The 72089-nt window shown below is 40.5% G+C and overlaps 2 protein-coding genes and 1 long non-coding RNA gene across 3 annotated transcripts in view; all 3 read left to right on the top strand.

The window, feature by feature from the left end:
• The first annotated feature begins 21387 nt into the window (after window positions 1-21387).
• On the top strand, window positions 21388-44499 carry LOC306852593 (uncharacterized protein). The gene is made up of 2 exons (XM_079389553.1): window positions 21388-22056; window positions 42879-44499. Exons 1-2 carry the CDS (start codon window positions 21594-21596, stop codon window positions 44198-44200), a joined length of 1785 nt encoding a protein of 594 aa, XP_079245679.1. The 5' UTR covers window positions 21388-21593; the 3' UTR covers window positions 44201-44499.
• Window positions 44500-47266: 2767 nt separating this feature from the next.
• LOC306852819 lies at window positions 47267-50409 on the top strand. Its single transcript, XR_013782675.1, has 3 exons — window positions 47267-48968; window positions 49286-49401; window positions 49550-50409. It is a non-coding gene; the product is annotated as an uncharacterized lncRNA (long non-coding RNA).
• Window positions 50410-65013: 14604 nt separating this feature from the next.
• LOC306860148 (uncharacterized protein) overlaps window positions 65014-72089 on the top strand; it is a 17238-nt gene continuing 10162 nt past the window's right edge. Inside the window, exon 1 of the mRNA XM_079401700.1 lies at window positions 65014-65718. Coding sequence (XP_079257826.1) covers window positions 65220-65718 — 499 coding nt within the window. The 5' untranslated portion in view covers window positions 65014-65219. The remainder of the gene's footprint in view (window positions 65719-72089) is intronic.

The raw sequence follows: 72089 nt of genomic DNA, 5'->3' as shown, positions 1-72089 counted from the left end.
GCTGACTCCGCCCCTCTCTTCTGAGCTGCTCTCTGAGGGATTGTTTACTTTAGCCACATTCATCGTGAAACTTGCTAATTATAATTAAAATCCATGATAGAAATCACAAGCTAAAGACTTCCTCGGATTGACTTCTTCCACCTAGAAGACAAGAACCAGACTGAGATTCCTTCTAGAACCCTTGACCTTTTGTTCCTCACAGAACACGTCCTCACAATTAGAGAACAACACAGAGACGGTGGTTTACATGGCTAAATGCATCAGATCAACCAAAATGAGGCTAAAATGGCTTAAAGGGATACTCCACCCCAAATTGAAAATTTTGTCATTAATCGCTTACCCCAATGAAGCCTCGTTCATCCTCGGAAAACAATTTAAGATATTTTGGATGAAAACCGGGAGGCTTGTGACTGTCCCACTGACTGACAAAATAGTCCATCTGCCATCAGTGGTTCAATCTGAATTTTATGAAGCGATGAGAATACTTTTTGTACGCAAAGAAAATAAAAATAACGTAATTTATTCAACAATTTGTCTCCTCTCTGTCTCTCTGCGTCAGTGTAGCACCATTTTGGAGAGCATCTGATGGACGCAAAGTGTGTACGCTATTCTCTGTCATCAATAACGCATGGATACGTATAGTATGTTTATTATGCTTTCATTTGGACGGAATCAAACAGAAACAGCGTTCAGGGAGATGAATTGTAAACTGCTAGAAAGCTTTTCTACAGACGGGGTGGACATGTAACAGGACTGTAACAGGCCAGGGCAGGGTACAATCAACAACGCACTGGCACAGGACTGCAAACACAAGGAGAATAAATACAGAGCAAACCACGAGGGTCACGGGGGAGAAAGGGTGGGGCAACTAAACCAATAATAAGATAACGAGATGCGTTCAACCACAAATTATGATTATTTCTATTAAAATAACGAAGTACAGGGATAAAACTTTATAGTTTGGATATAAACTGATATACACTGATTTCATCTGTAATTATCCAAATCTAAATCACCTTTTAAAAGTGAATTGATTCTTCAAATAAAGATTGTATCAATTAAAATGGAATTTTAAAATATATATTTTTTTAAACCGACTGCAAGCAATTAGTATTTTACCAGAACCTCTAGTAAATTGCATGCTACTTTGTTTGTCTTTTTTTTCTTTCTCCAGAATCATACTTGTCATGTGACACACAGCAGCCACAATAGATCTGTATAGGATATAGACTTATATTTTATTTTTATTTTTTTCCTTTTTATTCAAAATATTCCCAAATGTGTTAAAGGGTTAGTTCACTCAAAAATGAAAATTAGTCCATGTTTTACTCATCCTCAAAGCATCCTAGGTGTATATGACTTTCAGATGAATCCAATCGGAGTTATATTAAAAACTGTCCTGGCTCTTCCAAGTGTTGTCACTGCAGTGGGCAAGTGTTTCTGTTTAATAAAGGCCTCACGTAGCGAATCCATGTGTTTTTGTAAGAAAAATATCAATATTTAAAGCATTATAAACACTTTTCTCTCAGTTCTGCTAACTGTCACAGGCAGAAACCGTTCTGGGTGGATGACGGAGGACTTCGGTGTAGCACAAGCACTGGTTTGTGTATTTACATTTAGTCAGACACTGTCAAACAGACAAACCCTTACACAACTTGAAAGCATGTGAACTGTATAACTGAACCAGGAAGGTATATATTTCTGACTTCAGGTTTAATTAAGTCTTTTATTGTTTTTCCTCCCTCATTCTCTTCCTCATGATTTCATAAATACTTTGAGGGAGTATTTTGTTTTTATATTGGGAAATAGGGAAAGCGGATTAGTCACCAAAAGAGACGGACGGCAGCTCGCGTAAGTGTTGGAATACTTCATAAAGAGTCTAAGAATCCTCTCAGAAAACTCTTAATTTAGCTTAAAAACTTTTACGTAGGAGTCTTAGCTTAAGAGCGATTTGGGACCGATCTGAGAGCAACTCTGAGCAAGGAAAAGACAAAAACTTTCATCTTAGTGAGGAGGCGGGGTTGACCCCGTTGCTATGTATGACACAATCTTTTGAAGACTGTGATTGGTTGGTTGTCCAAGAAGGAAAAAAAAGAGTGATTTTAAGTATAGAGTCTATTCTAATCCTTCACTTTGAATTTACATGTGTCATTTTTCCTATTTGGCCGTTCTCACACACACATTATATGTGTGTAGATAGCTAAATCCTTTTTTTTATTTACCATGCTTTTAATTTCCTATAAGGTATTTGATTGGCTTAGAATGATAAAAATTGTTCCACTCTTTCCAATTACACTGATTACTGTCTATTTAAGTGGTGGTTTGAATGTTGGTTTTAATGTATCAAACATGGAATCAAACCCAAGAAGGGCGAGAAAGCCCAACTGGACAGAGGAACAGTGTTTACTGTTAGCCCAGTTAGTGGATGACTACAAGGCCATTCTTAAAGGAAAATTCGGGCCGGGTGTCACAGCACGGGACAAGAAGCAGACATGGGAGCATATAGCACAAACTATTAACGGTTCATTCCCCCTGCTTGTGCGCACCAGTGAAGACAGCGAGAAACGCTGGTATGTGTTGCAATCAAAAGCCAGAGAGGAAATTGCAGCACACAAGCGGGAGTCATCACGCACAGGTGAGTGCTATAACATTTTTTTAAACCTCTGGCAAACTTATCTCAAACAATTATATGTATACTGTACATGTGGTCCACTGTATTGTTTTCTGGGTGGGGGTGTCACGGTTCATGAATTCACTGGTTTCTTCATGTCTCGTGTATTGTTGTTTTCTGTGTGTGTGTGTGTGTGAGTGGGCGTGACCGCTCACTGCAGTCATCAGCGCGCCAGCTGATCTCAATTCCCGCACCAGTTGCTGCCAATCTACTCACCTATAAAGTCTCACCGCACTTTCCTCTCCTTGTCAGATCGTTGGTTGATGTCCTCAGAGTGTCTTCTCGTGTTGTCTGCTACCTGGTTCCTGGTCCTTGTTTCGTCGTCGTGGTTCGTCTCACCTGGATGTACACTGTCTCTGGATTCACCTACTCCACTCATCACCTGCACGCTGTCTGTCGAGTCCCTGCGCCACCTGCCCACCCGAGAGACTGTGATTAAGTGTGTTTTGTCTTCTGACCCTAATAAACCCCTTGGTTACTTGCATCCTTGCTTCCGCCTGATTTCTGCCGTGACAGAACGATCTGACCATGATGGAAGCAGCAAGAGGGTCCTCTTCTCCGCTAGAAGAATTCATCCGCGCCAGTGTGTCGCGGATGGACACACAGGAGACGAGTATGGCGGAATCGGGTCGGGCGATTCAAGCTCTGGTGACGCAGGTGTCCGAGCTCACTCAGCAATTACAACATCTGCGAGTTCCCACTGTGCCACCCACACCGCCTACTCCCCTCGTAACATCTGAGAGCGTCTCCCAGTCAGAGCCCCGCCTACCAACTCCGGAATTATCCAGCGGTGAGCCGAACTATTGCAGAGCATTCATCACACGATGTTCTATGCATTTTGCTCTGCAGCCCAGGACCTTCGCCAACGACCAAAGCAAGGTGGCGTTCGTGCTCACGCTGCTGACTGGGAGAGCAGCACTATGGGGAACAGCGGTGTGGGAGAACCAAGATCCCTGCTGTGCCTCGTTTCAGACGCTCTCCGCCGAGATGAGAAGAGTTTTTGACCGCGCGGTCGCGGGTAGAGAAGCGGCGCGGATTCTGGCGGATCTCAAGCAGGGAGAGAGATCCGCCTCTGATTTCTCTATCGAGTTCTGGACCTTGGCGGCAGAGTGTCAGTGGAACGAGGAGGCGCAGTGGGATATGTTCCTGCATGGGCTGGCTGACCGTGTCCAGAGGGAGATATATGCGTTGGACTTACCAACCACCCTCAACGGACTGATAGAACTGGCTCTTCGGGTGGACTCGCGACTCTCTCGAATCGAGCAGCGGAGGTTACCAGCGCGTTGCTGTGGAGAGAGACCGACGGTAGGAGCCAGCGACAGGGACGCGGTCAGCTCTGTCTACGATCATGAACCCATGCAGGTCGAGCGAGCTCGGCTTTCCCGGGAGGAGAAGGAGAGGCGGAGATCCCAGGGCTTGTGCCTGTACTGTGGCACGGCAGGACATTTCGCCTACTACTGTCCAGTAAAAGGGGCAAGCCCGGCAGTAAGTCTGAGGCTACTGTCGGGTGGGATCTCCGCTGAGAAGACCTCATCGACATCTACACTCCTCCCGGTAAGACTACGATGGTCAGCCCACACTCAGGACTGTCACGCACTGCTGGATTCTGGGGCTGAGGGTAATTTCATGGACTCTGGTTTTGCACATAGGACTCAAGTTCCCCTTCTACCCCTCACACAGACCATCGCAGTTCACGCCCTCAATGGCCAAGCCCTTCCCATCATTTCCTTCACCACTGGACCCATCACACTCATCGTATCTGGCAACCACTCTGAAACCATCTCCTTCTACATTCTGGACTCCCCCCTCGCACCCATTGTTTTAGGTCACCCCTGGCTCACCAAGCACAACCCCAGAATCGATTGGCAGCAGAGAACAGTATCGGAGTGGAGCAGTAAATGTTATGAGTCTTGTCTTATGTCTGCTTGTCCGTCTGTTTCTGTTTCTACGTTTCAGGAGGAGGCAGTGGATTGGTCAAACGTGCCCACGGAGTATCACGACCTGAAGGAGGTGTTCAGTAAGTCTCGTGCTGCTTCTCTCCCTCCGCATCGTCCCTATGACTGTGCTATAGAGTTACTGCCAGGTACGTCTCCGCCTAAGGGCAAGTTATATTCACTTTCTGTTCCAGAGAGAGAGGCTATGGAGAAATATATTTCTGATTCTCTAGCAGCGGGGTTCATCCGTCCCTCCTCTTCTCCAGCGGGGGCGGGGTTCTTTTTTGTGGGGAAGAAGGACGGGTCCCTGCGACCTTGTATTGACTACCGGGGGCTGAACAACATCACGGTAAAGAATACGTATCCTTTGTCGCTGATGTCCTCAGCCTTCGAGAGGTTGCAGGGAGCGTCAATCTTCACTAAACTGGACTTACGTAACGCTTATCATTTGGTCCGCATTAGGAGGGGGGATGAATGGAAGACTGCCTTTAACACCCCCAGGGGGCACTTTGAATACTTGGTTATGCCCTTCGGGCTGTCCAACTCCCCGGCAGTCTTCCAGGCACTCGTCAACGACGTGCTGCGAGATATGGTCGATCAGTTCATATATGTTTACCTGGATGACATATTGATTTTTTCTTCTTCTCTCCAGGAGCACGTGCAGCACGTTCGACGAGTGCTTCAGAGGCTGTTAGAGAATGGGCTTTTTGTCAAGGCGGAGAAATGCGCTTTTCACGCACAGTCTGTTCCCTTCCTAGGGTACATTGTGTCGTCTGAGGGAGTGCGTATGGATCCTGAGAAGGTTAAGGCTGTGGTGGATTGGCCAAGTCCAGATTCCCGTAAGGCCCTACAGAGGTTTCTGGGGTTCGCCAATTTCTACCGGCGGTTCATTCGCAATTTCAGCCAACTAGCCTCGCCTCTGACCGCCTTGACCTCCCCCAGAACTACGTTCAGGTGGTCAAACGCAGCTGAGGCTGCGTTTGCCAAACTGAAGGGCCGCTTTGTTTCAGCCCCCATCTTAGTTACCCCTGATCCATCACGTCAGTTCGTGGTGGAGGTCGATGCGTCAGAGGTGGGGGTAGATGCAGTGCTATCCCAACGTTCTCCGGCGGACGACAGAATGCATCCATGCGCGTTTTTGTCTCACCGTTTGTCCCCTGCCGAAAGTAATTATGACATTGGTAACCGAGAGTTGTTGGCAGTCAAATTAGCATTGGAAGAATGGCGTCACTGGTTAGAAGGGTCGGGGGTACCTTTTATCGTATGGACCGATCATAAGAATTTGGAATACATTAGAACTGCTAAAAGATTGAACTCCAGGAGTCAGTCGCACTACATCTTTAGTCAAGCAACGATTCTGGTGGCCACTCATGGCTCGCAATGTTCACACTTTTGTTTTGGCTTGCTCAGTTTGTGCCACTGGTAAGACTTCCAATAGACCCCCAGATGGGCTCCTTCAACCGCTGCCGGTCCCTTCGAGACCCTGGTCCCATATCGCTCTAGATTTTGTCACCGCCCTCCCACCCTCTCAGGGTAACACGGTAGTTTTGACCGTGGTGGACCGATTCTCGAAGGCGGCCCACTTTATTCCCTTGCCCAAATTACCCTCAGCCAAGGAGACAGCGGTAACAGTCGTTGACCACGTCTTTCGGTTACATGGCCTCCCGACGGACGTGGTTTCCGACAGAGGACCCCAATTTGTGTCCAAATTTTGGCGAGAGTTTTGTAAATTGCTGGGTGCTACGGTTAGTCTGTCCTCAGGGTTTCATCCCCAGAGCAATGGTCAAACTGAGAGAGCCAACCAGGAATTGGAGAGAACGTTGCGATGTCTGGTCTCCAAGAATCCTTCCTCATGGAGCCAACAACTGTCAATGGTGGAGTACGCCCACAATTCGTTACCAGTGTCATCTACGGGCCTGTTTCCGTTTGAATGCAGTATAGGTTACCAGCCACCAATTTTTCCTAGTCTGGAATCCGAAGTCGCGGTTCCCTCCGCCCACGCCTTTGTCCAGAGGTGTCATCGCACTTGGACTAGAGCCCGCGAGACTCTACTCCAGGTGGGAGCGTGCACCAAGGCCAAGGCCGATCGCCACCGGTCTAGACCTCCCGTATACGTCGTCGGTTCCAAAGTGTGGCTTTCTACCAAGAACATTCCTCTCCGCTCCGTATCGAATAAACTTGCTCCTAAATTCATTGGCCCGTTCTCTGTCACCAAGATCATTAGCCCGGTGGCAGTCCGCCTCAACCTTCCTCCAGTGTACAGGAGAATTCATCCCGTGTTCCATGTATCCAAGATCAAACCCGTCTTTTATGCCCGTATTAATCCGCCAGCCCCGGTTCCCCCACCGCCGCGACTCGTAGAAGGGGAACCCGTTTATTCGGTTAATCGTATTCTGGACTCAAGGCGGAGGGGACGCGGATTTCAGTACTTGGTGGACTGGGAAGGTTACGGTCCGGAGGAGAGAAGTTGGGTGCCTGCTAGAGACATTCTGGATCCCTCCCTTATTGATGATTACAATCGACAGGTAAGGGAGTCTGGGAACACCAGGAGGTGTTCCTAGGAGGGAGGGTACTGTCACGGTTCATGAATTCACTGGTTTCTTCATGTCTCGTGTATTGTTGTTCTCTGTGTGTGTGTGTGTGTGTGTGTGAGTGGGCGTGACCGCTCACTGCAGTCATCAGCGCGCCAGCTGATCTCAATTCCCGCACCAGTTGCTGCCAATCTACTCACCTATAAAGTCTCACCGCACTTTCCTCTCCTTGTCAGATCATTGGTTGATGTCCTCAGACTGTCTTCTCGTGTTGTCTGCTACCTGGTTCCTGGTCCTTGTTTCGTCGTCGTGGTTCGTCTCACCTGGATGTACACTGTCTCTGGATTCACCTACTCCACTCATCACCTGCACGCTGTCTGTCGAGTCCCTGCGCCACCTGCCCACCCGAGAGACTGTGATTAAGTGTGTTTTGTCTTCTGACCCTAATAAACCCCTTGATTACTTGCATCCTTGCTTCCACCTGATTTCTGCCATGACGGGGGGGGACCACCTGCTAAACAGCTGTCCCAAGTAGGCCAAGCCGTGTTCAACATCTTAGGTCACTCAGAAACAAGTATTACCGGTTTGAAGGAGGGCACAGACAGCTCAATGATTCAGCTAGTGGAACTACAAAAATGGTCATTTTAATAAACCAACAGCCAAGTAACACAATATAAAGACACATTTTTATTTAACATAGGTAAGCCTATTTCTCATATTTCTATCTGGCATTCTATGAACTGAAAAAAACCCCAACAAATTGCCCTAAATTTATTTTAAATAACAGAGGTTAAATGTTTTCTCCTTTCAGTAGCACAGAGCCTTCAGCAGAGGAATGGGGACCGTCGACATCGCAGATGGGTGACCTTCAGCCCGAAGCGCCTTATTCCCTGCCTTCTGCTGCCACCGCAGCTGCTCCAACACCATCCCTAGTAGACAAAAAACTGGAGATGGAGATGGATGTCCTAAAGCAGCAGAAAATAGTACTCCAGCTACAGGAGGAGTACTACAAACTAAAAATTGAGCTATATAAAACTAATAACAAATAATATGTTTTTTGTGTCTTCATAATATCTTTCTAATGAAAATGTTGGCTAGTGTCTGTTTAGTCACGATTTTTATATTACATTCACTGTAACTTACATGAAATGCAAATTAGTAAACTGGGCTCTGTAAGGATTCCCACTTTGGGACAGATCCCTCCCTTGCGGAGGGTATTCTTCATCATCCTCTTCATCAGCCCGATTGTCCGTGGGAGGGTCTGCAATTTCTCTAGCTTTACAGATGTTATGAAGCACTGCACAGGCTGTTATCACTTTGCAGACCTTTCCTGGTGCCAGTCGCACCTCTCCATGCAAAATGTGAAAGCGCCTCTTTAGTTGACCAATACCCTGCTCAACTAGCTCTGTGAGTTAATAAAAATCAGAATTCAGTTGATATTTTCAAAACATAATGGTAGGTTATTTATGGGAAGTAGAGTAGCCTACAAATACCACTGCAACACATTTGTTGTTCTCTAAATTTGAAGTCCACACACATTAAGTGTATGTTGTCACTGTTACCTGTTGTAATTTAGCTGTGACCCCTGGTCAGGACGGAGATGAGGTGTGAGGAGCCATGTTTTACAAGGATAACCACTGTCCCCTAACAAGTGGCAATTTGCTGGAATACGACGTCCTTCAGACAGATGTCTCAGGCCACTCTCCGCCAGTATCCTGGCATCATGTGTTGCGCCGGGCCATTTTGCAACAATGTCTACAATCCTATAATCTGCACTGAAAACAACTTGAACGTTTATGCTGTGGTACCTCTTTCTATTAACATAAATGTCCTCGTCTTCCGACGGTGCAATAATTCGGATGTGGGTTCCAGCAATTACTCCGACAACACCAGGGAAGCCTGCTATATTCATAAATGCAGTTTTTTGAGCCTGCAAGGTGGGAATGTCCAGTGGAAACGAAATGAACCGCGACACAATAAGAGGTTCTGAAAGTGCTGTAATTGTTTGTGTGATCACTCTGCTTACAGAAGGTTGTGACAGACCCAAATCATCACTACTGCATTGTTGCATTTTCCCAGTTGCCAAATATCGTAATGTAGTGATTACTTGCATTTCTGGCGCTATGGCATTTCTGCGCTGTGTCGGAGATGTTAGCGCGTCTCTAATAAGGTCAGTCACAAACATGATCCCTGCACAATCTAATCTATAGCGTTTTATTAACTCACTGTCATCCATTGTCTGCAACACATTTTTTCTCCCTCTTCGTCTTTCTGCCATTTTCTCCTCTGCTAAAGAAACTCTTAAGCCTCTTAAAAGTCCTCGTCCGTGCTCCTAACAAGTTTGACCTTAAGACCTCTTTTAAGGGTTAAGATGCTTTCTGAATTACTTTTTTCTTTACTAGGATTTTTTCTTTAATTTTAAGAGTAAACGCCCACATTTCTAAGATTTTTCTTAGAATTTTGTCACTAGGAGTTACTTTTTGCATTAAAATTCTTCATGAATACGGGCCCTGTTGTTTAAATTATTTACTTGCTGCTAGGAAGGAATAGTTTGTTTCCTACCTATTTCTACTCTGCATTTTCGTTGAGGTTTATATGTTTGACTGCACTTACTGGTAATTAGAATAATTTGCGCCTCAGCTAAGAACGAGCTTGTGTGATCTATATTTAAGGGATAATATTTAAGGGAGGAGGCACAACAATACATTCCTGCTTAGGGCACCCATATGGCCAGCAGCCGCCCTGCTTCTTAGATATTGTTCTTCTGGGAAGAACCTTAAGTGAATCTCAATCTCACACTTGGAAAAACCTTGTCATGGACATGCAATTAGTTTACTATAAAAATTTTGGATGATTTTTTGGTAACTTGTCTCTGCTAATTAGGACACAGGATTTTGTGGAAGAACCAACTTTTACTGTTTGACATATTGTGTTATGTTTGGTGTGGATGATGCAGTGTTACACTTGAAAGTTGTGGATCTGTCCACGAACATGAATGATTTCAGACATTATAAGTGAGTAGAAAAGCTAATTTATTAAAACACTTCCCACATTAAAGACAGTGATATGGCTTCTCTTCGGTGTGAATGCACTTGAGTATTTTTAGTTGTCCTGCCAGACCGAATCTCTTGTCACAGTCTGAACACTTGTGAGGCTTTTCTCCATATTTTATTTGTCAGCTGCAGCAAATGACTTTTCACACCGCTTTTGCTCACGTGTAAGGCTTCCCCTTCTGGTGCTTCTTTCTTTCTCCAGAATGAGTACACAGATGTAATTGTCGAGGTTGTGCACTTCTGAAACTCTTCCTGCACTGATTGCATGTGTGTGGCTTCTCTCTGGTGTGGACTTGCATGTGCTCAATAAGAGTTGTTTTTTGCTTGCAGCTTCTTTTCTGGTGCAGCTTCAGTTCACTCACTGTAAAAAAGTTTTTTTCACACACAAAGCACACATGATTCTTCACACCGCTGTGTTTTTTCTGGTCTAATTTTAAAACACTCCTCTGTGAAAAACTCTTTCCACACATAGAACACATGTGAGGCTTCTCCTTTGAATGAACGTTCAGATGCTTCCTTGGCGAATCGGCATGAAGAAAATTTGATCTGATCACACGTGTGTGGCTTCTCTCCAGTATGAGCTGTCATGTGGTCTTTAAGACTTTGTTTGTATGTGAAACTCTTCACGCACTGATCACATGTGTGCAGTTGCTCTCCAGTGTGGATTTTCAGGTGAACTTTAAGGGTTTGTTTTTGCATGAAACTCTTCCCGCACTGATCACACTGTGGCTTCTTCAGTGTGGATTTTCATGTGTCTCTTCAGCTGTTGTTTTAGTGTAAAACTCTTCCCGCACTGATCACATTTGTGTGGCTTCTCTCCAGTATGAACTCTCATGTGATGATCAAGACTTTGCTTGTATGGGAATGTTTTTCCACACTGAGAGCAAGTTAATTTTTTGTCGGCTCTTCTTCTCAGGACAAATTTACTTTCAGTCTTTGAGTGACTCAAAAGGTTTTTCTCCAGGTTTGACATGATGTTTCTCCTCCACTTCATTCAGATCTTCACACTCCTTGTTCTCTCCCATCAGCTCTGAAAGGAAAGTTAAAATGTTTAATTTTCAGTAAATCATCAAAAAACAAAGAATTGTAAAGGGATAAGACAACTGCTATGCAAAATTATGATTGCTTTGATTTTTTTTTTGTTGCTAATATATTCATATTTAACTTAATCGTTACTGTGCTTATGAATGCTTATTAACACCAAAAAAGTAAAAGTTTATACAGATATATATAAACGTTGACTTGTTCAAAGACAATTTTGTTATTTATACCTCATGTGTTCGATTTTGCTGCATTTGGCCGAGCAGTGGTTTGGGTTGCTCACCAATGTATTAGATTTCTCTAATAGTCTACATTTACATTTAGTTATTTTGCAGACGCTTTTATCCAAAGCGATTTACAATTGGGGAATTCATAAAGCGATTCATCTTCAAGAGGCAATCAGACAGACGAAATGCTCATAACATCAAGTCTCAGGCATTGTTCAAGTAAATACAAGCTCGCAAGAGAGGAATAAATAAAAGAAAGATAAAATATTTTTTTGTTTGTTTTTTTGAGTTTAGGATGAAGTCAAGTAGTGTTGAAAGAGATGTGTTTTCAGTTGTTGCTTGAAGATTGACATGGATCCATCACTCCGGATAGGGGTGGGAAAATCATTCAACCAGCCAGGAACGGTGAACGAGAATGTTCTGGAAAGTGATTTTGAGCCTCTCTGTGATGGTACCACGAGGCGCCGCTCACTAGCGGATCTCAGACTTCTGGAGGGGATGTAGATTCGTAATAGTGAGTTGAAGTAGGCAGGTGCTGAGTCTGTGGTTGTTCTATATGCAAGCATCAGTGTCTTGAACGACACTGCGAGCTGAGACTGGAAACCAGTGCAAGGAGATAAAGAGAGGTGTAACATGGGCTCTTATGGGCTGAAGGTTGAAGACCAGTCGTGCCGCTGCATTCTGAATCATTTGTAGAGGTTTGATTGTGCTTGATGGAAGTCCAGCTAGAAGAGCATCGCAGTAGTCCAGCCTACAAATGAGAAGGGCCTGGACAAGAAGTTGTGCAGCATGCTATGTCAGAAAGGGCCTGATCTTTCTGATGTTATGTAGTGCAAACCCGCAAGATCGAGCAGTCTTAGAAATGTGGTCTTTGAAGGTCAGCTGGTCATCAAAGATTACACCAAGATTTCTGACCGAAGTTGATGGGGGTAATTGTTGATGAACCTAACTGGATCGTGAAGTCATGCTGTAGAGATGGAGTGGCAGGGAAGACAAGAAGCCCAGTCTTTGCCAGGTTGAGCTGTAGGTGATGTTCGTTCATCCATGCCAAGATGTCTGCCATGCAGCCTGAGATCCGTGAAACTACCATTGGGTCATCTGATTGAAAAGAGAGATAAAGCTGTGTGTCATCAGCGTACCAATGGTAGGAGAATCCATGTGCCTGTATGATGGGACCCAGTGATATAGTGTATGTGGAGAAGAGGAGGGGTCCAAGAACCAATCCCTGAGGAACCCCAGAGACCAGTTGATGTGCTTTGGATACCTCCCCTCCCCAGGCCACCCTGAAAGACCTACCAGTGAGATAGGATTTAAACCAGCGAAGTGGAAACCCTGTGATGCCCATTGAGAGGGTGGAAAGGAGGATCTGATGATTAAAGTGACAAAAGCGGTAACATAAAATAAGTAAGCTTGACCAGAGTTCTTAGGAGTGTAGCAGGTCTTCAACAGCGATGTTAGCTTGTCGGTCTTCAAAATATCTTAACCCTTGTTGAGTCCTAGCTTCTCCCAAAGTCTGTAAGATAGAAATTTACACCTAAAGACACATGACTAGAAACAATAGATACTGTCAGGACCTCCTGCTGGAGATCCTGCAATCTACAAGAAGTTCCTGAGGAGTACTGTTCTTTTGTTATTCTAAATGTATGGACCACTGGGTTCACATCTTTACAGACAGTTCCTGTTTATTGCATCTGGGGAACAGTCACAACGCAAATGTATTTGATTAAAGATACACATAATCTTATGAGTGCATTATTCTATCTAGGTGTTTAGTGTTCTGCAGAAGATGAAATGCATGAAGATTTAATTATGTGAATAAATTGGTGTCAGAATTAATTTTTTGAGGAACAACTGCTACATATCATAGCACAGACTCCAGAAACCCACTGCTGGGATCCAATCAACTGTGCCATTATCTAAAAAATTACCTGTACTTTTGATAGCAATTAAAACAATTTTAATATCTGTGAGCATATTTAGCTTCAGTCAATTCTAGGGTTGAGGACAAGGGACAGTTGTGATTCTTTATAGGAAAATCAGGGACAGAACAAGGGATGCTCAAAATATTTGTACTGTACCATAGTGTGTCATTCTGGCATCTGTTAAATATGTGTAGAAAAGGTTCTCAGAAATAATCATATTTGTTTTGCTCAACCTATTTATGTACAATAGGATAATTCTAAAAACATCATCAACAACAACAACAAATCAGTCACCCTACACACAAACCATCGTCCTGAGTAAAATGTTGGGTTCATGATTAATAATCACGTTATTTGCATTGCCCAAACTGATTTACCAAATTGAGCCGCGCCACAAGGATGTGTCTTCTACGTTTGTTTACACTTTGATTTGAATGAAAACAGTGCATCCAGTATGCAGCTGTCACACAAGAGCATAGAAAAAATAATGTTTAATTATCAATTCAGAGTATCTTATTCGTGTGTTCTAGGTGGTCATAAGGCATATGCCTGCGAATACGAGACAAACTTCCTTCCGTATAGCTTTCATACAGAATGCTTCTTTGAAATAGGGAATGTTTCCATATTATGCCGAACTGCTGGCAACCCTGGTATGAAGGCATCAGTACTTTTACGTAGGTCTCACAACTGAATGTACTGACTAACGAACCATAAAATCTTAAAAACTAGATTAATTAAACACCAACCTCTTCTTTGTCAGGATTGTGGACTGTTTTGTGTGTGTTTTGCTCCCCATGTGACCCAGTTTCTCCCTCATGTTGAGTGTTAATTTGATTCCAGGTGTGTCTCGTCTTCCTCCCTGATTTCCCTATGTTTAAAAGCCCCAGTCCTTCTGTTAGTGTTGGTTGGGTCTACTTCGTCATGTTCGTGTGTCTCCAGCCGTTTCCTGTGTGAATTCCCCTTGTTTGGATTAAATTAAAGACTGTTGAGCTTGATTCCTTTTCTCCTTGCTCCTCCCATCACAGATGTAACATTATTCAGTGTCTTCATGCTTCACTCTGACGGGTTCTGGATCGCTTGTATTCTCACTCTAATATTCAATAAACCCTGTCTTTACAGGTTTCTGTTCTTCCTGCTTCTCTGAATGCATGTCTCCACTTGTGTTCGCTAAAAAAAAATAAAAAAAAAACATTTGTGATGCTACAAAAACTTTGCAAATCTTTTATTTTGATGCAACAGTTCAGGGCGTATCTTCTTCTGGTGTTTTGGCACTTTTGGAAACCATTATAAAAGGTTTCTTTCTGACACCTACTTGTCTGGAGTGTGAAGCACACATGTATTAAGAGAATAAAGAAATAAAAATAATTCTTCTATATTTTTCCTTGTTATATTTTTTAAATATTTTAACATTTCCTCATTTAAGTTGATTGTGATGGTGTTGCCAACTGAACAATTGTGTTGCTAAATTTAGCAACTTTTCAGACAACCCAAGCAACTTTTTCTTCCATAAGCACCTTATGCACAAATTTAGCTCTTTTAAAATTTTATTTGGCAACTTTTGACAAGTGACTGAAATGATAAAAAGGCACACATTTACCATTTAAATTACACAAAAACGGGAAACCAAAGATGCTTGTATACACATAACATATGAATTAATTTAGCTGCTATTTGAAATTGTTCAATTTAATAATAATAATAATAATAGTTAGTTGCTTGTACCTGCAATTGCTGATCAGTTTGTACACTGTAAGAAAAATATATTAATATATGTCCAGGAAAAACCTTATCCGTTATCCATCATCCATTTTAACTCTGTAACCGAAAACACAAAAAGAGTAATTTAAAAAATTATAAGAATAATTAAAATCAATACGGAAAATTCCTTCGCAGTAGCATAGTATCGTGCCCTATTTTAACATACACTTTTACTAACTTACTAGCTAATAACAATCCCTTAAATTGTTCTCATGTTTTGTACGTGCAATAATTCAATGTTTTATTTAAAAATACATTTAATTATGTTTAGTATTATATTATGCATTTATACCGTTTTATAAACCAATCTAAATGAACATATTTAAAATATATTTTTGTTACTGATTTTGATGAAGTGACACAATGCATTGTGATTACATAATGATGTCATCGTGCAATGACATCACAGCATCATTTAGGAACTTTTAGCAACAAATCGATCTTCCTTTAACAACTTCCCCTGAAAATTAGTTGGTAACACTGCTTTTATTTCCATTAGACCTATTATCTGGGATAGATGAAGTATTTAGTTTTCACATGCATTTTAGAAGAATGTGCTTTATCATTTCTGGGTGTCCACATTTTCCACAATTACCAGTTTCATATTTCCTTATTTTGTACAAACTGTAATTTACCCATTCTCAAAAATCCTTCTTTCTATTGCTATATTCTCTCAGCCCCAACACACCCATCTCTTCAAATGTCTTTCTTTTATTCCATTATCATCCATCACAAAGAAAAAAAGAGGGGAAATGTGCAAAAGATCACTCATCTCACTAAAATAGGCTAATGTTTTCACTTGTGTTATGGGGTTTTGCTTGCCCGTTTATTGCCAAGTATGCTTGTGCATACACAGAATTTGTTTTAGTGACATAAGCTTCCAGTACACAGAGACAACAACACACAGGCAATGAAAATAAGATGAGAATAAAAAATACACATATGTAAATATAAATAGACAAAAGTTAAAAAAAATAAATTGCAGCAGTTCATCCCTGGTGAAACTGATCGTGTTTGGGAAAAAAAACAGGAAACACTAAAACAACTGGAGAGCGAAGCACAATGGCTGCCGTGTGCCATCTTGTTATTTTCCAAATTAAATAAAAGTTTGTGTTTCATGGCATTTTGTGACTTTTCTTTTCTTGATGATTTGACATTTTATAATAATGCATTTACCATTTCAAAGCATGAAGTAAAAATGAATGCCCAATAAGCCAATAAGTGCTTCTCTGCTGCCATCTACTGGTTATAGTGGTCATTTGATGGATATATATACAGGTCCTTTTCAAAAAATTAGCATATTGTGATAAAGTTCATTATTTTCTGTAATGTACTGATAAACATTAGACTTTCATATATTTTACATTCATTACAACACAACTGAAGTAGTTCAAGCCTTTTATTGTTTTAATATTGATGATTTTGGCATACAGCTCATGAAAACCCAAAATTCCTATCTCAAAAAATTAGCATATTTCATCCGACCAATAAAAGAAAAGTGTTTTTAATACAAAAAAAGTCAACCTTCAAATAATTATGTTCAGTTATGCACTCAATACTTGGTCGGGAATCCTTTTGCAGAAATGACTGCTTCAATGCGGCGTGGCATGGAGGCAATCAGCCTGTGGCACTGCTGAGGTGTTATGGAGGCCCAGGATGCTTCGATAGCGGCCTTAAGCTCATCCAGAGTGTTGGGTCTTGCGTCTCTCAACTTTCTCTTCACAATATCCCACAGATTCTCTATGGGGTTCAGGTCAGGAGAGTTGGCAGGCCAATTGAGCACAGTAATACCATGGTCAGTAAACCATTTACCAGTGGTTTTGGCACTGTGAGCAGGTGCCAGGTCGTGCTGAAAAATGAAATCTTCATCTCCATAAAGCTTTTCAGCAGATGGAAGCATGAAGTGCTCCAAAATCTCCTGATAGCTAGCTGCCATTGACCCTGCCCTTGATAAAACACAGTGGACCAACACCAGCATCACTGACTGTGGGTACTTGACACTGGACTTCAGGCATTTTGGCATTTCCCTCTCCCCAGTCTTCCTCCAGACTCTGGCACCTTGATTTCCGAATGACATGCAAAATTTGCTTTCATCTGAAAAAAGTACTTTGGACCACTGAGCAACAGTCCAGTGCTGCTTCTCTGTAGCCCAGGTCAGGCGCTTCTGCCGCTGTTTCTGGTTCAAAAGTGGCTTGACCTGGGGAATGCGGCACCTGTAGCCCATTTCCTGCACACGCCTGTACACGGTGGCTCTGGATGTTTCTACTCCAGACTCAGTCCACTGCTTCCGCAGGTCCCCCAAGGTCTGGAATCGGTCCTTCTCCACAATCTTCCTCAGGGTCCGGTCACCTCTTCTCGGTGTGCTGCGTTTTCTGCCACACTTTTTCCTTCCCACAGACTTCCCACTGAGGTGCCTTGATACAGCACTCTGGGAACAGCCTATTCGTTCAGAAATTTCTTTCTGTGTCTTACCCTCTTGCTTGAGGGTGTCAATGATGGCCTTCTGGACAGCAGTCAGGTCGGCAGTCTTACCCATGATTGCGGTTTTGAGTAATGAACCAGGCTGGGAGTTTTTAAAAGCCTCAGGAATCTTTTGCAGGTGTTTAGAGTTAATTAGTTGATTCAGATGATTAGGTTAATAGCTCGTTTAGAGAACCTTTTCATGATATGCTAATTTTTTGAGATAGGAATTTTGGGTTTTCATGAGCTGTATGCCAAAATCATCAATATTAAAACAATAAAAGGCTTGAACTACTTCAGTTGTGTTGTAATGAATGTAAAATATATGAAAGCCTAATGTTTATCAGTACATTACAGAAAATAATGAACTTTATCACAATATGCTAATTTTTTGAAAATGACCTGTATATATTTTTGTTTAACACAAAATGTATTTGGTCAGCCCATTAAAAAAATAAAAAAGGTTAATTTTTAGAGATTTCAAGTTCTGTAAATAGTTGTGTTGTCATTGAAAAGTGCTTGAATTTCTCAAAAGTTTGTACAAACCCTAAAATGATGAGGTAATAACAATTGATTAGGCTATTTCTGCCACAACACCATGGTATACTGTAGTTAGCGTTACTTCTGGTTCTCTGCATCAGTGTTATCTGTTTAAAGCAGGTAAATCTGTGCAGAATTCAAACTCTTCTCTCTGGATCTCGCAGCAGTCTACAGTAACAGTGTCGTGAGATCAGCATTGATTCTGTTCTGAGCTCTGATCAGTTTGCACGCGTTTACGCTGATAAGCAGCTCAAACCAGTAGCGCTGTTACACTTTGTTTCGTTTGCCTTTTGAAGTTTGTCATATGCAATAGAAATGGCAGCTCTTATTAGTTGAAAAAACTTAGAGCTCCAGACTGCGAGCATTTTTTTCTGCCGCGACTGTGTTATTATTTGATGCTACAGCTAATTATTGCAGAGCTCTAAAAATTGTTCCCATAACAGCAAATCTAAATCTGCTTGAAGCTTTATAACCATCAGTAGCCTACTATTAAAGAAGAAAGAAGAATAAACACCAACGTGTTTGTTGTTCAGTATCTTCACTGTGTTTGATTCTGCAGGGATCTCTCATCTTCTCTCTGTCCTCTTTAATAAACTCAGTCTGTCCAGATTAAGAGCTCTTCCTGATGATTTGATGCTTGTCTGCACTTGTGAACTGATGGCAATATTCCAGCATTTATTGGTGCTGAATTAGGAGTAGCTTCAATGATTATGCGATTCTTGTGGGAGGAGCTTCAGTGAAGGTGTATTGCTGTATGTGAGGAGCTAATCTGCCAATATATATATATAGAGAGAGAGAGAGAGAGAGGCGTCTATTAGATGTCTTTAAGATGTTTATGATTTAGGATGTATCCCAGATAGCAAAATTTGTGGCCCACCTCTGGGCCACAACCTTGCTTCACTTCTGGCCCAGTTCTGGCTGGGTCCCCGGCCCAAAACTGGCCCATACACTGAAAACAGACACAAACAATTTCCTCTGGCCCAGATGCGGACTCTAGAGACTCTTATTTATTGATGTGGCCCAGATCTGGCCCACATACTGTAGAGTGACTTCTATTATTTTATGTGGCCCAGGTCTGGCCCAGACACTTTAAGGCAGATCCGGCTGAGATCAAATGTGGCCCAGAACCTGCTAAATGTAATTCAGCAATGAAACACAAAAACAACCATTTAAAAACATTAAAAAGGCTTTTATTATAAGATTACCAAATACTTTAATATAAATATATATTAGCAATGAACAAATGCACTACAGTATAAACATTAACACACTTTTTAAACCACAAAGCAACAAGTAAATTATATTTACTGTATATTATATATATTTATAAACATTGTGTCATAATTCAGTTCAGTACTTATTAAATGGCGTCAGTGCAGTCAAGTCAATAATATTGCTGAATATTAAGTGTCTTCAACTAAGCAAGACAAAAGGCAACAGTGACAAGGAACCCAAACAAGACCAGGCTCAGTCAGGAAACCGGTTCTCCTCTGACCAAACGAATGAACATGGTGTGATTATTCCAGGCTGCACCACAAGTCAGATTGTGGATTGATACCATTCAGAATATTTCATCCAACTTCTGCTTGAAGAAACATCATGCCAGCAGATAAAAAGGGTCTGTGCAGAGGGCTTGTCTGGTTCTCGTAGTCTTTGCTGAGGATCTGTGCTGGGGCCATCAATGAGGTCTTCACAGGGATCTGTCATCTAGCTGATATGGTCTCCGCTGATATTCAGGGATGTGTTGTGGTCATTCCCAGGAGCAGGTCCACCGTCTGGTCTGGATACCGGCTGGATCAGCTGATTACTGTAACCTAGGGATAAGGGTGAGACGGTAAATAAGTGACTAATATAAGCATTGATGTCATTCTTCTTACAAATTAACAAGTATTTTAGATATTATGGGAAGTGTTGCTGCTTAAACTAATTGGTGCAGCATACAAATACTTTAAGGGATTTGAATTATAGAAATGTGATAGTGTGTCATGTGTATGGAAGGTTAAAGAGATGGGACTTTTAAACTCAGAGTGTGTCTGTCTCCTGAAGTCCACGCTTTTGATCTGCCACCTCTTCATAGTCCCCTTGACCTCCATTTCAGGGATCTCCTTCATTCTAGCAGCGGCCCGCCGGAGACTAAACTAACCCGGACCAGAGGCAGATACACACAACTACACAGAGTGTGGACCTGCCGCACGTACAACAACTTTCAGCCGAGATCGGCCCAGATAGAAAAAGCCATCTGTCAGCCAGAAGTGTTTTAGACATTTCAAACGTCATGTCAGACGTTTGTAGACATTTACATTTATTCATTTAGCTGACACTTTTATCCAAAGCGACTTACAATTGCTATATATGTCAGAGGTCGCACGCCTCTGGAGCAACTAGGGGTTAAGTGTCTTGCTCAGGGACACATTGGTGTCTCACAGTGGATTCGAACCCGGGTCTCTCACACCAAAGGCATGTGTCTTATCCACTGCGCCATCACAACAGATGTTTTCCAGATCAAGAGATCTTTAACAGACATCTTGCAGATGTACGTGTGCTATCTGGGTTGATTTTTAAACATGCATATGTGCTCAGGTTTATTCAATGAAAAGCCTTTTGGAAAATCGGTCAGTTTTGATATCATGGCGGGTCGCCACAAATAAATAAATGTATGGGAAACATCCCACAGCACAACAACCTGAGCCAAACGTTATTAGTCATCACTTTAACTGCGTTTGTAGTCGGCGCCACTGACCAGACCGATAAACAAACACAGACTGGAAGTTAACTTCGATCGGGCCAGGCGCGTGCGCCCGATGAAACCATCTATATCAAAATATCCTTGTAAACACAGTCGGTTATGTCCTAAGGCCCAGATATTTAGAAGGACAGCACAACCTAAGGATGTTGTTTTTAGTGCTAAACCTGTTCAATATTTTGAATTTAGTTTTTTTTACTATATTATTTTTAAATTAAGATCCATCTTATCAAGTGTTTTCTTTAATCTTAATTTCCATATTTACATGCTGCAACGTTGTGTAATGTTCAATTAAATATTTGACTAATAATTCGCTTGTTTTTCTCTTCTAATCCTCACAACCTTCCCCGTATTATTTCCCTCCTCTTACTTACATTTCACTGCTGGTTATATTCTGTATAATTGTGTATGTGACAAATAAATGTCTTGAATCTCTCTCCGCTTCACTCCAGTCCAGCGGGGGGCGCTAAAACACATGCGTTTGTTTGCCAAACACCATTAAACCTCAGAAGAAGAAGATTAGTTTCACCACGCCCTCTGTTTGTCGTAGTGCTAGTTTAATACAAAGAAATCTTTCTGTTAATAGAAAAATACAGTTTTTGAATCAGGTCAGTAAATAGCTGTAATATTCTCATCCTCAGAGTTGAGACTAAGTGTTGAATCAAGCAGGAATATCTGGAGGACTATCATCTGAACTGAGATCTGCTGTGAAGATGGTGTTTGTTAAAGAAGAGAGTGAGGAGAACATGATTGAACCAGAAACATGGAGAATAAAAGACGAGGAACCAGAAACATGGAGAATAAAACACGAGGAACCAGAAACCCGGAGAATAAAACACGAGGAACCAGAAACCTGGAGAATAAAACACGAGGAACCAGAAACCTTGGAAATAATACACGAGGAGCCAGAAACCTGGAAAATAATACATGAGGAACCAGAAACCTTGGAAATAAAACACGAGGAACCAGAAACCTGGAAAATACATGAGGAACCAGAAACCTGGAGAATAAAACACGAGGAACCAGAAACCTTGGAAATAAAACACGAGGAACCAGAAACCTGGAAAATACACGAGGAACCAGAAACCTGGAGAATAAAACACGAGGAACCAGAAACCTTGGAAATAAAACACGAGGAACCAGAAACCTTGGAAATAAAACACGAGGAACAAGGAGGTTGGTGTTTATTCTTCATTCATCTTTAATGACATTTTATTTATTTATTTTTTAATATCTTAAAAAACAGTTTAATGGCTAAAGTCTGATTACACTATAATTAGCACAAACTGCAACAATAATATGTAAGCAGCATGAATGTAGTCTACATGTTTGTGTTTTTGAGAAAACAACGTTTATGCATGATTAGTGAAAAACTTTAAATTTGAATTGAAATGAATTAAGGCCATGATACACAGAACATTTGATCAAGACTTTTGAGAACTGGATGTGGTAGACTAGAGTTTATGCTACAAAAATGATGTGAAAATCATTCTGCTCACTCATTCACAGAAAACAATATTATGATGCTATGATAAATTATATTTTGAATAATGTGTATAACCAAACAGTTGTTGGACGGATGTCCATCATATTTTTTCCTACTATCAAATGTGCACCAGCTACTGTTTGGTTACCCACATTCTTCAAAATATCTTCGTTTGTGTTCAGCACAAGAAAAATATTAAAGGGTTAGTTCACCCAAAAATGAATATTAGCCCACGCTTTACTCACCCTCAGAGCATCCTAGGTGTATATGACTGATTCTTTCAGACAAATCCAATCAGAGTTATATTAAAAATGATCCTGGCTCATCCAAGCTTTAGAATGGGAGTAGGCAGGTGTTTTTGTTCACAGTCCAAAAGTAGTGTGGCTGATTTTTAACACCGTGGTTGCAATGGACCAACTACCATCGGTGGTGCGGTGTTGTTATATATAATTTATATTAATTGTATATATAATTTCTAAATAAAATGCATATATGAATCTGTCTATATATGTATCTCTCTCTCTCTCTCTCTCTCTATATATATATATATATATATATATATATATATATATATATACACACAAACACATACATACATATACTGCTGCTCAAAAGTTTGGGATTAGTATTAATGTTTTTTTGTTTTTTTTTAATCAACACAAACTCAGCACACCTGAAAAATTGATGGGTGCGTAGGAAAAACATTCCAACAACGATGTTGAATCCAATCAATAAAAATTAATAATATCCCGCCAACTATCAGTCCATGCTACAAACAACGTTTCAGTCCACTGACCTTCATCAAGCAAATGCATACTATTGCAGACAAGACATTTAAAAAAACAAAAACAGATTTGTCTATTCATGTCTATTCACATTCATGCCGATTACATTCATTGGTGGTGACTTTTTGTGATAAACAGTGCAAATTTTTCTTTTTTTTTTGTTGTAAAGTCGTGACGTATTGTCAAGTATGGTGACCCATACTCGAAATTGGTGCTCTGCGTTTAACCCATCCAAGTGCACACACACAGCAGTGAGTAGTGAACAAATGCACACACACACACACACACACACACACACACACACACACACCCACACCCACACCCACACCCGGAGCAGTGGGCAGCCATTTATGCTGCAGCGCCCGGGGAGCAGTTGGGGGTTCGGTGCCTTGCTCAAGGGCACCTCAGTCGCTGGACATTCACTCCCCCCACCTACAATTCCTGCCGGCCCGAGACTCGAACCCGCAACCTTTCGATTACGAGTCCGACTCTCTAACCATTAGGCCACGACTTCCCACTCATAATAATGAGCTCTGCTCTGATTGGCTGTTTCACAGTGCTGCTCAATGTTGAGCTCTGCTCTGATTGGCTGTTTCACAGTACGGCTCATCAGCAAGAAGGAAGCACAGGGAGGAAAATATATATTTTATATATATATCTCTCGCAGTTATATCGTCGGGTAATTATACTGTATTATAAAACGCGGGCATCAGGGAGCCGTTATTAGCGACTCCACCGGGCAGGGACACCGGCTAGGGATAGTAGTAGCTTTTTATTTAATTTTTTTCATTGATATGTTTATTATTGAAATGTTGTTGTTATATGCATGTCAATTTTATTTAATTTCTTTATTTTCTTAAATATGTGGGTAGATAGTATTTATAGAGTTGTAACTTTTTAGTTTTAGTTACTTTTTCTTATTTGTAAGTCGCTTTGGACAAAAGCGTCTGCTAAATGACAAAAGTTAAGTAAGTAAGTAAGTAATATGCGAGGCATTGAAACTGCTTTTGAACGATCCATCGATCGCGTTATAGTTTCACTTTCAAGAGACGCGATCACACAAACTATGTTTACATTATGGAGCAACAGTACTTACCACACATTTCACAAGATCAGATGCTTGTCAGTGGTGCTCAGGATCTGTAAGTCATTCGCCATCATCCTCATCTCTCCTTACTGAGAGTGAAATCTTATGTACTGTAACAGGCTACCGCTAGCAAGGAGCTAACCATGTCCCTTTAGTGGCTCGCGTTATTTGCTTTCTGTGCCTTTCTGAATACAGACACCAACCCATCCCTGCACTTCACACCCCCTGCACGGCCTGGAACAAAACATTTATTTTGTTATTTTCGCTGTTGTCCGCGCTTGTTTATTTACAATACCTGCAGGGCTTCTGATGGTTCGGCCGGCTTAGAACAAGGGCGGGTTTATGCAAATGTTGGGGGCGTAGTGATCCCGACTGTTGCGTCACAGTCGGTGTTATGTTCTGATTCGCCTGTTTTTCAGTGCTCTTTTTTAATCACGAGATTTACATATGAAGGAGGAAACTATGGTGTTTGAGGCTCACTGTATGTCATTTCCATGTACAGAACTGTTATTATTTAAATATGCCAGGGTAAAGACAGTTTTTCATTCTATGGCACCTTTAACATTTAACTAAGATTAATAAAAGATTAATAAATAAATCAACAAATGCAGTACCTCAAGACATTTTTTTGTTCATGTAAAATATACCGCATGTTCTCGACTGGTTACATTTATCTTTAAATTAAAAAAATTACCCCCTTAATATTGTGGCAGTTTTTTTCTCCATGGTATCGAAAATGGTATCGAATATCGATATTTTTCAAGGTATCGTATCGAAGTTAGAAATTCCAGTATCGTGACAACACTAATAACAGTGTAAATTTGCTGTCCTCTCAAAATAACTCAACACAAAGCCATTAATGTCTAAACCGCTTGCCACAAAAGTGAGTACACTCCTAAGTGAAATTGTCCAAATCGGGTCCAATTAGCCATTTTCTCTCCCCGGTGTTATGTGACTCCTTAGTGTTCAAGGTCTCAGGTGTGAATGGGGAGAAGGTGTGTTAAATTTGGTGTTATCGCTCTCAATCTCTCATACTGGTCACTGGAAGTTCAACATGGCACCTCATGGCAAAGAACTCTCTGAGGATCTGAAAAAAGAATGGTTGCTCTACATAAAGATTGTGTACGCATTAAGAAAATTGCCAAGACCCTGAAACTGAGCTGCAGCACGGTGGCCAGGACCATACAGCGGTTTAACAAGACAGGTTCCACTCAGAACAGGCCTCGCCACGGTTGACCAAAGAAGTTGAGTGCACGTGCTCGGCATCATATCCAGAGGTTGTGTTTGGGAAAGAGACGTATGAGTGTTGCTAGCATTGCAGCAGAAGTGGAAGGGGTGGGGGATCAGCCTGTCGGGGGTCAGCCTGTCAGTGCTCAGACCATACACTGTCGTCCCAGAAGGAAGCCTCTTCTAAAGTTGCAAAGACGTTTGCTGAAGACAAGCAGACTAAGGACATGCATTACTGGAACCATGACGTGGTCTGATGAGACCAAGATAAACATATTTGGTTCAGATGGTGTTAAGCATGTGGCGGCAACCAGGTGAGGAGTACAAAGACAAGTGTGTCTTGCCTACAGTCAAGCATGGTGGTGGGAGTGTCATGGTCCGGCGCTGCATGAGTCCTGCTGGCACTGGGGAGCTACAGTTCATTGAGGGAACCATGAATGCCAACATGTACTGTGACATACTGAAGCAAAGACTGGGTCGCAGGGCAGTATTCCAACATGATAACGACCCCAAACACACCTCCAAGATGACCACTGCCTTGCTAAAGAAGCTGAGGGTAAAGGTGATGGACTGGCCAAGCATGTCTCCAGACCTAAACCCTATTGAGCATCTGTGGGACATCCTCAAATGGAAGGTGGAGGAGTGCAAGGTCTCTAACATCCACAAGCTCCGTGATGTCGTCATGGAAGTGTGGAAGAGGACTCCAGTGGCAACCTGTGAAGCTCTGGTGAACTCCATGCCCAAGAGGGTTAAGGCAGTGCTGGAAAATAATGGTGGCCACACAAAAATATGATTATCATCTGTATGGATGCACATCAGCGTGCGATTACTGACTGTATGACCATGTCATGAATACGTATGACTAAAATGGTTTGTATAATTCTGCAATACATTTGGTGGTTATTTTTCCTCAAACAGGGGGGCTGGGGGGACTATAAATATTTTCATAAAAAATATTGCAGGAATCTCATTTTTTATGGTATCGTCTTCAAATTTGAAATATAAAAATATTGACATTTTGGGCCCAATTTGGACATGTTCACTTAGGAGTGTACTCACTTTTGTGGCCAGCAGTTTAGACATTAATGGCTGTGTGTTGAGTTATTTTGAGGGGACAGCAAATTTACACTGTTATACAAGCTGTACACTCACTACTTTATAGCAAAGTGTCATTTCTTCAGTGCTGTTACATGAAAAGATATAAAATATTTACAAAAATGTGAGGGGTGTACTCACTTCTGTGAGATACTGTGCAGGGACGGATTAACACACGGCTACTGGGCATGTGCCCAGGGCACTGGACCAGAGGGGGGGGGGCAGCTGAAATACCGCTACTCCCAGAACGTGATTTCAATCGTGCCCCCTCAGATTTTTGAGGCAATGGTGCATTTTGCATGCAGCTTCTAAAACAGTGGATTTTGAATGCAGCTTCTAAAAGACAAAAAAAAAAATAGCGGAAGAATATTTTTTATATGTAACCTGTTAACCTTTGCCAGAGCGACGATGCACTGAAGCGTTTTTTTTCCCACTAGTTTAATGTTTATGAATGGATTTAACGTGAAAGAATATCATCTTGGCAAACTATATATCATTCTGAAGGTCTAAGCCTCAAGCATCGAGGACAGATCGCTGTTTTCCGATGGAAAGCTTATAAGGAATGTATTTGCTACATTTGTGTAAGCAGTACACATCAAAACATGCAGAATAAAAAAGCAGTACGTACCAGATTCATTGTAATAACGAGTCACAAACGCATCCACTGCTGAAATCCCAGTTTAGTTAGAGAGGTAAGGGTCCACAGAACAACATCCCAGCGAGCACTTTTAGTCCAACGAAACAATAACGTTGTAATAAGGATGAATATTCCTTTGTTTACATTTCATTTCTTCGGGAGAGTTATTGTTTGCGTCCGTTATGGAATAAATTACGCTCAAAAACAGCTTCTTGGTGGTAAAAAAACAACACGGTGTTGTAGCATACAGTTTTACAAACAGAATGAGATCATCCACGGAAAAAAAAGTCTCAGAAAAGCAGAATATAGTTTATTTGAATTTGGCGCTCTCTCCTGAAAGCGTGACGCACGCTGTGACGCAGCTGTCATCTGAGGGGGTGTAACTTAGCGATCTGCTTTTTACATAAAAAACTTCTTTTTTTTTTTCAACATTTTTTATATGTGTGTGTGTGTATCGTGTGGGGAATGTGGCCGTATCTGCATGATTATCATATGTATGGACGGACATCAGCGTGTTTATAACCGACTCTATGACGGCTATCATTGTGATTCAATGATCAGCTATTATTGATTATATGGCCCATCTGTATGATTATCATCTGTATGGATGCACATCAGCGTCTTCAAATTTGAAATATAAACTCATGAGACATGTGGCTTTTAACCCATTACTTTTCTGGATTGCTCCAGGACTTATTTCATGTATTTGTATATGAAATAAAAAAACATTCAGTGTGGAAAAACATTTTTCAAGGCACGTCAGTGTCTATAACTTTTTATCTTTTTGAGCATTATCAACGATGATGGATAGTGTAAATAACCATAAGTATATTTTTTGTTACAGAAAGGGTAGTCGTCTTTTATTTTGAAATTTATATAGTGAAATGGTTGACTTCTGGTTTTAAGCTATGCGCTTTTTCTGAGTTCCTGGGGGAGGCGCGCGCGCTGGCTAGCGCATTGGACAGTGTATAGCTTGTTAGTCCGAATGCGGCAGTAACTTCGACACGGAGCAATGATCAATGTTGAATTCATATTTGCAGCCCCTCCTAAGAGGCAAAAGGTATTTACATAAGCTGATATATGATCTTTTTATTTGAGGCAAGAACGAACACTTTATCAATGTAAGACAGCAGTATGTGAACTATGTTAGTTAATCGGTTAACGTTATATATGTTTTTGTATGCATTCCAGCTCTTACGTTGGTGATATGGTGTATGGATTAAGGTTCAAAGGCAAGGATTAAACATCATAAAACCATCAGTAAAAGTCTCATCCTTGTACGGGGGGGGCCTGTCAAAGTAAGAGCTTCTGCTCCGCGAGCTACATCGACACGGAAATGGACGGTATCAAAGAGCAAACAAGTAAGCTACAAACTGAAATCAATGAAAGGAGATCTTTATTACATCAAGGAGATGCAGAGAGCATGTCAAGACAGGAGTTGAAGGAAGATATTGAACGCAAAGAAACCCAATTAGCCGAACTTCATAAAATGGAGGCTGCGACTGAGTTATCGTTACCCAGGCGTTCAGAGCGGCCTAGTGTGCTAACAGAGAAAATGCTAGCCTACCAAAAGGACGAAATGATAAAAAGGAACAGAAGACTGCCGAGTCTCTACGAACAATGGAAAGGGCTAATCAGAACATCCAGAGAAAGCTTAAAAACTGACTTATCAGAGCATGACTTGTGTGTAATGGCCGATGATATTGAAAAGGGTTTGAACGACATGTTGAAGGTGTACAGTGAAATAAGGGAGCGTACTATGCCATCCGCTGAAACAAGACGCAAAATGGACTCTTGTGAAGCAGTAACTAAGGACATTATGAATATACTTAATGAACGTATAACAGCAATAGACGGTGATTTTGATGCAAGTAGAGAAAGGCAGCGTCTTCATCAGCTACTGTCACATCAGTATGCCCACTCCATCTATGGCACCGCCTCTCAGTCTAGCGTCAGCAAGCAGTCTGACACTTCAAGCATCGCAGTCAGAAGAATTGATGCAGCTGCGGAGTTAGCTGTAAAGGAAGCAGAATATAAGATTGTGCAGGAGGAAATTAACCCTCTGGGGTCTGAGGTCATTTTGGGGCCCTTGAGATGTGTTGACATGCCCTGATATTTGTGCTTATTTCAGCTTCTTAAATCATACTATTGACCAACATGTAATTTTTTTTGTATTCAGCACAAACTGTGCTACAATAATATGTGACCAAGATGGATGTACATGTCTGCATTTCTTAGAAAAAAAATATTATGCGTGGTTAGTAAGTTTTGGGGAAAATAATGTAGCTGAAATAAGGCCATAAAAGCCACACTAAATCGTCCTGAATAAGACTTTTGAGTAATCAGTCTTGTAAGCTAGAATATTTACTTCACAATTATGTGAAAATCATTCAGCTTAGTCATTCACAGAAAACAATATATTGATTTAAATTTTTAAAGACATGTTTTGTGATCTAAAGCCAATATGCGAGGGAGTGGTAGTGGGCTTGAATATTAAGTGATTCTCACCTGACAGACAAAGGGCCCTCCCCTAAAGCTGCTAATGGCCCATCAGTGTGACTGTGACTGAGGCAGGTAAGACAGAGAGTGTGAGGAGACTGAAAAAATGGGGTTTTTAAATGATTTGTATTTTATTTACAACACAGTATAATCAAAACATACATAATGAAGGTCAAAGACACATTATTGTGCACACTGATCTAACCACAGAGATGTGAACAGACTTTGAGTTATTCCTGCAACAGATTACTGTAAATACCTGATATTTACTTATTTCCATGGATTCAAGAAGAAAAAAACACAATCAGTAGCCAAGGATCTTGTTTTACCATAGAATATCAGTGTAGTTGACCATCTGATGCTGGTACAGCACTCTCAGAGGAAAACATCTTGAAGAAAGTCATCAGGATTCATCTGTGGTTCAGGCACCTGGTCCAAAAAAAATAGAAACAACCAAAAAAAAAACATTTGTGAGCATAGACTCATGCATGCTTTGTACTATCGTACACAAAAAAATACATTTTATATCTGAGAAACTAATTATTATTGTTTAGTACGTTATTAAAATCTATTTTTGAACAGAGTACGCTATTAATAATAAACATGTTCTAAACAGACTCGTAGTATTCATCATGTTACAATGTACTCTCATATTACTTGTATTGTTTTATACAGAGCATGAAAACAACAGTTTGGGGAAAAAACAACTATGATTGTGTAGTCATATAGCCTAGTATGCATGATTTTATAGCAGCTGTTATGATTCTGCAGCACTAGACTCAAGTATGCTGTGGACTACAAAAGGATGTACTTTGTACTATAAAAAATTATATTTTATATCGGAGAAACTATTATTGTTTAGCACGCTATTATAATATATTTTTGAACAGAGAAGACTATTAATAATAAACATGTTGTAAACATACTTAGACTCGTATCATTCATCATGTTACAATGTAACGTTACTCTCATATTACTTTTATTGTTTTATCTAGAGCATGAAAACATACTCGTGCCGTAAGAAATTTAAATACAATGAAGTGCCCATCATATTCAAACACTGTAGTCTGGAATTACAGTTTGGGAAAAAACAACTATGATTTTGTAGTCATACAGCCTAGTATGTATGGTTTTATAGTAACGTTAGCTGTTATGATTCTGCAGCCATAGACTCACGTATGCTGTGAACCACAAAAGGATGTACTTTGTACCATAAAAAAGGATATTTTATATCTGAGAAACGAATTGTTATTGTTTAGCACGCTATTAAATCTATTTGTGAACATTAAATATTCTTCTAAACATTCTTAGATGCGTAGCATTCATCATGTTGTCGGTTGGGAAAAACCCAACTAAACGCGTTCAAGTTTGTCACAATAACACGCTAACTAATGCAAAAAAGAAGCATTTACTTACTCAGATCGATCTTCTGTATGAACTGTTGCACTTATTCTGAGGTGAATCCAGCCTTTAGTCAGCGCATCTCCTTCCAGAAACGAGCAGCAACAGAGTCTCGTGATTGTTTGTTGTTGGGCGTCTCCAAGCGCGCGCGCGCGTCACGTGGTTATTTACATGTGAACACGAGGGGGCGGGATCTCATTAGAAATAATGAGTTAGACTGGACAGACTGAACATGGTGTCGGTTTCATACTGATTACTTTATCACAGAACATTTGTTTTCGATAACACTTACTTCGTTTGAAAGCAGACACTTTAGGCTTTCTATAGAGATAACTCTCATGTTTCTGTGTTGAGTATTCGCTGAGTTACACTTCATTTTAGTGACGCGTTACTATAAACATATCGCGGAGACGGAGAAGACAGAGAGCGCATCCTGTTGGTTTTCTTTTTTTTTCCAAAACCACAAAGTTTTGTTGTAATCGTGAGTGTACTCAAAAAAAAGTAGACACTTAACAGTTTCGATTGATGTATAACACTTATTTGTGTGACCAAAATCAACAGAGTACTTTTAGTGTCTTTTGCACTTATCGTAAAAAAACCGAGTTCGTATCGCCGGCGATACGGCGGGCCCCAGAGGGTTAAACAAAGGGAAAAAATGAAAGAGATAGAATCCGAACTTGAGCGTTTAAAGGCAGAAAAGGAAATGCAAGCTGATCGCGCGAAACTTGAGATCTACGACAGAGAAATAAACATGGATGTGGATAGTCAGCAAATACAACCAACCAATATTCCTTTCTCTGTTGACCACCAATCTATTCATGAAGTGCCAGCTCCCTCTAGTGGCTTACCTCCATTAATGCCTCAAAACAATGTGTCTATTCATATGTCAAGTCACACGGTGAACAACCCAAATCCTCAAATTGACGCTCAAACGCCTCTCACAGACATTTCCCAGTTGGCCCAAGCAATTCAAAACAGTATAGCTATAAACAGAATTCCAGTACCAATGCTGACAGTGTTCAGCGGAGATCCAATTAACTACATTGAATGGAAGGCTTCATTCTCTTCACTTGTAGACTGCAAAGACATCTCACCTGCTGATAAGTTGCACTTGCTCAAGAGGTACGTTACAGGCCCAGCAAAAAATTGTCTTGAGGGCACATTCTTTCGCAGCGATCAAGAGGCATACAAGGACGCATGGCAAAAACTTGATCAACGTTATGGACCGCCCTTTATCGTTCAGAGAGCTTTCAGAGACAAACTGTCAAAATGGCCTAAAATAAGCTCAAAAGACGCTGAAGGATGTTACGACCCTATGGTTTTGCTGTGTTTTGGTCTGTTGGTTTGTGTGTGTCTGCCCAGGTTGCTGCTGATTGGTTCCTGCAGACTCATTGATGTCGTCCTCTGATTGGTCTTCTCTCCCTTTTAAACAGGATGACAGCATTTCCTTTGGAAGGGGGGGGGAGGCCATTTTGTAAACTATGCTGTCGCTGGTTGACTCTGTTTGTATGCCTAGAGATATTGTTTGTGAGCGAGATTGTTTGGATATTAGTTGGTTGTATAACACTACTCCTGACCCTTGCCTGTTGTGTTATTCTGATCTTGAATTATCCCTTTGAACTTGATGTCTCTCTGTAAATATTTATTGTAAATACTGTAAATAGCTAATGATTGGGAAAGTAAGGAGTCAGACGCCATCTTTTGTTTTTGTAACGTTTGGATTTTTGTTTTGGATTAGGCAGTTAGGTTAGAGAATTGTATTTTTGTTTCTTTATTTTGGTAGGGAATTTAGGGGGTCTAATATTTAGAATGTTTTGTTAATTATTTTGGCACTGTCGGCTCCTGAAAGTGAACTCCCAAATAAAAACTCAAAAGAAGTTGACTGTTCACACTCGTTTTCTTTCCATGTTGTGCTCTACCCCTAGACGGGGCGTAACATGGAAATTGGGGGCTCGTCCTTTCTTGCTAAATTAGTAGCACGTCCATTTTGTCTGTTCCAGGGGGAGATAGTGAGTTATTTTATTCTGTTGTGGTTTCTCTTTGACTGGGATTTTTCTTTTTGTACGGGAGGAATTACGGTAATCAGTATGTCATCCAAATTTGAACTCGATAAATTCACGATCGCACCGACAGTAGAACAATTTGAGAAATGTCGTAAAGACGATTTGTTAGTGATTGCAGATTTCTATGATATAGTTGTACCTCGAAAGGCGTTGAAGAGAGAGATTAAGGAGGCACTGCGCACGGAGCTTGAAAAACACAACATTTTGCCTGGTGAGAGTGTGGTTACAGGTGTTGCAATAACTTCGCTATCTGACGATTTGGAAACTGCGGAGGCAGAATTCAACTCCAAAGATGCGGCTCGCATGGATCCTGTTAATCCTTCTCCGGTAAAAGACCCCTTACTGGCTGTCCGGTTGAAAGAACTGGAAGTGGAACTAAGCCGAAACCAATACCAGAGTCAGCTGTTGCATGTCCGAGCGGTGGAGCTTGAGACACAGCGAGATATCCGGTTGAAAGAGCTGGAGCTCGAATTAAAGTTCGGGCAGGCTAAGCAGTTCCAGTCTCCAGTGTTACGGGGAAATACTCCTGTGCAGACGCCGGTAATCACTTCTCCTTCTCGCCCTGTAATGTCACCCGTGTCTACGGTAAGTCCTGATTTTGATATTAGTAAACAAATTTCATTAGTCCCTACGTTTAGAGAACGTGAAGTTGACACGTATTTCACTGTGTTCGAGCGCATTGCAGCCACGTTAAAGTGGCCGAGAAATATTTGGCCTTTATTGTTGCAGTGTAAACTTGTCGGGAAAGCACAAGAAGTATGTTCGGCATTGACACTTGAACAAAGCATGAGTTATGATTCAGTTAAAGCGGCTGTATTAAGAGCGTACGAACTTGTTCCGGAAGCGTACCGTCAAAAATTTAGGGCTCATGTGAAAAATCCCAGTCAAACGTTTGTGGAGTTTGCACGTGAGAAGGCTACATTGTTTGAGAAATGGTGTGTAGCGAGCAAAGTTACCACTTTTGAGCAGTTAAAAGAGCTAATTTTGATGGAAGAGTTCAAAAACTGCATTTCAGAAAAGGTGGTAGTTTATCTCAACGAACAAAAAGTTTCATCCTTAACTGAAGCTGCTGTTTTTGCAGATGAATTTGTGCTCACGCACAAGGTTGCTTTTCAGTCCTCACGTTTATCACATCGCACTGCTGTGAATCGCAACTATAGTTCTAAGAGTGCAGATGCTGTACCCCCAGATAATCACACAGCTGTACCCCCAGATAATCACACAGCTGATTTCCATGTTACGCCCCGTCTAGGGGTAGAGCACAACATGGAAAGAAAACGAGTGTGAACAGTCAACTTCTTTTGAGTTTTTATTTGGGAGTTCACTTTCAGGAGCCGACAGTGCCAAAATAATTAACAAAACATTCTAAATATTAGACCCCCTAAATTCCCTACCAAAATAAAGAAACAAAAATACAATTCTCTAACCTAACTGCCTAATCCAAAACAAAAATCCAAACGTTACAAAAACAAAAGATGGCGTCTGACTCCTTACTTTCCCAATCATTAGCTATTTACAGTATTTACAATAAATATTTACAGAGAGACATCAAGTTCAAAGGGATAATTCAAGATCAGAATAACACAACAGGCAAGGGTCAGGAGTAGTGTTATACAACCAACTAATATCCAAACAATCTCGCTCACAAACAATATCTCTAGGCATACAAACAGAGTCAACCAGCGACAGCATAGTTTACAAAATGGCCTCCCCCCCCTTCCAAAGGAAATGCTGTCATCCTGTTTAAAAGGGAGAGAAGACCAATCAGAGGACGACATCAATGAGTCTGCAGGAACCAATCAGCAGCAACCTGGGCAGACACACACAAACCAACAGACCAAAACACAGCAAAACCATAGGGTCGTAACAAGGATTAAGAACATTTGCAGACTTTTTAAATGCATGTCTCCAAGCTACACCATACGTAAAAGGACTTGAAATACTAAGTGACTGTGAAGAAAATCAAAAGTTACTACAGAAAGTTCCTGACTGGCTGGCAGCCCGCTGGAATCGACAGGTCACAGTTACACTTATGGACGGCAAAGATTTTCCCTCTTTTAAAGACTTTGCACAATTTGTGGCAGTCGAAGCGGAGATCGCATGCAACCCGATCACTTCTTCATATGCTCTTCACTCATGCAACGCATCTCACGAGAAAAAGTTCACAAAAGACTTTAAACCAAACAGATGCACGCAAGTCTTCACAACGCAAGCCTCGGCACAAACCAACAAGGCAAGGACAAGTTACACAAAAGTAAAGGTACCCTGCATGTTTTGCAAAGATGAAACCCATCAGTTGTCAAAGTGCTCTAACTTTTCAGATCAGCCCTTAGAAGAGAAACGCACATATGTTAAGGACAATAAACTGTGCTATGGATGCTTAAGGATTGGCCATAACGTCAAAGATTGTCGCCATCGTCACACTTGTGACATTTGCAACGGAAGGCATCCCACTTGTCTGCACAATGACAATTACAAGGCATATGAAAGGTCTCGAAGCTATGAAAACACCACTTCAAGCACTCCAAATGAAACTGCAGCAGTCACAGCTCTCAACGTAACTAAGGTGGGTCAGTCAAGTAGCACATCCATGATTGTTCCTGTGTGGGTGTCTACGGTTCAAAGCCCGTCTAAAGAGCAATTAGTCTACGCACTCCTAGACACACAGAGTGGCAGCACATTTGTCTGTGAAGAATTAAGCAAACAGCTTCGAGCGGACACTCACCCCGTAAAGTTAAAGCTAACTACCATGCTTGGCGTTCACTCTATTTTTAATAGTCACAGAGTAACTGGAATGCGTGTGAGGGGTTATGACTCAGACATTTGCATCGACTTACCCCCTTCATATACCAAAGACTTTATCCCAGTTAACTATGACAACGTACCCACTATGGACACAGCAAAGCAATGGCCCCACCTGACAGAAATTACTGATAAGTTACCACCTCTTCTGAGTTGCGATGTTGGACTACTTATAGGATTTAACTGTCCCAGAGCTTTAGCTCCAAGACAAGTTCTACTAGGAGAAGGTGAGGAGCCATATGCTATCCGTACGGATCTAGGGTGGAGTATCGTTGGAGGCTCCGCACCAGAGCTCAATGAAACTCAGTCAAGTTTGTGTCATCGAATCACAATAAAGGAATTACCCATTGCAACTCCCATGGACGTGATTAATGTGCTAGAGTCAGATTTTAAGGACACAAAGGCAAGTGACAACACAGTCTCACAAGAGGATCTCATCTTTTTGGACAAACTCAAGGAAGGAATAAGAAAAAACGAACAAGGACACCTCTTCTGAGTTGCGATGTTGGACTACTTATAGGATTTAACTGTCCCAGAGCTTTAGCTCCAAGACAAGTTCTACTAGGAGAAGGTGAGGAGCCATATGCTATCCGTACGGATCTAGGGTGGAGTATCGTTGGAGGCTCCGCACCAGAGCTCAATGAAACTCAGTCAAGTTTGTGTCATCGAATCACAATAAAGGAATTACCCATTGCAACTCCCATGGACGTGATTAATGTGCTAGAGTCAGATTTTAAGGACACAAAGGCAAGTGACAACACAGTCTCACAAGAGGATCTCATCTTTTTGGACAAACTCAAGGAAGGAATAAGAAAAAACGAACAAGGACACTATGAGATGCCTCTTCCTTTTAGACAAAGGCCACACTTACCCAACAACCGAAAGCTTGCTGAAATCAGACTCGAACACTTAAAGCGAAAGTTCAACAAAGATGCAAATTATAAAAAGAGACTATATAGCTTACATGAAAGACATAGTTGAAAGGGATGATGTCGAAGAAGTACACAATGACGGAAAACAAGGTGAACGATGGTACATTCCCCATCACGGGATATATCACCCCAAAAAGCCCACTAAACTACGTGTTGTGTTCGATTGTTCAGCCAAACACAATGGTACAAGTCTAAATGATCATCTTCTCCAAGGGCCAGACCTGATTAACAATCTTAACAGGCATCCTCCTTCGGTTCAGACAACATCCTGTTGCTCTAATGTGCGATATAGAGAAGATGTTTCACCAGTTTCACGTTCCGCGTTGCGACAGAGATTACCTGAGTTTTCTGTGGTGGAAAAATGGTAACACAGAGACACAGCCACAGGTATACCGGATGAAGGTACATCTTTTCGGTGCAACATCATCTCCAGGGTGTGCAAATTACGGTCTAAGGTATTTGGCTAAAGAACACTGTCACACACATCCTGCAGGATCTGAGTTCATGGAAAGGGATTTTTATGTGGACGATGGAGTCACAAGCACAGACACAGTTGAAAAGGCAATACAGCTCGCACAAGAGGCCACAGAGATATGCAAACAAGGAGGGCTCCGTCTACACAAATTTATCTCAAACAGCCCTGCTGTTCTACAAAGCATCCCGCAATCTGAATGTGCAATAGAGACAAAAACAAAGTGCTTGACATTCAAAGATATGCCACAAGAAAGGGCCTTAGGCATCAAATGGAACGTCGAAAGGGATTGTTTCAGATTTGATAACACTTTAAAGGACCAACCAGCAACACGTCGAGGTATCTTATCTACTGTTGCATCCATCTACGACCCCCTTGGGTTCCTGGCGCCATTCGTGCTTCATGGAAAAAGGATCTTACAGGAAATGTGTCACCAAGGTATCAACTGGGACGACTCCCTGCCAGAAGCACTGAGGCCAAGGTGGGAAAGCTGGCAACATGACTTTGCCAACTTAGACAAGGTAAACATAACTCGCTGTTACTTTCCTGCTAGTTTTGGAGAACTTAAAGAAATAGAGTTGCACCACTTTTCTGATGCGAGCACGAGTGGTTACGGACAATGCACCTATTTAAGAGCCAAAAATGTCAAAGAGGAGATCCACTGTTCATTAGTAATAGCCAAAGCCCGTGTTTCTCCTACCAAGCTAACTACAATTCCCAGACTCGAGCTAACTGCAGCTGTAGTTTCAGTCTCAGTTAGTAACTTGTTGAGAGATGAACTCTGCTATGCTCAAATCAAAGAGCATTTCTGGACTGATTCAAGAGTAGTTTTGGGATACGTAAAAAATGAGGTACGGCGTTTCCACACTTTTGTAGCGAATAGGGTCCAAAAGATTCGCCAAAGTACAAACCCTCAACAATGGTTTTACGTGCCTTCGGAAGAGAACCCAGCCGATAGCGCATCTAGGGGTAAATCTGTCACTGAGCTTCTCTCATCTAACTGGTTCACAGGCCCTTCCTTTCTCTGGGAGAGGGACCTGCCCATACCACAAAAGGTAGAGCTAGAGTTGTCTCTTGGTGATCCAGAAGTCAGAAAAACACAGGCAATGTTAACCACAATTACAGAGACATTCAGCCTTGCAGAACGTTTGTCTAAGTTCTCGTCATGGTCCAAAGCAGTCAAAGCTGTAGCACGACTCATAAGGAGGGCCAAGAAAGTGAAATCAGATGCTCCGGCTACAGTGAGTGAACAAGAAAGTGCATTACGTGTCATCATTCAGGATGTACAAACACACACATATGGAAAGGAGATAAAGCTATTAAACAAAGGCAATCAGCTCCCACACCACAACAAACTGTTCCACTTAGACATTTTCAGGGATACAGATGGTCTCATCAAGGTCGGAGGGAGACTTTCATCTATCAAAGACTCTTTCAAACACCCGATCGTAATTCCAAAAGAGCATCACGTGACTAAACTCATAATAGCTCATTGTCACGACAAGGTAAAACACCAAGGAAAAGGCTTCACCACAAATGAAATCAGATCCAGCGGTTATTGGATCCCAGGGATGAGCAGAACCGTTGCTTCTTTCATCCGCCAGTGTGTCATTTGTCGTAGACTTCGCAAGGCTCCGGAGGGTCAGAGAATGAATGACCTGCCAGCAGAACGCTTAGAGCCCTCTCCACCCTTCACATATTGCGGTATGGACTGTTTCGTCCCTTTTGTAACTACAGAAGGACGAAAACAACATAAAAGGTATGGACTTTTGTTCACTTGTTTTTGCTCTCGCGCCATTCACATTGAACTTTTAGGAGACCTATCCACTGACACATTCATTAATGCACTAAGGTGTTTCATTTCTATCAGAGGGGAAATTCGACAAATCCAATGTGATCAGGGAACAAACTTTGTTGGCGCAAAGAATGAGTTTAAAACTGCCCTAAGTGAACTGGATACTCAAAGACTGAGTACTTATCTGTCCCAAAAGCAGTGCGACTTTGTGATGAACGCACCACACTCCAGTCACGCAGGTGGAGTGTGGGAACGCCAGATAAGGACTGTCAGAAGTGTATTGAATACTACTCTGTCACTTGCACATGGTAGATTAAATGATGCTTCACTAAGGACTTTATTCTATGAAGCTATGGCCATAGTAAACAGTCGCCCACTGACTGTGGACAATCTTAACAACCCTGACAGCTTGGAACCGCTTACACCTAACCATCTGCTCCACTTGAAATCCAGCACAACACTGCCCCCACCTGGTGTCTTCTCAAAAGAGGACCTCTATGGAGCAACGAGATGGCGTCGTGTGCATTTTTTGACTGAACAGTTCTGGTGCAGATGGAGGCGTGAGTATCTGCAAAACATTATTGCTAGACAGCGCTGGCACTCACCAAAAAGAAATCTAAGAGAAGGTGACATTGTGTTGGACATTGATGAACTGTCACCCAGAGGTGAATGGAGACTCGCCAGAGTCCTGGAGACCGTTAGCAGCAAGGACGGACGCGTGCGAAGAGTGAGAATTTCTTTTGGAGACAGGAGACTGAACAACAAAGGTCAACGCAGTAATAAGCTCTCTAGTGCAGAGCGTCCTGTGCAAAAGCTAATTCTGATATTAGAATGTTCATAAGATAAAAGAAATGGTTACTCCTGTTTTGGAAATTCTTCGTTGTTGTTGTTATCTTGATATAACAAATCACTCATAATTTGGTGGGAGTGTAAATAACCATAAGTATATTTTTTTATTTTTTATATAGTGAAATGGTTGACTTCTGGTTTTAAGCTACGCGCTTTTTCTGAGTTCCTGGGGGAGGCGCGCGCGCTGGCTAGCGCAGTGGACAGTGTGTAGCTTGTTAGTCCGAATGCGGCAGTAACTTCGACACGGAGCAATGATCAATGTTGAATTCATATTTGCAGCCCCTCCTAAGAGGCAAAAGGTATTTACATAAGCTGATATATGATCTTTTTGTTTGAGGCAAAAACGAACACTTTATCAATGTAAGACAGCAGTATGTGAACTATGTTAGTTAATCGGTTAACGTTATATATGTTTTTGTATGCATTCCAGCTAGGGCTGAACGATATGGACAAAATTTCATATCTCGATTTTCATGCCAGATATCTCGATATCGATACGATACGATATGACTACGGGTTCGGTGAAAACCAAGCATTTCTCAGAAAAATAAAAACGTCATAATACAAAAAAATTTGGAAAGTGTAGTTTTATTTTTAAGAACTCACTGGTGGACGTCGACTCGTACGGCGTAAAGGCCCTTTCACACAGGACGCGGCATGCGCTGCGCTATGAAACCCATTCATTTCAATGGCTTGCGCTGCGCGAGGGCGGTTAGTTGCTGCGCCGACCAAAGCGCACGCGCAGCGGAGCGCACCAGCGACGAGCTTGCGCGCGCGCCGCGGTCAAAGTTCAAAATAGTTCAACTTTTGCCGCTGCGCTCTGTGACGTTTCCCCGCGCGGCCAATAGAAACGGGGCATCCAAACAAGCGCCGAACTCAAAATGGATGAACAGCTGATTCTCTGTGTCTGAATTTCCAGAGCTATACTATACAAGTTTGCGGTCGAATAGGGACCTCAGCGGTGCATTCAAGGGCACTCGTAAAACTGATGTTCGTTGTGTGACTGCCAGAGTTGTATGCAGGGCGGGGCGAGCGCGGAGAGGGGAAATCTATATCGTCTATATCGTTGCTTTTTTCGATAGTAATATCTTGAAAGTTCATATCTCGATATAGATACGATAACGATATATCGTTCAGCCCTAATTCCAGCTCTTACGTTGGTGATATGGTGTATGGATTAAGGTTCAAAGGCAAGGATTAAACATCATAAAACCATCAGTAAAAGTCTCATCCTTGTATGGGGGGGGGGGGGGCTGTCACAGATAGTAAAGCATAGAGTGTCTTCTTTCCAAAGATACCTAATTTGTTTGTGTAGCACACTTTGTCAGGAACTGTTACCATTTTAATTTAGGTAGGTTATTTTCACCTGTGAGGCCCCAAATGAGGGGTGATGGGTAACAGGTTAATAAACAATCACACTGGTGTGATTAGATTATTCAGTGCGGCACATGGTCAACTGCTAAATTAAAATCTGCGTTCACTCAACTTCGCTGGCTGGCATGGAGCCAGAGACAGCCGCGTTTTTCTACAGCACTGAGCATTATAACCAACCACACATTATTCTGTTGATCTTATGAGTACAATGGCCAATAAGAGGCGTTCAGATGAGTCATCGCTGCAACAGCTCTTTTGTTCAGTGCGCGCGCTCCCTGAATTAATTCTCTCTGCCGATTTCTCTCATCAGAAACAACAAAGTGCAGAGGTGCGTACGATGTAAGCAAGATATTAATTTCACAATGTAAGCAACTTCAGTGAAAAATGGGAGTTTTTGAGAGTGCTTTAATTCTGGCTAAGTCAATGATAATGTTCTTTGTAAATGGAGTGTCTATTTACACTTAGTGCAAATAGCCCACCTTTTGGCAGAGGCTATTTACAATAATTCCGCCCACCAAGTGTGATTGGGACTATCAAGATTATAAAAAGCTGCTATAAACCAACCGTTTCAGTGGCACAGATGGTAAAGAGCGTACTGTAATAGTTTTAACGCGATCGACCAGGGTTCGAACCCGCCTTTTGCCAAACTTTTTTTCTCCCTTTTCAAATCTCATATCAGATCGTAAAGGCATTTATTTTTATTAAAAATTAAAGAAATAACCGAAACGTTGAAAATAATGTATCAGGTAGGGTTAGGGTAGGTGTAGGGAGGGCTTTATTGTATCAATAAGGTAGCATCCATTTAATAATCTGAATTAAAATGATAATTTACACTCAATATGTTATTATTGCATACTGTCTTATAATGTAATACAATACTGAAGTGCAATTGCCACTATTTTGCAACAACTAGTATAAATAGCAGAAAATCCTGCTATTTTAACATAATGTAAATATAATCTATAGCTATATATATATATATTTGCACTTAGTGTAGATAACATATCGCTAAAAATACTGCTATTTTCACTTAGTTTAGATAATTTCCATTGCTATTTGAACTTAAGAAAAATGACCGCAATTTCAACTGAGGAGGGCCTATAATCATCCTATAATACCTCTGCGTCATAATCCGTCCCTGATACTGTGTATATATATATATATGTGTGTATGTATGTATGTATGTTATATAACAATGTAATAATATTTAGTGTTTTCACATCTAGGTGGAAAAAAATTGTAATTTGTACAACTGCCTGTTCAAAATAAATGAAATGAAACCGAGCATAGTAGACTTTCTTTTTTTCTCTGTTGTACCGAAATCGTATCGAACCGTGACCCCCGAACCGAGGTACACACCGAACCGTAACATCTGTGTACCGTTCCACCCCTAGTATTTACAGACCTTAAACATTGAATAGGGTCACTTTTATGTTCACGATTCTCAACTTTGAACAATTTACAAAAAATTAACAATTTTTACTTTTATTTCAGAGTTCATTGAAGAAAAAGAGGAGCATGAAGAATCAACTGAAGTTGAGGAGAAAAATGTCAAAACTGGAGGAAAACCTTTGAGTTGCTCTCATATCAAACAGAAAGATTTAAAGAAAAGAAGAGCCAATAAATCTTTCACCTGCACTCAGTGTGGAAAGAGTTTCACACACAATACAAGTTTTGTGTGTCACATGAGAATTCATACGGGAGAGAAACCATGCACTTGTCATCAGTGTGGGAAGAGTTTCACACAATCAGCAAACCTTAAGGTACACATGAACATCCACACTAGAGAGAAGCAGCACCCATGCAATCAATGCGGTAAAATATTTTTATGGGCTTCAGTTCTGAAGAAACACTTGAAAGTTCATGCAAAGGAGAAGCCACATTTATGTAATTTGTGTGGTAAGAGTTTTTCACAAAATTTGAAAGTACATCAGAAAATACATACTGCTGTGGAAGAGTACACCTGCTTTGAGTGTGAAAAGACTTTTAGTTCAGCAGCCTATTTAAAACTGCATGAGAGGATCCACACTGGAGAGAAACCTTATAAGTGTTCACACTGTGACAAGATGTTCAGTCAGTCAACACATCTGAAAACACATGAGAGGATCCACACTGGAGAGAAACCTTATAAGTGTTCTCACTGTGACAAGAGATTCAGTCATTCAGGAGACCTGAAAACACATGAGAGGATCCACACTGGAGAGGAACCTTATAAGTGTTCACACTGTGACAAGAGATTCAAAAATTCAGGAGACCTGAAAAGACATGAGAGGATACACACTGGAGAGAAACCTTATAAGTGTTCTCACTGTTACAAGAGATTCAATCGTTTACAAAATCTGAAAACACATGAGAGGATCCACACTGGAGAGAAACCTTATAAGTGTTCACGCTGTGACAAGATATTCAGTCAGTCAACACATCTGAAAACACATGAGATGATCCACACTGGAGAGAAACTTTATAAGTGTTCTCACTGTGACAAGATATTCAATCAGTTACCAAATCTGAAAACACATGAGATGATCCACACTGGAGAGAAACCTTATAAGTGTTCACACTGTGACAAGAGATTCAATCATTCAACACATCTGAAAACACATGAGAGGATCCACACTGGAGTGAAACCTTATAAGTGTTCACACTGTGACAAGAGATTCAAAAAGTCAGAACACCTGAAAACACATGAGAGGATCCACACTGGAGAGAAACCTTATAAGTGTTCACACTGTGACAAGAGATTCAATCAGTCAACACATCTGAAAACACATGAGAGGATCCACACTGGAGAGAAACCTTATGTGTTCTCACTGTGACGAGATTCAATCAGTCAACACATCTGAACACACATGAGAGGATTCACACTGGAGAGTAACTGTATCACTGCACTGCACGTGGGAAGTGTTTCATTCCGTCATCTTTTATACACAGTCATAAAAAAAAAAAACACACACAAAAGGGCCCTGTGCACACGGAGACGCGTTTAGCTGTACATGTACATATTTGGTATCGTACTGGCGTTTTGTCCAGATGGATCCATTGTTTTGGAAGCCTCAAACTGCTATTTTATGAAAGCGGGTCCCAGAGTGGATAAATCTCAATGTGGTAAACAACTAATAAACAAATACAATTTTTAAAAAATGTACTAGAAGAAGTAGGGGGCAACCCCAACATAGCCTCTTTGTTTGAGTTTGACAGTGAAACAAGCGGCGCATGGAAAAGTATTTCTACCAAGAAGCCGTATACATTTCTATGTGAAGATCCTAAAAAGGCAACTGATTATCGTTCAGTTACTAAATGTGGTAAATATGTGATGGCAGTAAAGCAGGGTACAAAGATTAAAACTCTGGTAAGATCCTTGCTTAAATAATTAACCAAGCAAGTTAAAAGATCAAAAGCAGATGAGTAATAAACAAATGTAAAGGATAAAGTTTGATCAAATGAAAAATGATCAAAAAACTAAGAGCAAAAATTACAATATTAAGCCTGATTAATTGCATAAAGGGGATGTAGTGATATGCATAAGAATACAATTACCCTGCCTCATTGTTTGATGCATGTATTTAATATACTATAATAGCCTATTACAATATTACTTTGTTACCTCATGTGGGCAATTACGTAACTGCTCCATAGGTATTTCAAATACGATGGGCCTCATTTGTGAAACTTGCGTAAATACAGGTGCTGGTCATAAAATTAGAATATCATGAAAAAGTTGATTTATTTCAGTAATACCATTCAAAAGGTGAAACGTGTATATTAGATTAATTCATTACACACAGACTGATATATTTCAAATGTTTATTTCCTTTAATTTTGATGATTATAACTGACAACTAATGAAAGTCCCAAATTCAGTATCTCAGAAAATTTGAATATAGTGAAAATGTTCAATATTGAAGACCCCTGGTGCCGCACTCTAATCAGCTAATTAACTCAAAACACCTGCAAAAGCCTTTAAATGGTCTCTCACTCTAGTTCTGTAAGCTACACAATCATGGGGAAGACTGCTGACTTGACAGTTGTCCAAAAGACGACCATTGACACCTTGCACAAGGAGGGCAAGACACAAAAGGTCATTGCTAAAGAGACTGGCTGTTCACAGAGCTCTGTGTCCAAACACATTAATAGAGAGGCGAAGGGAAGGATAAGATGTGGTAGAAAAAAAGTGTACAAGCAATAGGGATAACCGCACCCTGGAGAGGATTGTGAAACAAAACCCATTCAAAAATGTGGGGGAGATTCACAAAGAGTGGACTGCAGCTGGAGTCAGTGCTTCAAGAACCACCACGCACAGACGTATGCAAGACATGGGTTTCAGCTGTTGCATTCCTTGTGTCAAGCCACTCTCGAACAAGAGACAACGTCAGAAGCATCTTGCCTGGGCTAAAGACAAAAAGGACAGGACTGCTGCTGAGTGGTCCAAAGTTATGTTCTCTGATGAAAGTAAATTTTGCATTTCCTTTGGAAATCAAGGTCCCAGAGTCTGGAGGAAGAGAGGAGAGGCACATAATCCATTGCTTGAGGTCCAGTGTAAAGTTTCCACAGTCATTGATGGTTTGGGGTGCCATGTCATCTGCTGGTGTTGGTCCATTGTGTTTTCTGAGGTCCAAGGTCAACGCAGCCGTCTACCAGGAAGTTTTAGAGCACTTCATGCTTCCTGCTGCTGACCAACTTTATGGAGATGTAGATTTCATTTTCCAACAGGACTTGGCACCTGCACATACTGCCAAAGCTACCAGTACCTGGTTTAAGGACCATGGTATCCCTGTTCTTGATTGGCCAGCAAACTCACCTGGCCTTAACCCCATAGAAAACCTATGGGGTATTGTGAAGAGGAAGATGCAATATGCCAGACCTAACAATTTAAAAGAGCTGAAGGCCACTATCAGAGCAACATGGGCTCTCATAACACCTGAGCAGTGCCACAGACTGATCGACTCCATGCCACGCCGCATTGCTGCAGTAATCCAGGCCAAAGGAGCCCCAACTAAATATTGAGTGCTGTACATGCTCATACTTTTCATGTTCATACTTTTTAGTTGGCCAACATTTCTAAAAATCATTTTTTTTTTGCATTGGTCTTAATTGATATTCTAATTTTCTGAGATACTGAATTTGGGACTTTCATTAGTTGTCAGTGTGGTGCGAGGAGCAAACGACAGACACAATGGGTGTGGCGTCAGGCCTCGGAGAGGTTTTTATTAAACAATAAAAATCAAAAATAGTGTCCAAGAGGAAAAAAAGTGTCCAAAATAAACAGGGAATCTGGTGTCCTCGTCGTGCTGCGGGGCTTGTGAAGGAGGGCAGTGTTCAGGAGGGAAGGGTCCAGGGAAGGGGCCGCACGCGCTCCCCTCTCGGGTCCGGGAGCGAGTGGCGGCGGCTTCTTCCAGCGGCGACATCCTACTCCTAGGCCCCCGGAGCTTCTGGGGGACTCGATGGCCCGGCATCCTGGCCCGTCAGCCGTCTATGGGTGCGGCAGTCCTCCTACTCGACGCGCCCTTCCTGGACCCACGAGGACACCAGCGTGCATGCACGGGGAAGAGACCGGTCTCCCGAGGAGAGGCGCGCTCAGCATTTAAACGGCGGCGGTGATGAGGCTCTATTCACATCAGGTGCGCTTCATCACACGCCGCCAACCCTGGCTGTTTCAGCGCCCCTCCTCTCTCACACACCCACTCCCGTCGGGAGCCTGGTGAAGGGCGGCGAATACAGGACGGGGTGGTGATGATGATAAGGGGGGAGGCATCCGACTCGTCACATCAGTTATAATCATCAAAATGAAAGGAAATAAACATTTGAAATATATCAGTCTGTGTGTAATGAATGAATCTAATATACAAGTTTCACTTTTTGAATGGTATTACTGAAATAAATCAACTTTTTCATGATATTCTAATTTTATGACCAGCACCTGTATATGAGTAAATTCTGAGTAATTTGCAAGTAAAATATACCTTCCCGAAAACTCTCCTCCGGATTCACAAATGCTTCGTAAACATCCGATTTGATTGGTCACTATTTGTCCCACCTGTCCTCTATTTATGGCTGGGTAAATAGTGACAGTGATGAGCGCTGTGTTTTACAGTTATCAACTCAGCTGCAAAAAAAAGAAAGAAAACAAAACAACAACAACAAAAATAAAAAAAACAGGCAGGGGCAAGTGAGCTTGTAATTATTATGGCAGTGCATCAAAATTGGGGAAGTCGTGACCTAATGGTTAGAGAGTCAGACTCGTAATTTTTACAAACGATTTACACAAAAATTTGTTCTGCTCATGTTTAATGAATGAGGCCCATTGACATGAACATTTATATGATGACTTGCACTACACCTAATAATACTGTAAGTATTAGGGTGGAGAGCGTTGCAGAGTTAAATGTGTGTACAGATGTGGCTGAGTTGAATTCAGGATCAAAGAGATAAGAAAAAGACCACACTTTGTTGTTTTAAAGCTTTTATTAAGAATGTGCTTTTCAAGAAAGAGACAAGACACTGTTTGTTATTAATTGCTTTTGTTGTGGCAAATTTTAACTTAACCTCATCAGGCAAGAGACAAACTCACTCTTAGTCTTTTAAAAGGTTTAATTCTTTGCAAAGAGGGTCAGACAGTCATACAGAAACACCAGTTGCTGCAGAGTGTGACAATCCGGGGAGGGTGCTCCTCCACCTTATATCCACACTCTAGACACTCAAGGTCACAAGGTTACAAAACATCTCTTTCCTGTAATTTTCCACATATGCTGAAGTAAAAACAACATTCTACTATATTATTCTACAAAAGCATATCTTCTTATATGTAGGGCCCAAATAACCTTTCAGGTCATTACCATACATCTGGCCCATCTCCCCTGGGTCTGGTTTCCTCCCCAACACCCTCTATGGACCCCTCCCTTGTCGTCCACACATCTAAAGCCCGGTACACGCCAACGCCGACGAACTAGTGGCGACGAAAGCAGACTGCGGGGTCGGCCGACGTCTGCCGACTTCGGCAGCGTCTGGGTCCAAAGTTGCCCTCACACACCAAGCCGACGCTCGACACCCGGCGACCAAGTAGCACGTCGGTCTGCGGCTGCGTAAAGAAGAAATTCCTTTCCGTACCAGCAGGTGGCAGTAATCTGTGTTTGTTACTCAAAGCCGGAAACCGGAAGAGCTAAAGGGATACAAAACATAAACAAAGGTGCCTGAAATCAGATCAGAATCTCGCTCACCACAGATGGAATCTTGATATTTTGAAAATGTCTGACACGTTGCAAATGGCACTGGCTTTGTCAGCCCTTGGTCTTTTGCTTGGTGAAGAGGAAAAGAAGAAGTGGCCGCGAAAAATACAGAGAAAGCGCACTAAATGGGTGAAACCACGGATACTCCAGAGACAGACTCAAGGGGCTTTCCCGAACCTGTGTCGAGAGCTCGAGTTAGGTGAAACCTCTGATTAAAAAAATGTTGCTCTGCTTTTTCCTGTTCAATTTAACAGGTTAAAAGAACTTATCAGTCCAATTGTACAGAGGAGAAACACGAACTACCGGGATTGTATCTCCGTAGGGGAACGTCTGATGATTACACTACGGTTCTTGGCAACAGGTAAGCAAGCTAAAGGTTATTTGTTATTTGAATATTACATCATTTTATAACGCTTTTTCAGTTGTGTTTATGTCGGTGTATCATTCAGCATTATAAAAAAGAAAATAATTTGATTATTTCGGATGGCAGTTGGAGATTACTTAAAAAGAGACAACATAAAACATAATTGTGGTTGTTTATAGCACAATGCCTTTAATAATTGATAACAATAATCTGATTTAATGTAATGTAATGAAAATGCATTAAAAGTGTTTGATTTGACTCTGTAAAAGGTGTGGAACAACGATAATAGAGTTATGTGATTGTAATCTTTGCAGGAGAAAGCTTCAAGAGCCTTTCTTACCAGTTCCGAGTGGGAATGACTACAATTCGGCAATTCGTTCCTGAAACCTGTGCAGCAATCTACCAGGTCTTAAAAGAGAAATACCTGAAGGTATACATGTATCGGCTTTATTTTTTCTTCTTCAACATTGATAGGGCAGTTTGTACACATTCAGACAGTGAAATATGCCAAAATGACTACAAGTCATCAAGGGTCGACAATTAAAACTACTTTTTGTTTTAATTCTGTTGATTTTCAGTGCCCAGACACAGTGGAATCGCGAGCTCGGAGGGTAGTTGAAAATGCATTTGGCATCCTGGCAAATCGATTTCGAGTCCTTCTAACCACCATAAATATCCAAAACACCACCAAAGTGGAGGACATTGTTTTGGCTTGCTGTGCCTTGCACAACTTTCTGCGTACAGAGTGCTGTGAAGTATACATGGCAGGAATCGACCAGGAAGGACTAGATCATGACACTCCTTTCATACAGAATGCTTCTTTGAAATACGGAATGTTTCCATATTATGCGGAACTGCTGGCAACCCTGGTATGAAGGCATCAGTACTTTTACGTAGGTCTCACAACTGAATGTACTGACTAACGAACCATAAAATCTTAAAAACTGCTAAACTGTTCTATAACTTGGTTTCACAGCATTGTTAATGAAGATTAATTAAACACAACCTCTTCTTTGTCAGGATTGTGGACTGTTTTGTGTGTGTTCTGCTCCCCATGTGTTCCATGTGACCCAGTTTCTCCCTCATGTTGAGTGTTAATTTGATTCCAGGTGTGTCTCGTCTTCCTCCCTGATTTCCCTATGTTTAAAAGCCCCAGTCCTTCTGTTAGTGTTGGTTGGGTCTACTTCGTCATGTTCGTGTGTCTCCAGCCGTTTCCTGTGTGAATTCCCCTTGTTTGGATTAAATTAAAGACTGTTGAGCTTGATTCCTTTTCTCCTTGCTCCTCCCATCACAGATGTAACATTCTTCAGTGTCTTCATGCTTCACTCTGACGGGTTCTGGATCACTTGTATTCTCACTGTAATATTCAATAAACTCTGTCTTCACAGGTTTCTGTTCTTCCTGCTTCTCTGAATGCATGTCTCCACTTGTGTTCGCTAAAAAAAAACAAACAAAAAAATATTTGTGATGCTACAAAAACTTTGCAAATCTTTTATTTTGATGCAACAGTTCAGGGCGTATCTTCTTCTGGTGTTTTGGCACTTTTGGAAACCATTATAAAAGGTTTCTTTCTGACACCTACTTGTCTGGAGTGTGAAGCACACATGTATTAAGAGAATAAAGAAATAAAAATAATTCTTCTATATTTTTCCTTGTTATAATTTTTTAATATTTTAACATTTCCTCATTTAAGTTGATTGTGATGGTGTTGCCAAGTGAACAATTGTGTTGCTAAATTTAGCAACTTTTCAGACAACCCAAGCAACTTTTTCTTCCATAAGCACATAGCAACAAATTTAGCTATGTTTAAATTTTATTTGGCAACTTTTGATAAGTGACTGAAATGATAAAAAGGCACACATTTACCATTTAAATTACACAAAAACAGGAAACCAAAGATGCTTGTATACACATAACATATGAATTAATTTAGCTGCTATTTGCAATTGTTCAATTTAATAATAATAATAATAATAATAGTTAGTTGCTTGTACCTGCAATTGCTGATCAGTTTGTACACTGTAAGAAAAATATATTAATATATGTCCAGGAAAAACCTTATCCGTTATCCATCATCCATTTTAACTCTGTAACCGAAAACACAAAGAGTAATTAAAAAAATTATAAGAATAATTAAAATCAATACGGAAAATTCCTTCGCAGTAGCATAGTATCGTGCCCTATTTTAACATACACTTTTACTAACTTACTAGCTAATAACAATCCCTTAAATTGTTCCCATGTTTTGTACGTGCAATAATTCAATGTTTTATTTAAAAATACATTTAATTATGTTTAGTATTATATTATGCATTTATACCGTTTTATAAACCAATCTAAATGAACATTTAAAATATATATTTTTTACTGATTTTGATGAAGTGACAATGCATTGTGATTACATGATGTCATCGTGCAATGACATCACAGCATCATTTAGGAACTTTTAGCAACAAATCGATCTTCCTTTAACAACTTCCCCTGAAAATTAGTTGGTAACACTGCTTTTATTTCCATTAGACCTATTATCTGGGATAGATGAAGTATTTAGTTTTCACATGCATTTTAGAAGAATGTGCTTTATCATTTCTGGGTGTCCACATTTTCCACAATTACCAGATTCATATTTCCTTATTTTGTGCAAACTGTAATTTACCCATTCTCAAAAATCCTTCTTTCTATTGCTATATTCTCTCAGCCCCAACACACCCATCTCTTCAAATGTCTTTCTTTTATTCCATTATCATCCATCACAAAGAAAAAAAGAGGGGAAATGTGCAAAAGATCACTCATCTCACTAAAATAGGCTAATGTTTTCACTTGTGTTATGGGGTTTTGCTTGCCCGTTTATTGCCAAGTATGCTTGTGCATACACAGAATTTGTTTTAGTGACATAAGCTTCCAGTACACAGAGACAACAACACACAGGCAATGAAAATAAGATGAGAATAAAAAATACACATATGTAAATATAAATAGACAAAAATTGAAAAAAATAAATTGCAGCAGTTCATCGCAGGTGAAACTGATCGTGTTTGGGGAAAAACCCAGGAAATACTAACAAAAACACTAAAACAACTGGAGAGCGAAGCACAATGGCTGCCGTGTGCCATCTTGTCATTTTCCAAATTAAATAAAAGTTTGTGTTTCATGGCATTTTGTGACTTTTCTTTTCTTGATGATTTGACATTTTATAATAATGCATTTACCATTTCAAAGCATGAAGTAAAAATGAATGACCAATAAGCCAATAAGTGCTTCTCTGCTGCCATCTACTGGTTATAGTGGTCATTTGATGGATATATATATATATATATATATATATACACATTTGTTTAACACAAAATGTATTTGGTCAGCCCATTAAAAAAATAAAAAGGTTAATTTTTAGAGATTTCAAGTTCTGTAAATAGTTGTGTTGTCATTGAAAAGTGCTTGAATTTCTCAAAAGTTTGTACAAACCCTAAAATGATGAGGTAATAACAATTGATTAGGCTATTTCTGCCACAACACCATGGTATACTGTAGTTAGCGTTACTTCTGGTTCTCTGCATCAGTGTTATCTGTTTAAAGCAGGTAAATCTGTGCAGAATTCAAACTCTTCTCTCTGGATCTCGCAGCAGTCTACAGTAACAGTGTCGTGAGATCAGCATTGATTCTGTTCTGAGCTCTGATCAGTTTGCACGCGTTTACGCTCAATTATTGGTCCGAGCTGATAAGCAGCTCAAACCAGTAGCGCTGCTACACTTTGTTTCGTTTGCCTTTTGAAGTTTGTCATATGCAATAGAAATGGCAGCTCTTAGTAGTTGAAAAAACTTAGAGCTCCAGACTGCGAGCATTTTTTTCTGCCGCGACTGTGTTATTATTTGATGCTACAGCTAATTATTGCAGAGCTCTAAAAATTGTTCCCATAAAAGCAAATCTAAATCTGCTTGAAGCTTTATAACATCAGTAGCCTACTATTAAAGAAGAAAGAAGAATAAACACCAACGTGTTTGTTGTTCAGTATCTTCAGTGTGTTTGATTCTGCAGGGTTCTGGATCTCTCATCTTCTCTCTGTCCTCTTTAATAAACTCAGCCTGTCCAGATTTCAGCTCTTCCTGATGATTTGATGCTCGTCTGCACTTGTGAACTGATGGGAATATTCCAGCATTTATTGGTGCTGAATTAGAAGTAGCTTCAATGATTATGCGATTCTTTTGGGAGGAGCTTCAGTGAAGGTGTATTGCTGTATGTGAGGAGCTAATCTGCCAATATATATATAGAGAGAGAGAGAGAGAGAGAGAGACGTCTATTAGATGTCTTTAAGATGTTTATGATTTAGGATGTATACCAGATAGCAAAATTTGTCTGGCCCACCTCTGGGCCACAACCTTGCTTCACTTCTGGCCCAGTTCTGGCTGGGTCCCCGGTCCAAAACTGGCCCACACACTGAAAACAGACACAAACAATTTCCTCTGGCCCAGATGCGGACTCTAGAGACTCTTATTTATTGATGTGGCCCAGATCTGGCCCACATACTGTAGAGTGACTTCTATTATTTTATGTGGCCCAGGTCTGGCCCAGACACTTTAAGGCAGATCCGGCTGAGATCAAATGTGGCCCAGAACCTGCTAAATGTAATTCAACAGTGAAACACAAAAACAACCATTAAAAAAATTAAAAAGGCTTTTATTATAAGATTACCAAATACTTTAATATAAATATATATTAACAATGAACAAATGCACTACAGTATAAACATTAACACACTTTTTAAACCACAAAGCAACAAGTAAATTATATTTACTGTATATTATATATATTTTAGGGATGCACGTTATTGGAATTCTGCCGATATTCGATATGCCGATATTTTTCAACTCATTTTGGCCGATATCGATGCCGATACCGATATATTTCCTTTTGTTTGGAAACAACACCAAGTCTCTCCTGTGCAGAAATTATAAGCAAAATATTATTAATTTTGGTTAGTTTTTAACAAGAACTTATTTATTAGAATTAAATAAAAAATAAAGGTTTTTTTAACAGTACATTGAAGCTTTGAAAATAAATATAAATCAACTATATCAATCGCTGCATTTTTCCCCCCAGAAAGATGCAGTGTTAACCCTAATATTTTATTTTAAATAAAATTTATAGATGTAGATGGTCTAAAACAAAAGAGTTGTAAAAATTCTGAAAATCTTTTAGAGCTCATGATTTGTTTAAAAAATAAAACGTTACACATTAATGAATAAATCAGTATATATAAAATTATTTAATTTACAAGTGTCATGTTTGTGATTTTTTTTTTCATGTAAGCTATAGCTTCTGACCATTAAATCAAAACATACTTATTTTATTACATCAATTACTGCTTTATTTAATCAGAAACACAGTCTAAATGTTATTTGTATAGGCTATTTTACTTTTAATTTAATTAGAAGTAGGCCAACAGCGCCCCTACTATTAAAACTACTTACCGAACGGGCATTAGGACCTGGGGGAGGCTGTCACTGCTGCCCCTGCTTGTGCTATAACTGTTTACTCTATCCCACACCGAACGCGTCATTCTGTACATGACTTCACACCTTAAATGCAGCGATCCAAAACAGTCAATCTATTCATCATTCAGACAAAACTTTGCTTCAAGAATGAGCCACATTGCTGACGTGATCTAATCGCTAGCACACCCTGAGCACATGCGAGTTAACCCCTTCCCCTTATCGGCAAGACATATCGGCATAATTTTGCATGTCAGGCCGATGCCGATATTTACATTTAAAGTCATTATCGGCCGATTTTGATATCAGTCCGATAATATCGTGCATCCCTAATATATTTATAAACATTGTGTCATAATTCAGTTCAGTTCTTATCAAATGGCGTCATGTGCAGTCAAGTCAATAATATTGCTGAATATTAAGTGTCTTCAACTAAGCAAGACAAAAGGCAACAGTGACAAGGAACCCAAACAAGACCAGGCTCAGTCAGGAAACCGGTTCTCCTCTGACCAAACGAATGAACATGGTGTGATTATTCCAGGCTGCACCACAAGTCAGATTGTGGATTGATATCATTCAGAATATTTTATCCAACTTCTGCTTGAAGAAACATCATGCCAGCAGATAAAAAGGGTCTGTGCAGAGGGCTTGTCTGTTTCTCGTAGTCTTTGCTGAGGGTCTGTGCTGGGGCCATCAATGAGGTCTTCACAGGGATCTGTCATCTAGTTGATATGGTCTCCGCTGATATTCAGGGATGTGCTGTGGTCATTCCCAGGAGCAGGTCCACCGTCTGGTCTGGATACCGGCTGGATCAGCTGATTACTGTAACCTAGGGATAAGGGTGAGACAGTAAATAAGCGACTAATATAAGCATTGATGTCATTCTTCTTACAAATTAAGATTTTATGGGAAGTGTTGCTGCTTAAACTAATTGGTGCAGCATACAAATACTTTAAGGGATTTGAATTATAGAAATGTGATAGTGTGTCATGTGTATGGAAGATTAAAGAGATGGGACTTTTAAACTCAGAGTGTGTCTGTCTCCTGAAGTCCACCCTTTTGATCTGCCACCTCTTCATAGTCCCCTTGACCTCCATTTCAGCAGCATTAAAGGTTTTCCAAATTGCAGCCTTGAAATATATGTATAAATATATATTGTAAGGTAATTATTAAATCTTAAGCATTAGTTTTTTAGTCATTAATTCGGACCTGATATGTTCGATGAATGTTCATGCATAAATTCATGCAGCAGCTCAGAATTTCTGTAAAAAAAAAAAAAAAGCTTCCCACACGGCAGTGTTACCACAAGATAAATATTATTATTAAATTCAGCAGTGGAAACTTAAACTTAGCAGGTGCTATGACTCATTTGAATGGTTAAGTGAATCCAATCAGAGAGTCACTCGTATAGATATTTATAGCGCCAGCAGCGGAGTCGACTCCTATGATTCAATAGCAATCACTCGTTGAAAAAGACGATTGAATGAATTCTAGCAAACAAAATAGAATTTAACTCATTAAAATTTAATTAGCTAACATTACCGTGCACTGGATACAGCTCATCATTTTTTTTTATATAAAAAAAACATTATTTTTTTCTAAAGAGACCGTGCCTAAGAGTTAGGCCTAACGTTACTCATCAACACTCAATATATCCGTGTGCAATCATCTTAAACATCCTAATAGAAACTATCTAAATACTCTTCGTGGCACTTAAAACATCAAACAACACGAGATTGAACATTAAATAAATTAAATAACTTACTTTTTGCAGCTGAAGTATTCCTCTTGAGAACTGTGCCCGCCGAAATCTCAGGATTTCACCTCCAGATCTTTCTCTCAGGAGCGGATCTCCTTCATTCTAGCAGCGGCCCTTTAACAGACATCTTGCAGATGTACGTGTGCTATCTGGGTTGATTTTTAAACATGCATTATGTGCTCAGGTTTATTCAATGAAAAGCCTTTTGGAAAATCGGTCAGTTTTGATATCATGGCTGGTCACCACAAATAAATAAATGTATGGTGTAACGGCTCCTGACTGTTTTCTTCTGATTAAAAGAATGACGCTTCAACTGATGTCTTAACGTTTAATATCTTCATAAGCATTATGGCCATCGCCATCTGGCTCGTATTTTCTTCACATAAAGTCATGACATCGTGAAAAACTGAAACAAATAAAATAACATTCAGATACATACAGTGTTTCTGTTTTTACCACAGTTTAACCAGTTGTTTCCTACTGAACCAATATCAATAAACAAAGTACATCATTGCAAATTAACAGATGAAGTCTAAAGAATAAACCACATACCGTGTGCGCTTTCCAATCAGAAATACAGGAGACATTAGAAGATATTTATATAGACATTCCTTTTAACAAACACTCTTAATATCAGATAGCTCTCAGCACACATGCGTTTCTTTGTGGATCTGAATCTAAAAAAGACTAGCTAGATCATGTGACAAATTCAACCAATGGTGCACCTATTTCTCCTGTAGGTGTCACTATTACACAACTTTATAATACAATTTCCAAATGAACATTGATACATTATACCGAAATTGTGAACTAAATACTTTTCCACAAAATAAATTACTGAAACACTTAAAGCAAATACAACCTTTTCTGAGACAGCTACACTGCCACCAAAATTACAAAGATTTGTGTTCTGATCAGAATAAAGTCAATCTGGTAATTTTCCTATAAGCTGTCACTTAGCTTTCAAATACTTTTCAATACCTTTGTGACAAGAATTATTGTAATTTTACGTAATTCTGCTTGACTAATTCTCTTGGATGTAGATGTATCTATTTTACATTATTCCATCTTTGTTTAGGAATTATTCTCAACTATTATCACCAATTTCTGAACTGGGCGCTCGAGGAAAGACGTTTGTGTCATGCGTTCACCTTTCTTTCCCAAATTACTTTGACCCATTTGGAGTTTAACCTTTCGGACTAAACCATCATCATCTGCACTTGTCTCAACGACTCTAGCAAGTTTCCATTCATTCCTGGGAATATTGTCCTCCTTGACAATTACTACATCTCCAACATGAACATTTCTTCTAGGCGTGTGCCACTGTTGTCTGAGGCTTACGTTGACCAAATATTCTTTGCGCCATCTGCTCCAAAATTGTTCTGACAAATACTGCACTCTCCTCCATCTTTTCCTAGCGTACAGATCTTCACGGACAAATTTGCCAGGAGGAGGAAGAGGTACTGAGGTCTTCATCGTGAGCAGATGATTGGGCGTCAAAGGCTCAACACTCTTTGGATCATTTATTGTGTTGGTGGTGAGTGGTCGACTATTTACAACTGACATTGCCTCATAGAAAAATGTTCTTAATGAAGCGTCATCCAGTCTTCCTTTGGCTTGTGCCAGAACAGCATTCAGCACACTCCTAATTGTCCTTATTTGGCGTTCCCACACACCTCCCATGTGGCTTGCCTCAGGAACATTCATAAGGAAGTCACATTGGTTACTTGCAAGATAGGTAGAGATCCTCTCTTGGTCCAGATCCTTCAACCCTTTCTCCAACTCATTCTTTGCCCCCACAAAATTAGTTCCCTGGTCCGATCTGATCTGTCGCACTGCTCCTCTGATTGCTATGAAACATCTTAAAGCATTCAGAAATGTATCGGTAGTAAGGTCCTCTAACATTTCTATATGTACAGCTCGGGAGCTTAAGCACGTAAACAACAGACCATACCTTTTGAATTCCTTGCGACCTTGTTTCGTATAGAAGGGACCGAAACAGTCTATTCCTGAGTACGAGAATGGGGGTGAAGGTTCTACTCTGTCAGCTGGAAGATCAGCCATGCGTTGTTCTTCAGCTGGTCTGCGCAGCTTTCTGCAGGTAACGCAATTGTTGATGTACTTGGCCACTACCTTGCTTGCACCCAAAATCCAGTATCCACTGGCTCTGAGTTTATTCAGTGTTTGACCTCGACCTTGATGTTGAGTTTTCTTGTGACAATGGTCAAGTATTAGTTGTGTGACAACACCTTCCTTAGGAAGAATTATTGGATGTTTCAACTCAAATGCTGCATTAGACTTTCTTAACCGTCCTCCAACCCTGAGCAATTCATCCTGGTTGATAGGATCAAGTTGGTATAACTTGTTATTCTTTGGCAGCCTAGCTGGGGTTTGACTGAGCCATTTGAATTCTTCTTCGAAGGCTTCTCTTTGTGCAGCCTTGATGAGCACATGAGCTGCCTTTTCTCTCTCTTCTACACTGATAAGCATTGACCTGTCTCTGCTCACCAATCTTTTGATCCTAGCGATGGTATTAAGAGCTGTATTCCAATCTGAGAATCTTGACAGTCTTTCCAGAAAACTGTTCTTTACACAGGCATCTGTTCTTAGGACCTTTACTTCAGGGTCACCTACAAGAAGCTTTGGAGATTTTTCATCAGCGATAATCTCTCGTTCCCATAAAAACTTAGGACCCTCCAGCCAATTTGAGTCCATCAGATCTGCCACCTTGAGACCCCTAGATGCACAGTCTGCAGGATTCTGACTGGTTTCCACGTACAACCATTGTCTCGGATCCGTAGAGTTTCTTATCTTCTGGACCCGATTGGCTACGAAGACATGAAAGCGACGAGCCTCATTCTTGATATACCCTAGCACTACTTGGGAATCGGTCCAGAAGAATTCCTGATTTACTTTCAAATCAAGCTCTTCTCTAAGAGTATGACTTACTGCAGCAGAAACTGTAGCTGCTGTCAGTTCAAGGCGGGGTATGCTGAAAACCTTCAAAGGGGTCACTCTAGCCTTACCCATAACTAGCGCACAGTGCACTTTTTCATCAGCAACAATCCTGATATATGAACATTGCCCGTAACCCTCACTGCTGGCATCTGAAAAATGATGAAGCTCTATTTTCTGGATTTTGCCCATATTTTCAGGAATGAAGCATCTTGGTATTTGAATCTTTTGGATATTTTTCAAGTCATGGAGCCATGTGTCCCACTTTGGCTTCAAATCAGACGGAAGAGGTTCATCCCATCCTACTCCTCGTTTGCACATCTCTTGGAGCACTTTTTTCCCAGTCAAGATATAAGGAGCGAGAAAACCTAATGGGTCATATATACTCGCGACCACAGATAGAATTCCTCGGCGAGTGGCTGGTCTTTCAGTGAGGTCAACTTTGAATGAGAATGCATCAGTTTCTACGTTCCACTTTACTCCCAGAACACTCTGCATTGGAAGGTCATTGTAGTTCAGATCTACATCCTTCCCTAGACTGGCACATTCACTCTCAGGAATTGCACTCAAGACTTCTCTGCTGTTGGACACAAACTTGTGTAAACGCAGTTTTCCTTTTGCCAAGACCTCTTGTGCTTCGTTAACCAACTTCTTGGCCTTCTCATTTGAATCAATGCTGACAAGTCCGTCATCCACATAGAAATTTTTCAGAATGAAGCTCGCTGCCAGTGGGTAGTCCTTTCCATATTTGTGGGCAAGATATTTCATGCCATAGTTGGCACAACCTGGAGAGGATGCTGCTCCAAAAATATGCACTCGCATGCGATATTCCTTTGGTTCCTTTTCGGTGTCCCCATTTTCCCACCATAGGAATCTCAAGTAATCACGATCCTCTGGACTAACGTGAAAACGGTGGAACATCTTCTCTACATCGCAAACAATTGCAATTTGTTGCTCACGAAATCTACACAACACTCCAGTCAGAGCATTCATTAAGTCTGGTCCAGTGAGTAAGTGGTTATTTAGAGACGTGCCTTCAAATTTGGCTGAGCAGTCAAATACCACTCTTATTTTTTCAGGCTTCCTGGGATGGTACACCCCATGGTGTGGAATGTACCATGTATTGCCTTCTTTTGATGTGGCTTCTGCTTCTTCGACATCACCATCTCTAAAAGCACTGTCCATAAACCTTACGTAGTCCTCTTTGTACTTGAAATTTTTCTCAAACTTTCTTTTCAAGTGCTTCAAACGAACCATGGCTAGTTGCTTATTGTTCGTTAACTGAGGACGTTCTCTAAAAGGTAGAGGCATTTCAACATGACCTTCTTTGTTGTGTTGGGTATTTTCATTTAATTGGTGAAGAAACTGAATGTCCTCTTGGGATATTGCCTTGTCCTTACCGTCTGTATCTCGAAAGTCTGCTTCCAATGTTCTGATTACTGATGCGGGTGTGACAGCTGGGAGTTCCTTTAAAGAAATGCGATGACAGAATCCTGATACATTCCTAGAGCAAATGTTGGGTGTTATGGATCCCACTACACTCCAGCCTAAGTCCGTTTTGACTGCGTATGGTTCGTGATTCTTCCCTGATATCACTTGAGTTGGCTTTAAAGCTCTCGGACAATCATAGCCAATTAGAAGCCCTACAGGACAATCTAATAAATCTGGCATCTTATCAGCAACACTGACTAAGTGGGACCATCTCTGAGCCTTCTTGCGAGTAGGAATGCTGTCTTGTTCCAAGGGAATGTACTCTCGAGTATATGCATGTGGTAACTCAATGTGATCTTGCAAACTGTAACCCCTTACTCGTAGTCCAGCTGCTCTGTGACAATTCTCAATTGAAGCTCTGTTAGTCATTGTAGACAGCTTTAATTTCACAGGTTCTGTGTTTGCTTGAATTTTGTCACAGATGTCCTGATCAATAAATGTATTACTGCTCTGTGTATCCAGTAATGCATAGACTAGAGTTTCTGGGCTATCCTTTGTCGTACAAGAGAGCCATACTGGCACTATCATTGAGGTGCGAGTACAGTTGTCCATTCCCACACTGCACAAACTAGTGGAAGCTCTTTTATCAAGTAAAGCTTCTGAATTTCCTCCCTGAGATCGTTCTTCGTGAAGTGGAGAGGGGTGACTCTGTCTGCAGATGTTACAAGTAGCTCTCTTTCTACAGTTTTTGGAGATATGACCAACTCTGAGGCAACCAAAACACATCTTGTTGTTGATGATGAACCCTTTCTTTTCTTCAAGAGGCATTGCTGCAAACTTTTCACATTTGTATATAAAGTGATTTTGCTGACAACAGACACATTCTATTTGTTTCTTATCCTGAGTGACCGAAGGGCTGGATAGAGAGCCTTTCTCCTTTTCCCACGCACTCACACTCTTTGCAATGGGTTTAACATTTTGTGCCAGAGCACTGGCTTTGAAACGTTTCTGCTCTTTCCCAGGTTTTTCCTCTGCCTGTTTCAAAGCATGTAGAGAGGAAACAGGATTACATGCAATACGGGCCTCCTCTGCAACAAAGCCTGAAAACTCAGTGAAACTTGGATATGGCTTCCCTTCTTCTAAAACTTTAGTAACATACCTATTCCAACGAGTTGTTATCCAATCAGGAAGCTTCTGCAGCAATTTCTGGTTTTCTTCACAATCATCCAAAACTCCTAGACCTTGTATATGAGGCATTGCATTTTTGCAGGATATTAGAAAATCACCAAACTCTCTTAACTTCAGTGACTCTCTGGGTCCAATTTTTTGCCAATTACTCAGCTTTGCCCTAAATGCTCTTTGGATTAAAAAAGGGTGTCCATAGCGCTTGTTCAGGGCATCCCAAGCTTGTGTGTATGCCTCCTCATCACTCCGATAAAAGGTTCCCTCTAGTACACTAAGTGCATCTCCACTTATGTACCTTTTCAGATAGAACAATCTATGTGCTGGAGTTGTGCAATTGGTTTCAATCAAAGCTTTAAAGCAAGTGCGCCATTCAATAAACTTGAGTGGATCACCTGTAAATGTGAATGGTTCTGGAGCTGGAAGTTTAGTCATTGCCAGGGATTCCTTGAGTGCCTTTACTAACAAGACCTCATTTACTTGCGTCTCTAGCTTCCTTTCCGAGCAAGGTTGAGCTAAGGAATTTTCAGAAACCTTGCAGCATGAAGAGTTGATGTGCTGCAGTGGATGCTGACACGGAGGCAAACTGTTTCTCTCTTTAGTATCTCCTATTTCAGCATTAAATTTTGATTCCTCTTCTGCATACACAATGTATTCAGCTTCCATAACTTCAAGATCCCTTTGATCCTCCAGCATCTTTAGCTTCTCTTGTTGGGCTAGCACCTCTTTTCTTTGAGCTAAGATGTCCTTTTCTCTATTTAGTTCAGCACGTTTGGCAGCTAGGCGTGCCGCTGCTTCTGCCCTTTTTACTGACATATGACTGCTCTGCTGACTATCTCTTTCAGCTCGTGACACAGTTGATCCATAAATTGACTTAGCGTCATCTCTTTGCAATAATTGGAACAGTGACTCTTTTACGGCTTTCACATCAAACTCCTTAGTGCCAACTTCTGTGCAGCGTCCCTTCAGTAGTGCAGTTATTTCACTAGTAACTGAAGTGCAGCTGTCCATTCTCCTTCTTACATCTTGAGATGGAACGTTCAGCGAACGAATACTCTCATATATTTGTTTTAACTCTGCTTCCCGTTTTTCAGCAGTCACGATCATATCATCTAACTCAGTTTTAGAGCACTCTTCCTTCAGTTTAGATCTGATAAACTGAGCTTCAGCTTTGAAGTTTACGTAAGTGAACATGAACTTCCGTTCTCTTTTTACGATCTCCTCACGTCTCAACTCCAGCATTTTTTCTGTTGGACGCCTTTCTCTTTCTGATCGCCTAACTTCTTGCTCAACTTGTGATGATTCTTGGAGTCTTGTCTTATGAACGTCCAGATCCGCATTAATTTCAGCTAACCGTCTTTCATAGTTTAGCCTCTCTGAGACATCAATTTCAGCTTCTAATTGCCCCTCTAATTGTGCCTTTTCATCTTCAAGAGCTTGAATTACTTGATCTAAGATATTGTCTGATCTATTTTGATCCATGTTGGTAACTTACTTTAAATCACACGATTTTCAACTTTAATCACTAATAGCAAGCTGTAAGTACCACCTAAAAATGGCAATTTACACACCTTTATCAACTCAAAACAAATTATCAAATGCAAATATTTGTTTCAATCATTTGCACACACAGTAACATCAACCTAGAAATGAGATTTCAAGCTGAAAAGATATAGTCTGACCTGTGAATCCAAAAGTAGCAATCGAATTGTCCAATCTTTGCAACGTTGCCCTCTTGTGACTATCCGTCGTCACTGCAGCAAAATCTTCTTGCTTTGCTCTTATTACTAATCCGCACAACACAAAATACAGTCACGCGAAATGAAGCCAGTCCGAATGCAGCGAAGTCGAGTTGCTTCCTTGAATGGCGACGTCTTCTCTTCCACCAATGGCTGCTGATTTCCACCGAGGTTGACTGGATGTTCTTTGCATCGAGGGCTAGCAACGATCTTTCCCTTTTCTCGATTAATTCTGGCACTCTTCCAGGGGTGTAAATACACGTTTTTCACTGTAACGGCTCCTGACTGTTTTCTTCTGATTAAAAGAATGACGCTTCAACTGATGTCTTAACGTTTAATATCTTCATAAGCATTATGGCCATCGCCATCTGGCTCGTATTTTCTTCACATAAAGTCATGACATCGTGAAAAACTGAAACAAATAAAATAACATTCAGATACATACAGTGTTTCTGTTTTTACCACAGTTTAACCAGTTGTTTCCTACTGAACCAATATCAATAAACAAAGTACATCATTGCAAATTAACAGATGAAGTCTAAAGAATAAACCACATACCGTGTGCGCTTTCCAATCAGAAATACAGGAGACATTAGAAGATATTTATATAGACATTCCTTTTAACAAACACTCTTAATATCAGATAGCTCTCAGCACACATGCGTTTCTTTGTGGATCTGAATCTAAAAAACTAGATTCAAACTAGCTAGATCATGTGACAAATTCAACCAATGGTGCACCTATTTCTCCTGTAGGTGTCACTATTACACAACTTTATAATACAATTTCCAAATGAACATTGATACATTATACCGAAATTGTGAACTAAATACTTTTCCACAAAATAAATTACTGAAACACTTAAAGCAAATACAACCTTTTCTGAGACAGCTACATATGGGAAACATCCCACAGCACAATAACCTGAGCCAAACGTTATTAGTCATCACTTTAACTGCGTTTGTAGCCGGCGCCACTGACCAGACCGATAAACAAACACAGACTGGAAGTTAACTTCGATCGGGCCAGGCGCGTGCGCCCGATGAAACCATCTATATCAAAATATCCTTGTAAACACAGTCGGTTATGTCCTAAGGCCCAGATATTTAGAAGGACAGCACAACCTAAGGATTGTTTTTAGTTCTAAACCTGTTCAATATTTTGAATTTAGTTTTTTTTACTATATTATTTTTTAATTAAGATCCATCTTATCAAGTGTTTTCTTTAATCTTAATTTCCATATTTACATGCTGCAACGTTGTGTAATGTTCAATTAAATATTTGACTAATAATTCGCTTGTTTTTCTCTTCTAATCCTCACAACCTTCCCCGTATTATTTCCCTCCTCTTACTTACATTTCACTGCTGGTTTATACTCTGTATAATTGTGTATGTGACAAATAAATGTCTTGAATCTCTCTCCGCTTCACTCCAGTCCAGCGGGGGGCGCTAAAACACATGCGTTTGTTTGCCAAACACCATTAAACCTCAGAAGAAGAAGATTAGTTTCACCGCGCTCTCTGTTTGTCGTAGTGCTAGTTTAATACAAAGAAATCTTTCTGTTAATAGAAAAATACAGTTTTTGAATCAGTTCAGTAAATAGCTGTAATATTCTCATCCTCAGAGTTGAGACTAAGTTTTGAAGCAAGCAGGAATATCTGGAGGAGTATCATCTGAACGGAGATCTGCTGTGAAGATGGTGTTTGTTAAAGAAGAGAGTGAGGAGAACATGATTGAACCAGAAACCTTGGAAATAAAACACGAGGAGCCAGAAACCTTGGAAATAAAACACGAGGAGCCAGAAACCTTGGAAATAATACACGAGGAGCCAGAAAACTTGGAAATAAAACACGAGGAGCCAGAAACCTTGGAAATAAAACACGAGGAGCCAGAAACCTTGGAAATAATACACGAGGAGCCAGAAAACTTGGAAATAAAACACGAGGAGCCAGAAACCTTGGAAATAAAACACGAGGAGCCAGAAACCTTGGAAATAATACACGAGGAGCCAGAAACCTTGGAAATAAAACACGAGGAACCAGAAACCTGGAAAATAATACACGAGGAACCAGAAACTTTGGAAATAAAACACGAGGAACCAGAAACCTGGAGAATAAAACACGAGGAACCAGAAACCTGGAGAATAAAACACGAGGAACCAGAAACATGGAGAATAAAACACGAGGAACAAGGAGGTTGGTATTTATTCTTCTTTCATCTTTAATGGTTGTTTGTGGTACATTAGGTTTACAAAGCTTTAACCCTCTGGGTCAGATGGTGTTTTGGGGATCTGATGAAGTTTTGACATGCCCTGACATTTTATTTATTTATTTTTTAATATCTTAAAAAACAGTTTAATGGCTAAAGTCTGATTACACTATAATTAGCACAAACTGCAACAATAATATGTAAGCAGCATGAATGTAGTCTACATGTTTGTGTTTTTGAGAAAACAACGTTTATGCATGATTAGTGAAAAACTTTAAATTTGAATTGAAATGAATTAAGGCCATGATACACAGAACATTTGATCAAGACTTTTGAGAACTGGATGTGGTAGACTAGAGTTTATGCTACAAAAATGATGTGAAAATCATTCTGCTCACACATTCACAGAAAACAATATTATGATGCTATGATAAATTATATTTTGAATAATGTGTATAACCAAACAGTTGTTGGACGGATGTCCATCATATTTTTTCCTACTATCAAATGTGCACCAGCTACTGTTTGGTTATCCACATTCTTCAAAATATCTTCTTTTGTGTTCAGCACAAGAAAAATATTAAAGGGTTAGTTCACCCAAAAATGAATATTAGCCCACGCTTTACTCACTCTCAGAGCATCCTAGGTGTATATGACTGACTTCTTTCAGACAAATCCAATCAGAGTTATATTAAAAATGATCCTGGCTCATCCAAGCTTTAGAATGGGAGTAGGCAGGTGTTTTTGTTCACAGTCCAAAAGTAGTGTGGCTGATTTTTAACACAGTGGTTGCAATGGACCAACTACCATCGGTGGTGCGGTGTTGTTATATATAATTTATATTAATTGTATATATAATTTCTAAATAGAATGCATACATGAATCTATCTGTCTATATATGTGTATCTCTCTCTCTCTCTCTCTCTCTCTATATATATATATATATATATATATATATATATATATATACACACACATACATACATATACTGCTGCTCAAAAGTTTGGGATTAGTATTAATGTTTTTTTTTTTTTTTTTATCAACACAAACTCAGCACACCTGAAAAATTGATGGGTGTGTAGGAAAAACATTCCAACAACGATGTTGAATCCAATCAATAAAAATTAATAATATCCCGCCAACTATCAGTCCATGCTACAAACAACGTTTCAGTCCACTGACCTTCATCAAGCAAATGCATACTATTACAGACAAGACATTTAAAAAAACAAAGACAGATTTGTCTATTCATGTCTATTCACATTCATGTCGATTGCAAATAGAAACACAAAACCAGTCCTAAATGAAAGAAAACAAGCTGACAAAAATAATGAATCCAATATCTGGTGATAGCATAGCGTAATGAGAGATTTATAAGCAATTGTTTGGAGACCGGTCATTTTTGACCGGGAACACCACAAGTGTGGCTAGGTGAAATAAAATCCACAAAAAATTACGAAAACTCTAAGAAAAAAAAAAGAAAAAGAGAAGTACTTATACCCTGTGTGAACAAAGTCAGTAATTTTGAGTCCAATGCAATAATATTAACTAGTATTTTCAGGAAAAAGAAAATCTTCTCCAAGTCAGTTTGACCCGAACACAACCAGAGTGTTAAACTACCAAATACATTTACTTGCAAATTTTTCAGAATAGGAATATCAGATATTTCAAAATATAGTGAGTATGTTTGTGAATATTAATAATAAAAAAGTAAAAATGAAATAAAAACAATCCATGTGTCATACAGGGCTATTGTGGCTATGGTGCGTCACATGACAAGCATGATGCGTCGCCATGGAAACAATAAGGCTAAACATTCTAAAATAATGGTCGCTTAAGAAAAAAAAAACTCACGCTGGGGGCTCAGCTTAAAAATGTTAAACTCACGTGTGAAAGGGTTAATGAAGAACGTGGCAGTCGTCAGCTGTTCGAATTGATAAAGGAAGGGGAGAAGGAGGGAGGAAAATGGTTTAAAGAGCATGCAAGAGTTAGACGAATTGTTCATTTTAAGATGAAGAATTCCTTAAGAGAAGGAAGAGAGGAGTGACTGATACACATTAAAGTTGGGGTAAGTGATTTCTGGTAGCCAATGATATTTGAAATCACCAAAACAAACACACCAGTACCGCAAAAGGGTCTCGCCCCTATTTTGATAGCTCCTGCCCACACATACGTAGCCTACACAACCCAGGCAACTATTAGTTCTGTAAAACAAAGCAAAATCAATGCTACACCGTTTCTACACCGGAAGCGAGTGGCATGCCAAAATGCTATAGAAGTCATTATAATCAGTGATGCTGTCTACACTGGATGCTGCGCAGCGCGACAAATCTCTGACAGAAAACTGCTGCCATGTTCTATTTATGACGTGCTGACACAAATTTCAAATGATTTTCAAGGGTCGCTTTATCGCGTCCAGTGTAGGCAGACTTTATCTGTTGCGGTGCGCCTCGTCCAGTGTAGACACGGTGTTACTCACCTATCAAGAAGAAACAAAGCAACCTTGGCGTCCGATCGCAGGCCTTCCTCTCACTGGAAATCTGATCCGATATTTACACGGGTCCTACTTTTTGCCTTATCGTTCCGTAGACATTTTTTCTTTTTTTTTTTCTTTTTAATCTGTCTCCATCTCTATCTTTCTGTCGCTCGGCTTGGCTAATGTCCGTCCTGTGCACTGAACGCTCTCTCCTCCACATCACGAGTAGACATGCACCTTACTGCTGTTTGGCTTCAAGTTTGCTTTGGTACTCGGCCCCGACTCAGTTTTCTAAAAATGTTTTTAAAAAATTACATACCCCACCTTTAAGGTCAGTAGGATATTTTGATTTGTGCCACACCCTTTCAACAGCCCTAAGCTTAGAACGCAGAGAATATCATACAGCCAAGGGGCCGAAGGGGAGGTACGGGCAGGCCTGGAAGACAAGGGGCAGACCGTGTCTAAACAACATGTAAGAGTGGAGCAGAAAGTATCAGTAGCATTGTTAGCATCAAGAGATGCTTGTCAGTAAACTACGGATCTGTGTATTAAATGCCGCTCCATTTGAAAGCAAGTGATGGAGATTTGCCGCTAATCACAGAACCGGAGATGCGCATGATCATTGCGTTCGATATATCACCCAGCCCAAATCAGGAATCATCGTTGAGGTTAAGAGTGAGGAGGAAGTTATCCTATAGTGTGTGATCCGTGGTTTGCGAGTGGTAATAATAATAATAGTGGTAATAGTAGGGATATGGAAACACATAGTAAGTGAAAAAGTGGTCATTTGGAGTTGGAAAGGTTTAGAAAAGAGAATGAATCAAAAGTGATACTTGTGTCCTTTGCTGGTGTCCCTACCCATTTTAGCACTGTGTCAGAAATTGTTTTATGTGACCGTAAGTGCTTTTTATGCAAATATGTGTTTGACAGAATGCAAACAGCATAAACAGAATATGAACAGCATTTTTTTTTCTACAGCCCACCAGAAGGTAGATTTTTTGCAATTCACACAAGTGAATTCTGGGAGTCATTTCTGGTGGGACAGACCTGGCACGTGTCACATTTCCTGCCTGCAGTTTGAACCATTGGAGTGTGTCTCTATTTCAATGTCCTTCATAACAGTTGCAGCAGCCGTTGATGCTCTTGGAAGGCACCGTCTTCTCTCTGTGTGAGGTTTCAATAGCTCGTAACTAGGGATGCACGATATTATCGGACTGATATCGAAATCGGCCGATAATGACTTTAAATGTAAATATCGGCATCGGCCTGACATGCAAAATTATGCCGATATGTCTTGCCGATAAGGGGAAGGGGTTAACTCGCATGTGCTCAGGGTGTGCTAGCGATTAGATCACGTCAGCAATGTGGCTCATTCTTGAAGCAAAGGTTTGTCTGAATGATGAATAGATTGACTGTTTTGGATCGCTGCATTTAATGTGTGAAGGCATGTACAGAATGACGCGTTCGGTGTGGGATAGAGTAAACAGTTATAGCACAAGCAGGGGCAGCAGTGACAGCCTCCCCCAGGTCCTAATGCCCGTTCGGTAAGGAGTTTTAATAGTAGGGGCGCAGTTGGCCTACTTCTAATTAAATTAAAAGTAAAATAGCCTACACAAATAACATTTAGACTGTGTTTCTGATTAAATAAAGCAGTAATTGATGTAATAAAATAAGTATGTTTTGATTTAATGGTCAGAAGCTATAGCTTACATGAAAAAAAAAATCACAAACATGACACTTGTAAATTAAATTATTTTATATATACTGATTTATTCATTAATGTGTAACGTTTTATTTTTTAAACAAATCATGAGCTCTAAAAGATTTTCAGAATTTTTACAACTCTTTTGTTTTAGACCATCTACAAATGTTAAATCTTAAAATAAAATATTAGGGTTAACACTGCATCTTTCTGGGGAAAAAATGCAGCGGTTGATATAGTTGATTTATATTTATTTTCAATGTACTGTTAAAAAAACTTTTTTTTTTATTCAATTCTAATAAATAAGTTCTTGTTAAAAACTAACCAAAATTAATAATATTTTGCTTATAATTTCTGCACAGGAGAGACTTGGTGTTGTTTCCAAACAAAGGGAAATATATCGGTATCGGCATCGATATCGGCCAAAATGAGTTGAAAAATATTGGCATATCGAATATCGGCAGAATTCCAATATCGTGCATCCCTACTCGTAACCCAGCTGCTCCAGGAAAATCCTCTTTCGACTCTGTTCCTCTGTTCCAGTCTTTGTTTATTTCACTCCACAACACAAAGGCATTGTAGGCGCTCAGATCAATGATGTTGAAGAAAATGACAAGGGGCAAACGGACAGTAATGCGTCAGCAGCTATAGGTGGCTGTGACCTTGTCTAAATTATCAACATCTCCCTTTGTCTCATTGTAGTCCAGGACCATTTGTGGTTTTCTGTCTTCTCTGGTGTTCAGACCAGCATCTTTGTGCATAGTGCTCATTAGCAGGACATGTTTCCCTTCCTTGGGACAGTAGGAGACGACTTTGCTTTTTCAGTGAAGGCAAACATTGAAGATGTTACCTTTCTGTTCTTCATCACAAAAAGCTCAGAGGGAAGCTCAAGCTTCTTTTTTTCTCACTGTCCTCAACATGGTAACCTTCCTTTTTAGCAGTTCCTCACCCCGGGGCACCTGCATGTTCCAGGCATAGCTGGACTGTATATCTCATGCAGCCCATATTTTTTTATGCCGTATTCGGCTGGTTTGCTTGGCATGTATTGTCTGAAGCTGCCACGAAATGGAACCAGACATTCATCCACAGTGATGTGGGGGCCTGGATTGTAAAGAAAAGGAGATTGCTGGACCAATGTAAGCTTGCAATTCAGTCACATCAAAGTCTTTCCAACTGTCCCCATACACCCGTCTCCCCTGTAAGTTTGTCATTTCAAATATATGCTTTTCAATTGATGGTATAAGGAAAAGTTGAAATGTTGATTTTATATCTTGGAAATGGCTGACAGCATATAATTGGAACCATTCTGATGACATTAGCAGGCACTAAGTCTACCCTGTCGTTCAAGTGGGGAGTGGGACCATAAAAGCGTTCCATTTTTGGAAAGTAATGTGTCTGCTGATGGTTGAGTCAACAGGAGGGTCAACACTTGGAGTCCCGTTCACACGAGGAGGATGCCTCATAATCAGGGTCCTCCTCAAGATTATCATCTGTCTCAGACACATTCACCTCTGTCACTTTCACTGTCAAAAAGCTATGACAAAATCTCATTGACAGAAAACCTTTGCTTAGAGGCCATTTTCAACTGAGAGCATAATAGAGCACAAGGGCGTAGGTTTACTTTCGTCATTGGTGGGGACATAACCCCAACCCCCATTATAATTAATCTAGTTTACAGACTTTCTTTCTTTTTCTTTTTTTAAATAGTATGTTTATCAGACAATAATTTCACAATTATGATTTTGTGAACCAACAACATCAGCATCAGAGCACTGGGTGTCTTAACCCTCTAAGCGCCAAAGTCGCAAAATTGCGACAAGACGTCATACTTCATGAAATGGGCTGTAGTTCCTAATCTGGTGTAATGGCTCATTTGTATTCCCTTCCACTAGATGCCAGACATGTAGTACTTCGATTCTAGACCAAAATTGTTCGAGGAAGTAGCAGAGTAAGTGAGCTATCGTGTCATTGATGCGGAAGCAATTCAGTTCATAGCGTCTGAGTAAATTGTGAGATTTGTGAGAGAAAATCGCCAAACGGCTAATAAAAAGTTGTACTGTGAGGATGTGTTGCAAATGTCATTCGCCGATTCTGACTCTGAAGGGGAATATTTGCCTTTTGGAAATGACGATCGGCCGTCTAATGATCGCGCTTCTCCAATGGTGCCGCGCGCAAGGCG

This window comes from Barbus barbus (assembly GCF_936440315.1).
Source record: "Barbus barbus genome assembly, chromosome: 3".
Classification (NCBI taxonomy): Eukaryota; Metazoa; Chordata; class Actinopteri; order Cypriniformes; family Cyprinidae; genus Barbus; species Barbus barbus.
Note: the sequence above shows the minus strand (reverse complement) of the source record. Positions and strands in the feature narration are given on the sequence as shown.

Bases quoted from the DNA above. Each gene is read 5' to 3' on its own strand.
- LOC306852593 (XM_079389553.1), top strand. From the start codon at position 21,594: ATGGTGTTTGTTAAAGAAGAGAGTGAGGAGAACATGATTGAACCAGAA. The intron at 22,057-42,878 runs GTTGGTGTTTAT...CTTTTATTTCAG, and splicing joins AAAACACGAGGAACAAGGAG to AGTTCATTGAAGAAAAAGAG.